Source organism: Eumetopias jubatus, unplaced genomic scaffold, assembly GCF_037043125.1.
Source record: "Eumetopias jubatus isolate StellerSeaLion01/CBP00866 unplaced genomic scaffold, mEumJub1_p1.0 scaffold_4, whole genome shotgun sequence".
NCBI lineage: Eukaryota > Metazoa > Chordata > Mammalia > Carnivora > Otariidae > Eumetopias > Eumetopias jubatus.
In genome coordinates, this window is record NW_028274810.1 from 89,976,631 (window position 1) to 90,037,578 (window position 60,948).

Here is a 60,948-nt window from a genome sequence, read left to right on the forward strand (position 1 = left end):
CCATCGCTTCAACCAGGGAAGCCCCTTACCCCAGTCTCCTCACTTTCCGGAGGAGAAAGACCAGGAAAAGGGAGGACGGGCTAGTGCCCTGGGACTGCTATCACACAGAGTGCCACAGACTTGATGGGGTGCCACAGCGGAGTTCAGCCTCTCACAATCCTAGAGGCCAGAAGGTGTCAGCAGGGCAGGGCGCCCTCAGGAGATGCCAGGGGAGAAGGCTCCTGACCTCCCGCTTCGGGGGGCCGTGGCCATTCCCCGGCTGCTGGCTGCTCTGTGCTCCATTTCACATCTGTGTGTCTGTCTAGTCTCCCTCTGCCTTTCTGTTTATGCTTTTACTGACGATCTGTGACTTTGTTGGTTTTTTTGTTTGTTCGTTTTTTAAAGTAGACTTGATGCCCAACATGCGGCTCGAACTCATGACCCCTGAGATCACGACTCACATGCTGTACAGACTGAGCCAGCCGGGCACCACTTGTGACTTTATTGTTCATTTGATTGCTCTATCTTTTGCTTATGGATCCTTTTCCCCCCGATTTTTTTAATTGTAGAAAAATATGCATAACATAAACACAAACCATTCGTAAGTGTGCGGTTCACTGGTAAAAACGACGTTCATAAAGTTGTGCAGCCAACACCACCAGCCATCTCCGTAACTCCTCATCTTCTACAACTGAAACTGCACTCATTAGATAATAACTCCCATTCGCCCCTGGCAGCCCCATGCTCCTTTCTGTCTCTGTGATGTTGATGGCTCCAAGTCCCTCATAGAAGGGGAGCCAGCCACACAGTATTCATCTTTTGGTGGCTGGCTTATTTCACTTCGCATAACGTCCTCACGTTTCTTCCATATTGTAGCTGGTGTCAGAATTTCTTAATGTTTTGAGGCCGAATAACATTCCACTGGATGTATACACCATATTCTGCTTATCTGATCCTCGGTCTGCAGACACTGGGGTTGCTGCCGTGTTTTTGTTACTGTTCATAACACCACAATTCTGCCACTGTTTCTTAGGAGGTCACTTGTGATTGCATTTAGGGCCCACTGGGATATTCCAGGATAACTGTGTCAATCTCCAAATCCTAAACTTAATTACATCTGCAAATACCCTTTTTCAGAGCAAGGTTACATGCAGAGGTTCTGGGAATTAGGATACGGACATATCTTTGGGAGTGCTTTTCAGCCTGTCACAGAGTAAAAGGAGCAAGAAAAGGGGAGTCAATGAAGGGTGGGGGGTGTCATGGGTGCGGACTGTAGGGCCCCTCATCTGTGCCAGAATGCCCAGCAATTGCCCTCTACTGCCTTGTCTGTTTCCATAGTGAGTCTCAAATCTCATGACACTCCCAGCAAAGTGTCTGCATTCTGTCCTTCCCAGGCCCATGGCGCATAGCAGCAAATACCACAGTTCTCTCGGGCTGGGCTTGCTGCTGCTTAGCATCCTGATGGACCGGGGGCATAGGCATAGGGCCTGGGACCGGGGTTCTAGGCCTGCCTGTGCTACTGGCCCTGCAGGACCTTGAGCAAGACACCGCTCTTCTCTGAGCCTCACTCCTGCCCGCATGCTGTTCCTTCTCCGTGGATCTCCCTCCTTTCCACCGTCTCTCCTCTGTCTCAAATCTCAGCTTACATACCTCTTCCAGAAAGCCTTTTTGTAGCTCTCAGGGTGAGGCTAGCAGCCCCTCTTCTGCATCCTTGAAATGGTCTGTTTCCTTGCCTGTCGTCCACACAGACGCACCAGCCTGTGGGTGCTACAGGGACAGCCACGGTGACCACGGTGGTGGCACACAATCCAGGCTCTGCCATTTACTATCTCCGCGGCCTTGAGCAAGTTACTGATCATTCCTTGCATGCCTCCGTTTCCTCATCTGTAAAATAGCAGTAATAATGGCATCTATCATCTAGCGTGACTGTGACCGTTAACTGAGCTATTATCTGTAATGTGCTTAGAACAGCGCCTGACGTAAGGCAAGCACACATTTAGTACCGATGATGAGCGTTACCCTTTGATCCTCCGGGTCTTGCACACAACGGGCGCCTGTGGAAATGTCGATCAGAGCCAGGTGATTTCCACGTTCTTCCCCGTTCTCTGTATTTCCCAGTTTTGTGTCAATGACTAGTTGGAACAGGAGAGGCCAGGCAGGAGCTACAGTGAAAGAGACAGTGATATGAGTGCATCCAGACTCGGAGTCTGGCAGGGAGCACAGCTGAGCATTTCATCTGTGATCCCAGGTCTTCCCAGCAATGATTCTGCTTCCTCTTTTCAGCCTCAGCCACCCCTTTGGATGCTGTCTGAAGAGCCACTGAAAGCTGTCATGAGCCTGGGCAGGTGGAGGCTGGCAGAAGCTCTTTCCTCAATTTCCTTGGGTGGCCACAGGGGTGAGTAAGACAGGAGGGAGGCTGGGCCAAAAGGGCCTGCAGCCTTGCAGGCCAGCCTTGAATCTGTTGTCATGGAACAGTTCCCTGCTTTCCACCTCTCCTCTCCCTACACACACATTCACCCACAGGCTGAAGTTCTTTATTTCTTTCTGCCCTAATGACCGGTCTTGGAACTTATATCCGTGGATGGAGAACCAGAAACACACATGACTTGTATGGCCTATAAGAAGGTTTCTGTTATCTTATTTATTTGTATATACTCTACTTTCTTCTAAAAATAGATTTGAGGGGCGCCTGGGTGGCTCAGTCATTAAGCGTCTGCCTTTCGCTCAGGTCATGATCCCAGGATCGAGCCCCGCATCGGGCTCCCTGCTCAGCGGGAAGCCTGCTTCTCCCTCTCCCACTCCCCCTGCTTGTGTTCCCTCTCTCGCTGTGTCTCTCTCTGTCAAATAAATAAATAAAACCTTAAAAAAAATAAAGTAGATTTGAAGTGCCATGAGATTGTTCAGAGTGACCTAGTCTTGGCTGGCACTTGGCAAAACTGTGTTTCCATCTTCCTGCCCGCAGGACATATACGTTCCTGCCCCAGGCCCCCTAGATTGTGACCCTTCTCAGCTGCATGTCACCTCAGGCTGGCTGAGGGTTGAGTGGTCAAGGACCTTTCTCAGAGGGGTTTACATTTGAAAAGCAAATGCAAGGAAACCCCAGCACCCTAGTTCTTGCAGGTGATGGTTCCCAGGAGCGCAGTGCTCTGGAAGATGGTCCCAGATAACCTTTCATACATTCAGTCAACAAATATTCTCTGGTGCCAAGGTCAGGGATACAGAGGAGAAAATGAGAGCCCTGACTTCAAGGCTTAACCAACTATTGGGGGGACATGCAAATTACAAATAACATCATTGCAATATCAGAACTGGGAACAAAATACTATAGGAGACCAATAATAGGAGCTGACATTTACTGAGCACTTACTATGGTCGGGAGCTCTGCTATGTGCTTTACTATACATTGTCACCTTGAAACCTCACAATGACCCTATGAGGCCCCTTATGCAGATGAGCAAATTGAGGCTCAGAGAGGTAAAACAATCTGCAAGTTTCCACAGCTCTGAGCCAGATTTGTCAGACTGAAATCTGCTTGAGAAATCAGGGAGGCTTCACAGAGGAGGCAGCTTTTACATTAAGACTTGGAGGGTGAGTTGGGAGATGGCCAGGGGGGAATGTTGAAGGGGTAGGGGAAGAAGACCGCATTTCAGTTGGTAGGAACCAACTAAAGCTCAGCAGTTTTAAGGAACGGGGAGGAGTGACTGCTTCTTCTTCCTCCCTCCCAAAGCCCATGCCCTAGGATTCCCCATCCCTGGTACAGAATCTACCCAGGATATTCATACCAGCCTGGAAGCCTGTGTCTTCTCAAGAGTGATGTTAGTCTCTCTGGCTGGAAGCATTTCTGGGAGACTGTGTGACTAGCGCACGTGCCTTGGGACTAAACCCTCCTGGGTTCAAATCCCAGCTTTGTAATGTCCTAGCTGTGTGGGCAAGTTGCTTTCCCTTCCTGAGCCTCAGTTTCCCCATCTATCATAGAGGGATACCACCACCTGACTGAGAGGATGTGGCCAGATTTCCTGGCAATGAGCGTGACACAGTAAATGGCAGCCGTTATTCTTATTAAGAAGTGCGTGTATGAAAGCTTCAATTCCAACTAGTTAATTTGGGGGCTGAAACATTTTCCATGGGAGCAGATGCCTGATGGTTCTAATGACAATCTGTGGGCAAAAATCTCTGCAGGATGTAACGAGGATAAAATTGAAGGAGGCGATTCATGTACGCAGAGCACTTAGTTCGATGTCTAGCACGTAGGGTGTTGGTGCTCCAAACATGAGAGCTCTCCCTGATATTTATAATTCAACAAGCTTTCTTGTGCAGACTTCAGATGTCTTTAGCACAATGTAAATAACCATGATTTATGGAGGATTTTTTTTTTCAGAGATTCATCCCATGCTCTCTATCCAGGGACTTCTATCTTGTACAACCACTTTATCTCTCTTTACAAACCGTGTTAAGTTCTGTCTGTGTCTTTACAGAAAAAGTTACTTTTTTGGCAAGCTTGAATTTGTAACTGGAAAAGGGAATATGATTGCTTTAGAACCAGAGATCTGTTGTGTGAGGTTGCCATGGAAACGCTTTAATGTAAACTTGCTTTTATGGTATGCCCAGCTAAGTAATTGGTCAGGAGGGAAAGGGAGAAGCTAGAAGCAGTCTTTTTCCGCTCAGGAAAAAAGACAAGTTAGAAGGGTCACACCGCTGGTGAGGGCAGAGACTGCATAACTTGGAGCTTTCTTCTCTCGTTTTTTCTTCTGTGTATGGATTGTGATGGCGGGAGCAGGGGGACTGGAGTAAAGAGAGAAGGGAAAACAGTCGAGCTAATTGGCACCCCCCGCTAAAAGTAGTGAGTGTTTATGGCGATGAGGACACCACTGGCCAGTAAGAAAAACCACATGTCAGGGCTAGTTCGGGTGTTTGTAAGCCCCACAAGGTATGTGGACATACACCCCAGGAAGTTTTAGATGGTTAAGAGATGAAGAGTGAGTTGAAGATATTTTCTCTTCTACCAGAGCCCTAAGCCAAGGTTAAGCCTAGCCATAATAAATACCATTGAAGGATTAGTGATACCTGCTACTTGTATTAAACTAATTCTTCCTCTAATTGCGCATTTTAAGATATTATTATATAGAACATTAACATTTTGCTAGTGTTCCATTGTTCTTTTAAAAATTGTTTCTCGGGGCACCTGGCTGGCTCAGTCGGTGGAGCATGGGACTCTTGGTCTCAGGGTTGTGAGTTCAAGCCCCACACTGAGTGTAGAGATTACTTAAAAATAAATCTTTAAAAAAAAAAGTGAAAAGCAAGGCTTCTCTATTCACCACCCATACCCTATGTTAAGCTTTCAAATCATCTGTCAGTTGACAGATATTCACTGAGTGTCTAATGGGCACCAGGCCCCATGCTCGGCCAAGGGGTAGCTGGGGATAATCAAAGAAAACAGGGTCCCCTCCCTCATGGATTTTATAGCCTAGTGAGGGAGGCAAACATTCAATGAAAAATATAATTAAGTGCTAAAAAGGACAAGTTCAGCAATGTGCAATTCTGTGTGAGCAGAATAAGAGAAGTATGAGCCTAAAATCAAGTACTAAAATATCACTCATTCAGAACATGAATCCCAAAACTCCAAAGCATGAACATCAAGAATTAGAATCCTGGTGGGGGGGCGCCTGGGTGGCTCAGTCAGTTAAGTGACCTACTCTTGATTTTGGCTCAGGATAGGATCTCAGGGTCCTGGGATCGAGCCCCGTCTCGGGCTCTGCACTCAGTGGGGAATCTGCTTGAGATTCTCTCCCTCTCCCTCTCCTTCTCCCTGTGCCTCTGCCCCCCACCCCCGACCCCCGCTCACGCACGCATGTGCACACATACTTTCTCTCTCAAATAAATAAATAAATCTTTTTTAAAAAATTAGAATCCTGGGGTGCCTAGCTGGTTAGTCAGTAGAGCATGCCACTCTTGGCCTCAGGGTCATGAGTCTGAGCCTCACGTTGGTCTTAGAGATTACTTAAGGAAGGTAAAAAAAAAAATTATTATTATTTTAAGATTTATTTATTCATTTGAGGGAGAGAGGGCACATGGGGAGGGGCAGGAGGGGAGGGAGAGAAGCAGATTCCACTAAGCGTGGAGGCTAACTGGGGGCTCAGCCCCACCGACCCCAAGATCATGACCTGAGCCAAAACCAAGAGTCAGAAGCCCAACTGACTGAACCACCCAGGCGCCCCGAGATAAAAAAAAAAAAAAATTATTAAAAAAAAGAATTAGAGGGCGCCTGGGTGGCTCAGTTGGTGGAGCCTCTGCCTTTGGCTCAGGTCATGATCTCAGGGTCCCGGGATTAAGCCCCACATCGGGTTCCCTGCTCAGTGGAGAGTCTGCTTCTGCCTCTTCTGACACTCCCCCTGCTTATGCTCTCTCGCTCTCTCTCACTCGCTCTCACTCTATCTCAAGTAAATAAATAAAATCTTTTAAAATTTTTAAATTAAAAAACATTAGAATTCTACTCACATTTCTTTTTTTTTAAAGATTTTATTTATTTATTTATTTATTTATTTATTTATTTATTTATTTGACAGAGCGAGAGCACAAGCAGGGGGAGTGGCAGGCAGAGGGAGAGGGAGAAGCAGACTCCCTGCTGAGCAGGGAGCCCGACTTGGGACTCCATCCCAGGGCCCCGGGATCATGAACCGAGCCGAAGACAGACGCTCAACCGACTGAGCCACCCAGGTGCCCCACCTACTCACATTTCTGAATTCAGCAAATTTAATTTTTTTTTTTAGTATCCTTCACATACAAGGTATCAGACAGATGTGACCCTTGCCCTCCACAAGCTCACACTCTAAGTGGGGGGACAGATATGCAGTAATGACCTATCTGGTTCTGTTCTGAGCTGACAGTCCTTGAGCCCTTATTACGGGCCTGGCAGGACTCTAAGCACTGACATACATTATCTCAGTTAAACTTCACAACAACCCCATTATATTGGGGTATCATCCCCATTTTTCTTTTTTAAAGATTTGTATTTATTTATTTATTTGACAGACACAGCGAGAGAGGGAACACAAGCAGGGGGAGTGGGAGAGGGAGCAGCAGGCTTCCCGCGGAGCAGGGAGCCCGATGCGGGGCTCGATCCCAGGACCCTGAGATCATGACCTGAGCCGAAGGCAGACGCTTAACGACTGAGCCACCCAGGCACCCCTGTTTGAACCTACTTTAGACAGGGATATTGGTCAGGAATTTGGAAACGTCATACTATGGAAGGGTTGGGAATGGCCGGAATTCAGAGCAGAAATTCCCAGGATTCAGGGGGGGCTCTGGCCTAAGAAGAGAATCCTTCGTTCCCCAGTGCTGGGGTTCACCTAGTCCACCTGCTCATTGCTCGGCTGCACCACCACCCGGCCTGCTCTGACAGGACTGACAAGCGGAGGGAAGTTAGTTACGGGGCCTACAGCGCTGGAGGGGAGAAGGCTCATGGAGAGGCCCAGTCAGCTGGGCAGGGGCCAGTCTCCACGATCGCAGGAAGAGAGCAGCCACTAAGCACCTGTGGTCCCTGGAAATGGCCTGGAGAAAGGAGAGAACCATAGGAGGCTCTGGGAAGGAGGGTCTGGAGGTGACACACCTGGGTTGGGACCCTGGAGAGTCCCATTTGCTAGTGACCACTGTACTCCCCTGGGCCTTCTTCCAGATATTCCCACTGTTTCCACGGAACGATGTTTCCAAATTCCTGACCAGTAGCCTATGATGAGGAGATAGAGTCAAGATGTATGACCTTGCTCAAGGTCACACGGCCACGATGGGAGGGGCCTGGCTGCAAATCCTGCCCCTCCCCCCCCAGCTGTCATAGCCCTTCCGTGGCTCAAAGGCTCAGCCCTCACACTGAGTCGGTGCCCTGGAGGAGAGGCCAGAACTAGGCGCCGTCCCTTCACCAGCCCATCCTACCCCTGAGCGCTCGGCCCAATGGGTCTGTGATTGATGGATGCAACTCCTTCCCTGAAAAATAATTAAAGCCAACTGGGCATTTGCGGCCTCAGCTGCTGGGATGACAAGTGCTGTCTTGGTTATTTCTGAGATAATTAATGACTGTGCTTGTCTAATCTCATTTGAGGTGTGAGGTGCAGGAGCAAGCCGGGGGTGTGGGTGCTGCCTCGGCCCCAGCAGGGACTGGGAGGGTTATTTTTATAAACTGAGCCTCCGAGCCTTTGTGGAGGCGGCCCCTCCCTTCCACCCGTGTGGGCGTCAAGATGGTGGACCAGCTGCCCGCCAGGGGTGTTATCCCCTCCCAAGAGAGGGTTCTGGACAGCCTTTCCCTTGTGCTCAGGCCCACAAATTCCCCCACAAAAGCACTTGTGCACTGTCCCTGACCAGCCACACCCATGAGGTCACACCTCTGATCACAGTACAATGAGAGCCAGAGGCATGCTGTATCCCCTGAGACTGCGTCACCTGCTTGCTGCAGCCCCACAGTGTCACCTGCTTGCTGCAGCCCCAGTGTCCCCCCTCCTTGCTGCAGCCCCACAGCATCACCCGCTTTCTGCAGCCCCACAGCGTCACCCCCCTGCTGCAGCCCCACAGCGTCACCCCCTTGCTGCAGCCCCACAGCGTCACCCCCCTTGCTGCGCGTAAGGCCAGTGGCTTGGCTGTCATATCTACCACATGTCGGGCAAACAACGTCATTTCCCCTTACAGCATCTTCATGGAGCAGAACTTTATCACTCTCATCCCCGTTTTGCAGATGGGGACACTGAGGCTTAGAGAGAATGAGTCACCTGCCCAGAATCCCATAGGTAGTGTGCAGCAGAAGTGAATTTGAAGACCGAGTCTGTCGGACTCTGGAGCTCTTACCCAGTAAATTAATCTGGGAGAGCCCGCAGGTCAGGGGAAACCAGGCCGCCCAGAAATCCCACTGGGATGAACCATTTGAGATTCAGCCCAGCCCTTCACACTATGAGAGCAAAGTGTCATAGGGATGTCACTGGAGAATAAAGTCACCAATGAACTCCTCCAGAGATCATGAAGATGACCCTCAGGAAGACTGAGCTGTTCTCTAGGGGCCATACACGTCGACAGCCCTGGGCAGCTGGAAGGGCCTCTGCACAGCTCAGAGCCTGGCACAGGGTCCCAGAAGCCTCTGGTCCTCACCCTGCTTGCGTCTCCCCGCTTCTGTCCTGAAACACGCCCCCCAGTTCCATTAACATGCTGGGGGGGCGCATGTTTCCTCTGCTGGGCAAAGGAGGGGGCCGAGTCTAGTGGGTTGAAAACACAAACCCAAAGCTCCTGAGGACAAGGAAAGCAGCTCCCAACCTGCGGGGATGGACCCAACCAGGCGGGAGCCGCTCTTCCCAAGAGTTTGTGTGGAAATCTTCCAGATCAGAGTCCTCAGCTCAAAATGAATGAATCATTGTGACAAAAAAAAAAAAAGTCAAAGCAATGGCAATTTATTTTTTAATTGGGAAAGGTATGCATGGTTATGTGTAGAGAAAAATAATCTTTTTAATACCTAAATAAGTACATGTGAGTGTATGTGTGCACGGTGTTAGAGACCCTTCCTTCCCTCCTGCCTTCCTTCCCTCCCTCCTTCCCCGCTCCCTCCCTTTCTTCCTTCCTTCCTTCCTCCCTCCCTTCCTTCCATCCTCCTTCCTTCCTTCCTTCTTTTTCTTTCTTTCTTCTTTTTTAATTAATCTTTTTTTTAAGCTATTATTTATTTATCTGGCACAGAGAAAGCACAAGCAGGGGGAGCAGCAGAGGGAGAGGAGAAAGCAAGCTCTTTGCTGAGCAGGGAGCCCGATGCGGGGCTCGATCCCAGGACCCTGGGATCATAACCTGAGCTGAAGGCAGACGCTTAACTGACTGAGCCACCCAGGCACCCCCCTTTTTGTTTTTCTACAAAAAAAAATCATTCTTTATTATTCTGGAACATATTTTTTCATTTAACAATATATTGTGGATACCTCTCCAATATATTTAGATCTGTGTATTCTTTTAATTCATCTAAAATGTTAATAAGTAATACATTCGCATGGGCCAAAGGTATACAAGAGCATTCATAGATGAGTTTCCCTCCCAGCCCCTCCTCCAGGCAGCGTGTCTGCTCTCCAGGAGCAGCCAGCTTGCCTTTCTTGCAGACCCTCCAGAGTTATGTGACTGATGGGTAAGCAAATGTGTCTATGCAATACTGTCCCTCCCATTTTACATAACAATATATTATTATATGTACAAAACATACAGTATATACTGCTCTGCATCTTGCCTTTTTTACTTAATACCATGTCTAGAGGTCATTCCTATCCATATGCAACATTTTCAGTCTTTGTACTGGTTAATTACAGCCTATGGTTAATAACAGCCTACCGGGTGTGGACTGATTTATTCAGCCCTTCTCTCACGGAGGGACCTTTAGGTTGCTTCCAGTTTTTTGATTCTGCTATTATTGTGTTTCCATGAATCATCTGTACACCCATCGGCATGTACTCATGCTTTATTTCCATCGGACAGATTCCTAGAAGTGGAATTACTGGGTCAAAAGTTGGATATACTTTAAATTTTATTTTTTTCAAAGATTTTAATTATTTATTTGAGAAACAGAGGGAGAGAGCACAGAGGGTGAGGGAGAAGCAGGCTCCCCACTGAGTAGGGAGCCCATTGTGGTGCTTGATCCCAGGACCTTGGGACCATGACCCGAGCCAAAGGCAGACCCTCCACCGACTGAGCCACCCAGGCGTCCCTATACTTTAAATTGTAATAAATAGGGCCAGATTAATTTTCCAAAGGTAGCAATTTGTGGGCTCACACTTATTTTCATTTTATTATCTTAGTTGCTAACATTTTTGCCAATCTGATGAGAGAAAATAGCACTTCTAGTTCTGAATGTGCATTTCCCTGACTTCTCTGCGAGGCTGAGTATCTTTTCATAAGTACTTTGGCTGTTTGCAGTCACCTTCTATGACTTGTTTGTGTCCGGAGCCTGTTTTTCTGATGAGTTCTTTGTCCCCCTCCCGGCTACTCCTTGGGTATCCTTCCTTTGTTTTCTGTAGAAATATTTTCCCTTAATTTGTTATTTGACTTTGTGTGTAGTTTCATGCGCCATGGAGAATAGTTTATTTTTTGTGTAGTCAAATCTGCCAAGCATGATAATATTTTACGGAAAAGAAATTTATTTTTATCTTAAAAGATAAACATTTTAAATTTGGACGGTATAATTTCAGCGTGAATGCTGATTTTGCTTGCCTGCCAGATGCTTTACTATTCTAGGTATTGTGAAAGAGAAAATAGCAGAGGTCAATCGATACATGAAATCTTTTTACGCTGCTTTGTTTCAGATGCTCCCCCACCCCCCACTGCTGGTGCTGGTGCTGGTGGCCACCTCACCCGCTCTGTGTTAGGGCTACGCCCTGCTCTTAGTTAGGCTGTACTCTACATTATCTTGTGTAATCCCTCTGACAGCTGTTGGAAGCCAGCTTTTTTTCTTTTTTTATTGAAATATAATTCACAGGTCATAAAATTTACTCTTTTAAAGTGTACAATTCAGGGGCACCTGGGTGGCTCACTTGTTAAGCATCTGCCTTCGGCTCAGGTCCTGATCCCAGGGGTCCTGGGATCGAGCCCCACATCAGGTTCCTGGCTCAGCGGGAAGCCAGCTTCTCCCTCTCCCACTACCCCCTGCTTGTGTTCCCTCTCTTGCTGTCTCTCTCTCTGTCAAATAAATAAAATCTTTTAAAAAAATAAAAAAATGATCCTATTAAAAAAATAAAGGGTACCATTCAGTGATTTTTTAGAATGTTCACCAAGGTGGGTAACCATCACCACTATCTAAATCCAGAACTTTTTTTTTTTTAGAGTGGGAGGAGGGGGAGGGTCAGAGGCAAAGGGAGAGAGAGAATCTCAAGCAGACTCCAAGCTGAGTGTGGAGCCCAATGCAGAGCTCGATCTCACCACCCTGAGATCATGACCTGAGCCGAAATCAAAAGTCAGACGTTTAACTGAGCCACCCAGGCGCCCCTAAATCCAGAACATTTTTAACCCCAAAAAGAAACCCCGTGGTAGGTACTGTTCTCATCCCCATTTTACAGATGAGGAAACAGACTCAGCAAGGTGATGTAATCTGGTCTGGATTTGAACTCAGCCCTATCACCTGTGTTGGCATCCTCTTGACTGAGATCCATGATGCTAGACCAGGGATTGGCAAACTTTTTCTGTAAAGAGCCAGATAGTAAATATTTTAGACTTTGTGAGTCACTCAATGGATAAGTGTTTTTTTTAATTGAATTTAGGGCAAAACAAGGATAACTCCATATGAGGAAGAAGTTTCTTTTTTTTTTAAAGATTTTATTTTTATTATTTATTTGAGAGAGAGAGAATGAGAGAGAGAGAGCACGAGAGGGAAGAGGGTAAGAGGGAGAAGCAGACTCCCTGCTGAGCAGGGAGCCCGATGTGGGACTCGATCCCGGGACTCCAGGATCATGACCTGAGCCGAAGGCAGTCGCTTAACCAACTGAGCCACCCAGGCGCCCCGAGGAAGAAGTTTCTAAATGTCTGATAATGGGGTGAGGATTTCACAGAGGTATTCAACTAGAGGGCATGCAAGTAGAAACAGGTCTTTTTAAAAAAGATTTTATTTATTTATTTGAGAGAGAGAGAGAGCACAGGAGAGGGAGAAGCAGACTCCCCACTCAACAGAGAGCCCGATGCGGGGCTTGATCCCAGGACGCCGAGATCATGACCTGAGCTGAAGGCAGACGCTTAACCGACTGAGCCACCCAGGTGCCCTAGAAACAGTTTTTAAAAAGTCGGATCCAGGATAGACCTAATGGAGCCAGATACTCCAGTTCAAAGTGGGGGGCAGCAGATGTCTGAGACTCCTCCCATCCCAGCAGCTCCCATGCCTAGGAGCACACCTGGGGTGTAGTAGGTCCTTTAGAGGGTGTGTTGTACAGTCTAAAGTATCCTCCACTGCCCTGGCATCTTTGAGCCTCACAGGGCCTCAGAGGTCTGTTCCCCTGCTCCAGATATGCCCCCCACCCAGCAGGAAAGTCTCCCCACCCTGCTAGTTCCCCTATCAGCCAGGCCATCTGCCCCAGCTGTCCTCAACCTAATTGATTTCAACTCCCTGCCAGCCTGAGAAAGTATTCAAACAAACCAATCACATCCTCCTGAGGAAACCAGGGGTCACCCCACCCTCTGGTTTACTACAAAGCCCTCCTCCCACAGCCCCTGCTGGTTCACTCGGTTTCTGAGTGCAACCCCCGAGTGGCCCCGTGTGGCCCTGGGTGGCAGGCTGTGTCTTCCTCTAGGGCCATGGGAGTATATTTGATTAATAACTTCTTGTTTGAGTTCATCTGTCCCGTGTCAGGGTCATGGGTTCAGCCATCTCGTACTAACTGTTAGGGCGGGGACTCTCCCTCACCAAGCAGGTGAATAGGAGGCAATCGAAACAGAGATCATCTGCTGCCCTTTCCCAGCGTCCATGTCAGTGACCTGATTTTCCCTTGGGGTGCCCCCTCCCCAAGCCTTGTGGTTCAGGTAGGACAGGCTCCAGCCATAACTCAGGCCTATTCCATCCATTTTGCCTCAGTAATTGTTCAGAGACAAATACGTGACCCAGCTTGATCCACGGAGAGCTACTTTGAAGACTTTTTCTGAAACTATTGAGAAAGAGGCACTTTTTTTCTGCTGAGGTAGCTAAGCAGGTGAGACAGTCATTTGAAGTTGCTAGTGGCTGCTTGATGGGGAGCCTGTCTGAGATGACCCTGATATAGTGGGAAATAGAGCCTGGAACCAGCTTTACCTGAAGTGGTGCTATTCTTAGACTTTTTCAGTTATGTGAGCCAATAAGTACCCTCCGGCCCCCTCCATTTGTTTTTTGTTTTTGTTTTGCTCTGTTTTGTTTTTTGCTTAGCTCAAAAGCGTCTAGACTGACAATACACTCAATAAATATAAATTGAATGAATAAATGCATTCTCAGTGCTTGCTACACTCCTTAGTATGTCTTAATCTTTATTGAATGAAGTCTTCCATTTAAGAGAGAAGAAATCTTATCTACTGAAAACAGAGCCAGGAGTAAGATTAAAAAAGAAAAAACCTGAGATGGTGTGAAAAATTGGGGGTTGCATGTTTTCATGCATTCAAGCCACCCGATGAAGCCACCAAGGACCAGAAAGGACTGGTCTGCCCAGGTAAGACCTCCGTGCATCAGTATCACGTGTCTCTCGGTGGTCCTGTTCCCTTGGATGGGTCATTCAAACAGAAGGTATTTTCCCCCAGGTATGCATAATGGAGTTGGAGAGCATCACATACTTAGTTGAACATTTAGTCTCCAGTGAAACAAGCCATTGGCAAGTTACCAAAGCACAACAAAGTCTGATTTCTGGTGTAGTTCAATCTAGTGACCATAGTTACAGTCTAGGCAGAGAGTGTTAACTTGGGGACCCCCAAAGCTCCATGGACAAAATTCAGGCAGGACACAGACTCGAATAGGGGAAAATTACATCTATGTTTTCACTATCTTCTATCTGAAAGTTAGAATCTCTTCAGTTATGAATGAAGGCAATAAACCACAAATTACTAGCAATTCCTGTGGTTTTGTTTCCAATAAAAATCATAGTTATTTTGGTATCACATTATGGTTATTACAGATATCTTGAAATATTTTTTATGATCATCACGACTATGAAATTAAGATGGTTATTAGACCAGCTGCCAGATCTTGTTATTTAATGTGTTAATAAAGAAGCACTTTTATTATATCGTGGGTTTAAAAAAATACATTGTGACAACTGTATTTCATTATAACTTGTTTCCTTTGCAATCCTATGTATTTTATTTTATGCATTAAAATCATGTTCTGAGGAGGAGTCCATAGGTTTCGCCAGGTTGTCAAAGGGGCCACTGCCCAAAACCCAGTTAGGAGCCCCTGAGCTAGCCCTTTTGTGTTGTTATACCCTGAATCCGGTTTTTAGCCTCAGCGAACCTCAGTCTGCCCTTCTATAAAACAGGAACATTAATGGCTATGTTACAAGATTATTGTAATGTTTAAATGAAATAAACATGGTGTCTAGACTGTTGCTTAACACATAGGAGGAAATCTGCATGTTTATTTTTCTTACCCCATTTCAAGCAGTTCCCAACTGGTAGTGCAGCATGAGGCCCCGAGATCTGATGCCAAAACTTCCTGGGTTCAAATCACATCTCTGCCTTGATCTCAACTCTCTAAATCTGTTTGCTCATTTTTCTTTTTAAGATTTATTTATTTATTTATTTGACAGAAAGAGAGACAGAGAGCACAGACAGGGGGAGCGGCAGGCAGAAAGAGAAGCAGGCTCTCCCCTGAGCAGAAAGCCTGATGCGAGGCTTGATCCCAGGACCCTGGGATCCTGACCTGAGCCGAAGGCAGTCGCTTAACCAACTGAGCCACCCAGGTGCCCCCGTTTTCTCATCTTTGAAATGGGGTCATTTCTTTCCAGCAGAGTTACAACAGTGAAAGATCATATATATGCAAAACCCCCCACATAGTCCCTGGCCCAGAATAGTCAAAAAACAGAAGCTACTGGGCACCTGGGTGGCTCAGTCAGTTAAATGTCTGCCTTTGGCTCGGGTCATGATCTCAGGGTGCTGGGATCGAGCCCGGGTGGTGGGCTCCGTGCTCAGCGGGGAGTCTGCTTCTCCCTCTCCCTCTGCCCCTGCCCCTCACTCATGCTCTCTCTCTCAAATAAATAAATAAAATCTTTAGGGGCACCTGGGTGGCTCAGTTGGTTAAGTGTCTATCTTCAGGTCAGGTCCCGATTCCAGGGATCAAGCCCTGAGTCGGGCTCTCTGATCAGTGGGAAGCCTGCTTCTCCCTCTCCTCCCTGCTTATGCTCTCTGTCGCTGTATCTCTCTCAAATGAATAAATAAAATCTTAAAAAAAAAAGACAGAAGATACTATTATCATCAACAGTCCCATCAATTTCTGTATGAAAAAAAGCTGGACAAGTTGTCCTTTCTTTGCCAGAGAACTATCCTCACCCTCAGCCCACTCCTTAATAGTCCCAGTCAGACTCTTCCAGTGATGAGCAAGTGTCTGGAGATTTCTACTCCCCTGAAGTCACCCCATCAGGAAGAGCTCTGGAGGCAGCCCGGTGCTGTCATCATGTATCAAATACTAGCTGGCCACGGGGGAAATGTCCTTAAGACCTTGTGTTATAGGGGCGCCTGCCTGGCTTAGTCGGTAGAGCATGTAACTCTTAATCTCGGTGTTGTGAGTTTGAACCCCACATTGGGAGTAGAGTTTACTTAAAAAAAAAAAAAAAGACCTGGTGTTCTCACTGGGGAAGCTGAGTCCCAGGGGGTGAGGGACTTCCTCCAATGTTGTGCATATTTCTTTCAGTGACACAGATTAAGTTGCTGTCCTTCCTTTCTAGACATGGTTTCATCTCCTCTCTGCATCCTCCCTGCCTGAGAAAGAATGAGGGGGTCAGCCTTTCAGGAGAAGCTGGGTGAATAATAATGAGAAAAGAAACAAGAGACGAACCAACTCTCCAGCATTTAATCCTGCTTGGCCTCATGTTACAGGGAAGCCCCAGAGAGGGCTGTATATCTTGTCCGCGGTCACATAGCCAGAAATTGGCAGGGCCAGGCTTTGAATCCAGAGCCATACGATCCAGCACATGTGCTCCTACCATGATGACATCCCAGAGTCCCTTCTCTTTCTCATGTTTATTGAGTTGCACAGGGTCTGCACTCCCCAGACAGGGGCCCCCACCCCTGCCTCCTCTCCCTAGAACTGCACTGTGCCCTCCACGGCCACCCCATCCCCGCCATCAAGAGTCCATCCTGGCTGCGGGCCCCCACGCTCCACCCGGAACCCTCGTTCTAAGAAGCCCTGGAGCAGAGCCAATCTGCTGCCCACCCAAGGGTCCATCTCTCCCTCTTCCTCTGAATGACAGGGTGGCACAGACCTGCTAATTATGTTTGCATTTGGGCTGATTTGTATTTGTGCTCAGCATGCATCCACACCCTGCACCAGGAAAGCAGATGGGCACGTTGTGCTTTCGAAAGAATCATAATTAAGGCAATTTAGCATCTTCCTCAAAGGACACTCTTCCTCCACATGGAGGAAATGTCTTTGGAGCTGCTTTAGAATGTCTGAGGTTGAATTCTGTGGTGCTCACAGCTGGTCCAATGGTGGGGGGTGGAGGACACAGTGCTGAGGGGGAAGAAAGAGAAAGCATTCTTTTACCCAGGGCCTGGGGCAGGCGGAGAGGAGACGCCAGGAGTGGGGGAGACCTGCTTTGTGACTTTGAGAAGGTCTCTTTCCCTTCCTGATCCTTTAGGTACCATGTTTGTTTAAAAAAAAAAAAGTAAAAATAAAATAACTCAGCAGTAGTTTGAAAGGAGCCTTATAGAATCAGAACCCCTGGAGATGCTTGACAAGATTCACAGATGAGACCGACTCAAGCCAGGCTGGAAAACCTTTTCTTTAGAAGTATTCTCTGTTTTACTGAAAATGATTTTTTTTTTTTTGTAGAATTTTAGAGCCAGAAGTTACCTTAGTAACCTCTCTTATATAATGTGGAGTGTGAAGTTTGCTGATGTAAAGAAGCAGCTTGCTCAAAGCGTAATAATATTTTTTTCTTTTATTCACATATATTCACGTAAATATATTTTATATAAATAAAATCCCATAATCCACAGTTGCCAACAGTACATGTAGAGTAAAAGATGAAAGGCGTTTGCACCCACGCCATCCTCCTTCCTTCCCAGCTACTTTTCTAGCATTTACATGTATTTTTATAGGTGTAAATGTACACAAATGTAGTTTGAATGAATGCCCGAATTGAATACATGAATGGGATCACACCACACAGACTCTTCTAGAACTTGCTTTTGTCACATAAGCTTTTTCCGCCCAGAGAGTTTATCATATCGATACACAGAAACCTACCAAGTTATTTTTAACTGCTTTATAGGAGCTCATAATGTAGATATAATATCATCAATTGAACCAAAGGGAATGCAAAGGCATTTGGGTCATTTTCATTGTTTCTCCCCACTTTGATAAACACACATCCGTGCGCATGTGGGAGAGTAGTTTGATAAGCTGATATTTAGCAATGGCCCTGTTAAAAGCCATGCTCGCTTAACCCCTGGAGAGTTGCTGGCAAGTTGTTCCAAGTAAGTTCCAAATAAGACTGCCCCAGTATCGCTTCTCCCAGGGGCCCCCCTTCCCCACACCCTAGCCCATGCTGGATGTGACCAATCTGTTCCAATTTCTCCAGTTGTATGGGTGAAAATCAGCTCTAAAATTCCCCAAAATTGTCTTTTGGGAGTGAAAGTTGATTTCTACATGGAATTTGGAGGTTATGTTTTGAAGGGGACCCCTGAGATTTTTATACCCAACGTGGTGCTCGAACTCACAACCCCGAGATCGAGAATCACATGCTCCATGGACTGAGCCAGCCAGGTCCCCCAAGGGAACACCTAAGATTTTTAAAAGGATGCTTAGAAATCTCAGATGTGTCTGTCAATTAATAATCCATGCCAGAAAGTTCCCTTGAATTTCAGAGACTGTCAAACTGCCTTGTCTTTGGAGAGAGGAAAGCTGCTCTTTGCACAGTCCCTGAAGGTTGAATTTGGAAGCAGCATCTATATATGATTATTATTATTATTATTATTATTATTTGGAAACCACATTTTAGAATTAAATCCTGCCTTTCGGCTTAGCTGGGTCCCAGTGGGAGTGGTATGAGGGGACAGACGGGTATATGAGTAGGCTTACAGCATTAGCTCTACTTCTCTCTGTGTAGTTCACATTGAGAAAGAACCCCTACTTACCAGATTCTTCTCTGTAATGAGAATTAAACACACACACACACACACACATACACACACACACACAGAGGAAAAACACTGGAGGACAAAGAGAATCATGGGCTTTAGGGACGCACTGGGGAGAAAGGCAGGGAAGCAACTCTGTGGAGGGAGCCAGCTGTCAGCGGGGGCCTGGCACCCTGCTGACCTCTCCCCCTCACCTCCTTTCATCTCCGTTCAGCAATAGCAATCCCCCCGCTCCCTACTCCATACATAGCAATCCCCCCCCTCCCTACTCCATACCTTTCGTAATACTTCCCTGGGAATTACAATCTCACTGGTCCCCCTCAGTCTGAGTTCTGAGTCCTACTTCATAGTTGGAGAAATACTCAGGCCGAGTGGAGCGGGGTGGGCTCCCGCGCTAGCTGCCTCCTGTCAGGTATTAGCTGTGAGACCTTGGGCAAGTTATTGCCATCTCTGTGCTGTCTCCTTGCCTGAAAAATGGGACTAATAAGACCTCATGATTCCCTTGGGAATCGTGAATGGCAAGTGCTCCTCGCGGTGCCTGGGCCGTTAGCAGGTGTCTTCCCCACCACATCCCCCACCCCCGGCCAGGGAGGCCTGGGAGTTGTTTCAGCCCTCTGAGCCTCATATTGTCCATCCATAAAATGGGGATGATAATTCCCTCCCCAAATGCTGTTGTGCGCCTGGGTGGCTCAGTTGGTTAAGCAACTGCCTTCGGCTCGGGTCATGATCCTGGAGTCCCCGGATCGAGTCCCGCATCGGGCTCCCTGCTCAGCAGGGAGTCTGCTTCTTCCTCTGACCCTCCCCCTTCTCATGTGCTCTCTCTCTCTCAAATAAATAAATAAAATCTTAAAAAAAAAAAAGAAAGTTATGCACTGTGCCCGGTCCCTTGTCATCAGTCTGGCCTCATCTCCTTCTCTGGCCTCAGCCCCTTCTCTTAGTGACTGAAATGTTCAGAGGAGGGCTGTCCTGGCCCGCTCTGTTAGCTCACAGGAAGACAGGAATTACAAGCTTGTGGACGGCGGCAGGGTTGGCTGAGGATGCTCTGTGTCTCTCCCTGAGTCTGAGACTGGTCCACTGAGAACCTAATGTGCCTCTCAGAAATAGTCCTGACTTTCCACCCCTTATCTACCCTGCAGCTCCTGCCGAAAGTCAGGCCCCACACGTCTTGCCACAGCTTCCTTCCCGGTCTCCCCCCCTGCAGACCCTGGTTTTCATCCACCCTATACACCAGTTCTGGAGTTTTCTCTACATACAAACCAATATGGAACAAACCTCCCAATCAACTACTGTCCAAATACTTGATTTTTACTGAGCACTTACTATGCGCCCAGCACTGTGCTAAACATAGTCCTCCCTTCATGTGCTCCTCACAACACGGGCAGATACTTTCACTGTGCCCATTTTACAGATGAGCAAGGACACAGAGATGCAAAGTGGAATGTAAACATGCGGAAATTCTCACCACAGTCCTTGAAGGTAAGTCATAGCCTCATTGTACGTTATTTTATTCATTCAAGAAATACCTACCTTGCATCTAGCATGGGTGGCAATGATCTAGGTCCTGGGGTAAAGTGGTAAGCAAGATAGACAATGGTGGATCGAGTACAACAGGGCTGGAGCATGAAGAGGAGGGAGTGCTGGGGAAGGCTCCCTGGAGGAGGAGGTGGCCAGAGGGGAGCTGAGTGACCTGGGGGAGACAGGAAACAGGCAGAGAGATGATGGGTCCTGGCCCCAGGCACCTGGCAAGAACTAAAGGCCAGGAGCATGGAGCTCAAAGCCAGCTTCATGCTGTTCTCTGTGTTTCTTTCTGCCTCAGTTGTCCCTAGGAGATTCCTAAGACTGCCCAGAGCCAGGATATTGGGTTAGAGGCTTCCTCCTGGCCATGGGCGGCAGAAACACTAAGACCCTTCTCAAATAGCTTTGACCTGAGTTAAACCGAGGTCTCAGAAATTCAACTCCTCTGGGGGGGGCGCATACTGCGTACCCCCACTCACAAATCATAAATCCTTTCGGCTGAAATGACTGATCAGAGTCGACTAAGTTGAATATTGCTTTTTTTTTTAAAAGATTTTATTTATTTATTTGACAGAGAGAAAGAGCACAAGCGGGGGGAGCAGCAAGAAGAGAGAGAGGGAGAAGCAGGCTCCCCACTGAGCAGGGAGCCCGATGTGGGGCTCGATCCCAGGACCCCGGGATCACGACCTGAACTGAAGGCAGATGCTTAACCAACTGAGCCACTCAGGTGCCCTGAATATTGCTTTTTTTTAAGTTTATTTATTTTGGGGGTGCCTGGGTGGCTCAGTTGGTTAAGCGTCTGCCTTCGGCTCAGGTCATGATCCTGGGGTCCTGGGATCGAGCCCTGCATCGGGCTCCCTGCTCAGCGGGGAGCCTGCTTCTCCCTCTCCCTCTCCCTGCCTCTCTGCCTACTTGTGCTCTCTCTCTCTATCTCTCTGTCAAATAAATAAATAAAATCTTTAAAAAAATAAAATAAATAAAGTTTATTTTTAAGTAAGCTCTACATCCAACGTGGGTCTCAAACTCACCACCCTGTGATCAAGAGTTGCACACTCTACCGACTGAGCCAGGCAGGTGCCCCCCACCTCCTTTTTTTTCTTTTTTTTTTAACAGAACTGATGAGTGGATTTTGTGAGGGTGACTAATCTGGTGCTAGCCCCAGTCTAGGTCGGCCCGCGGAGGAAAGCGTGTCCTCCTCTTCACAAATGACTAACTCTCCTGCCCCGCCCCTCCATGTCTCAGAGAGCAGAGGGGTAGGAAGTTATGCCAGAGCACAGACAATCCCTCCTCAGAAGCTCCTTCCCCCCTTGAAAGATCCCAGGGATCTGGTGGTGACGGGGTGGGGGGGCGGTGAGGGCTGCTCACATTCAGTGAACACAGTACCAGGCATTTCCATCTCTTGAGTCATTCCATCCTCATCATGATGCAGTCTGGACACTAACATCCCCATTTTACAGACAGGAAGACTGTGGCTCAGAGAAGAGCCCCACCTGCCCAGGTTTGCCAGCCAGGGAGCGGCAGAGCTAGAATATTCTCCCAGGCCCAACACCAAACCCATGCCCTTTTCTCCCTAACACGTTGTCTCCCTTCTATTTTCTACACCTGGTCTCTTTTATTCCTGCCCTTGACTCTGCAAGAAAGATATTCTTCTCATTTTACAGGTGGACAGTGTGAAGGAGTCAGTGGAGTTGTCGCTATTCTACAGATGAGGATTCCGAGGCTCAGGGAAGTAAAGTATCAGAATTCGAACCCAGCCCCACGGGCTCGCCCCTAATCCCCAGCAGGGCCAGGAAGAACAGTGGGAGTGGTTACAAGTGGGAGCCTTCCGGAATATCACATTTCGCCTATTTCCTTGGCTGGTTTAAACTTCTGTCCACTTGTGCCGCAGAATCTGCAATTTCTCCAGTGCCGAGAGGGAAAGATTCTTGCCTCGGGGTCAGACCAGATGTCCCCTGTGAGCTGAACTTCTCTGCTGCAGCTTAAACCCTTCACAGAGCTGAGTCAAGGGAGGCCCCTCTCTTCCTTCCTGGCGGCCACAAGCCTCAGCCCTGCTCTCCCCTTGGATCTCTATTCCCTGGGTGAAGCCATCGAGCTCTTAATTAAATTCTCTGGTTAGAAGTCAAGCCTGAGAAAAATAAACAGAGAAACCTCTCCTGTGGGACCTGTCTTCTCCCTGTTCGGAGGTTTGATGCTGGAGATGGTATCACGGCTGCCCTGGGGACATCCATTCCTCACTGCTCTGGGGAATTTCCTGTTGGCTGCTTCCAGAGGAAATTGCGATGGGAGGTAGGGGGACGTTATCAGGAGTCTCGGTGCTGTGTTCCAGTTAGGAGTGGGGGGGGGGGTGGGGGTGGGAAGGTGGCAAAGACAGGGAGGAACAGTGGTGTGAGGCACTGAGATACGGGCTCAGGGACATCTGGACACTTTGTCCCCAAGGACAGCAGACACCTGATCACATGTATCCCCCTTCCTAGGTGACTCCCATTCTCCCCTCACCACACTCTGATGGACACAAGGAAGCATGGGGAGCTGGAAAGAGCAGTGAACTGTGAGTCAGGAAGTGCAAGGTCTAGTCGAGATCTGCTGCTAACTCACTGTGTGACGAGTTAATCATAATCCGAGCAAAGTGTGTTGTGGGGTTACATGTTAAGTGTTATGCTAAACCCCACTCATGAATGATCTTACTTAATTCTTGCAATTTTATCCCCCTTTCTCAAAGAAACTGAAGCACAGAGAGGTTAAGTGACCGGCCCAAAGTCACACAGCTGGTGTGAGCTGAGATTCAAACCAAGTGGCCTGCCTCCAGAGCCCAAAGCTCCTGACCATACTCTCCAGTTAGTTTCTCCTTGTTGGTCTCATCTGTAAATTGACAGGATCAATATACTTGAACTTCAAAGGCCCTTCCAGCTCTGACAATCCATGCCATAGTCAACATTCACTGTGTTGCCAGGCACTGAGCTGGGAATACAAAGATAGCTTGTGGAGGGCGGCAGGGAATGAGAGTAGAAATCACATCTGAATTATCCTTGCTGCCCCGAACCACTTACCACGGTACTGTGCAAAGAGCAGGTGCTCAAAATATTCGTTCACTAGACATGTGATTCATGGTGAGAAGCCTGGGCTTGCGGAGTTAGAGATAACTGAAGTCTTATCCTGTCACTATGCTTGCAAGAGAAAGTCACTTAACTTCTGTGTGTGTTTCTTCATCAGGTGGCAATACAGTAGTCCTTTCCTCCCAGGATTATGGAGAGGACAATGCATGTTAAGCATTCAGCATAGTGCTTGGCACGTAAAAATTACTCAATAAATATTGGTTCCTTTCCTTGGTAGATTCTCCATCCTTCCCTTTGCCCTTGTCACTACCTGGTGAAGGGGCCCTCTCTGTTGTCCCCAGGTCAAAACTGTCAACTAATTTCCACTGCTGAGAGCAGGCAGCAAACTTGCTCAGCGAACTTGGGAGCAGAGAGGAAAGAAGAAAGGAGGGAGAAGGCTGGGCTTCCGGTTCCCTGAAAAGCCCTCGCCTGGATTCTGATTCCCATGCAGTCCCTGGTGCAGATGTCCCCTCTGTCTAGACAGATCTCTCCTGAAGAAATTGCAAACCACAGACTGATGACAAATCTTGCCCCGGACACCAGTCCCCTGACACAGTATTCATTCAACCCTGTTCAGTAAAGGGCAAGCCTGGCTCCCGCCTCTCAAGCAGAGGAGACTCTATGGGAGCTGGTTGGCTTCTTTCATGAATTTGTCCATCCATCCATCCATCCATCTGTCTTTGGTTGAAAGCCACAGTGTGCCAGACCCGGTTCTAGGCATGGGGCATACTGAGGTGAATAACCCCTCCCCTTCCAAAACTCAGTGTTGGGGGAGATGGACACAAAGTAATTCTGAAAGTTACGGCATCCCAACTACAATTATAGTGATAGGAAACACTCGTGAAGGGCTTATTATGTGCCAGGCACTACACTATGTACTTTAGGGGCTTGGTGGTTTTTTTTTTTTTAAGATTTTATTTACTTATTTATTTGACAGAAAGAAAGAGACAGCGTGAGAGGGAACACAAGCAGGGGGAGTGGGAGAGGGAGAAGCAGGCTTCCAGCCGAGCAGGGAGCCCGATGTGGGGCTCCATCCCAGGCCCCGGGATCATGACCTGAGCCTAAGGCAGTCGCTTAACCAAGTGAGCCACCCAGGCGCCCCTAGGGGCTTGGTTTTAACAGTCCTCATCATAACCCCATGAAGTGAGTACTATTATTGTGATCATTTTCCACATGAGCCAACTGAGCCTTCTGGAATTGAGGTAACTTGTCCAGGGTTGCTCGGCCACTAAATCAGGAGATAAAACTGTCTGATCACTGAGTCGACCCTTTTAACCCCCACTCTGCCATCAGACCTGCAAGGAGGGAACCACCACTTCTGTTCAGAAGGAATGGGACGGGCCCTGCAGAGAAGTGAATCTCAGAGCGGGGCCTTGAGGGGGTGAGTCATGGTAAGTCAAGGAGGTATGAAAGATTCTTGAAACGAGAGGGATTCATGGAAATGGGGATGAGAACTTTGCAAATGGAAGGAAAAGCATGAGCCAGGCTATAGAAGGCAGAATATACAGAGTGGGAAATGACCGGGAAGAGTTTGGAATGCCAGGGCAGGGAGCTGGGACCTCTTCAGGAGCGGTGGCAGGTGCTGGAGATGTCCAGGCCAGGAATCCGTGTGTTTCAGGAAGCCTGCTCTAGGGAAGCATGGAGGATGGTTTGGAGGGGGCAGGAAGCTCTTAGGGAATTGCTGCAGGTTTTCTCAGCATGGGAGCAGTGATGGGGACTATGATAGAGTTGTCGATGGTGCCCACCTGGGTATCAGGGTTCAGGGTACAGAGACTGCCCACCGGCCACTGTGCAATCATGCCACTTTCTTACTCGGAGCCCTTCCCTGGCTCCCGTGACTCTCAGGATAAAACCTGGGGTCCTTCACCTGCCATTCAAGGCTCTTCATGAGCTGGCTCCTTTCTGCCCCTCCAGCCACATCCTGATCTCTTCTCCCTACTCTAGCGATATATGCAATATGTGCAATTTCCCTAACTAAATTCCTATTTAAAAAAATTTTTTTTAAAGTTTTATTTATTCATCTGAGACAGAGAGATACAGAGAGAGAGAGAGCGAGCACATGCATGAACAGGGGGAGAGGCAAAGGGAGAGGGAGAAGCAGGCCCCCCGCTGAGCTGGGAGCCCAACGTGGGGCTCGGTCCCAGAACCCAGAGACCATGACCTGAGCAGAAGGCAGCCGCTTAACCATCTGGGCCACCCAGGTGCCCCTCCCCCAACCAAGTTCTTTTCTTAGTGTCTATGCCTTTGCACATGCTGTTCTTTCTACTGGGAAACACCTTTGCTCTCCTTCCCCCTTTGCTCAGATGCCTGCTACTCACCCTTCTGGGTTCAAAGCAGGATGCCCTTCCCCATCGAACCTCTCTCCTTTCCCCCACACCATGCAATGCTTAACTGCATGTAGGTTTTCTCTCCTGGGCTGTAAGCTTTCTGCGAGTGGAGAATGTGCTTACTTAACACAGAGGGTGAGGGCTGAGAGGCTGAAGTGACCTTCTCCAGCAGACGCAGCCTTTTCCTTAAACCAGCTTTCCAAAGGCATTTACCATCGTGGGCTGCTTTTGTTAAACGCTGTCAGTTGGTTAGAGAATGCTGAGATGTCACACAAGGTTTGCCCCTCTCTCTTCCCTGTGTCTCATCCCTGGTCAGGATAGCTTCTGAGGCTGTCCGGGTCTTTTCACTGAGGACACCCCTCAGGTGTATTTACTCCGTGTGGGTTTCCTGACTCTAGGACCTCAGGCTGGGACCCTGGTGGTAATGCAATTGCTTCTGCTGTGTAGACGGGTCCCCTTCCTTCTCTAGGACTGTTCTACTTGGGGCAGGGGCAGCAGCAGCACCTATTTTGGGAAATGCCTACATATGGCATTGTTCCATCTTCCTATTTCCTATTTGGGAAAAGAGCCCAGGACCTGAGTAGAGTGAAGGAGGCTGAGGTGTGGCTGCGCATAACTCCTGTCTATTTGCCAGTGATTTACTTGCCTGGGATTTGCACTAAGACAAAAAGAATTTTTGCATTATTGATGATCATTGATCACAGCCTTCCAAAAAAGAGAGAGAGATTGAGAGAGATGGAGGTCCCTGGCCAATGATCCAACGGTAAACCAGGAGGGTGAGGTGTGGAGAAAGGAGGGGAGGGCCAGGTGGGTAGGGAATTTGTGGAGACAGAAGGACACAGAAGGACACTAACAAGAAAGTCTAGAGGAGGCGCTGAGGGTTGGTGGGCCAGCTTTCAAACAGTCGTGTGGGCTGTAAATAAACCAGCCACCCAACTGCTGGCCTCTCCCTACACCCAGCTAAAGGAGACTTCCCGACAAAAACGGTTGCCAGGGACAGAGTCACTTCATAAGGATAAAAGGGTCAGTTCATCAAGAAGACATGGTCATCCTAATGCTGGATGGACCTAATAACAAGGCTTCAAAATGCATGAAGAGCAAGTAGACAAAAAGCCCATTTGGATATGGAAGGCCAGCTCCACCTGACCCATGTGAAGCTTGGACACAGGACGCCCCCAGCGCTGTGCCTCGCCAACGGGCGGTTCTCGATGTTCGCTTTGTGCTCAAGTCTTCTCAGCCCTGGTTCTCTGGGACGGGGCAGATTCATTTCAGCACAGGAGGAGGGAAGTGCCTCTCTGACCTCAACTCCCGCTATTCACTTAGTCCCCAACCGACCGGCAGCCTGGGGGGTGGGGGTGTGGGGGGCCCTCACTGGGAATACCGGTTCCCCACACTTCTGCAGGGCCCACTCCCCACCTCCTGCCTCCGCTCAGGCGCCACTTTCCCAGTGAGGCCACCTCATTTCTCTTTCCTTTTCCCTACTTTATTTTCTTCCATACCATTTACCCCTACAAACATTTTATATGTTTTACTTATCACATTCATGTAAGCTTCCTTGGGTCCACATCTGTTGAGTGCACCATGTCCCCAGTGTCTAGAACATGCCTGACACACAGAGCAAGTTATTTGTTAAACGAAGGAAAAAAAAAATCCAGCTAGGGATGAACACACGAGACGGGCACCGAAGGACGGATGCCGGAGGCTAGGCTTTCACCCCGGGGCTCTGGGCGTGGCCGCCCCCCCCAACTGCGGACCCAGCCCACCCGCTCTCCTACAGGTGCGGCGCGGGGAGCCTGGGGCTGGGCTGGGGCGGCGGCGGGGCCTCCGAGCTCCCCTGCGCGGCCGGGACCGGAGAGGGCCGAGCCTGCGGGCCGCGGGCGGGGGGCCGAGAGGGGAGCGAGCCTCGCGGGGGAGGAGCTGGGGGAGGGGAGCAAGGAGGAGCGGCGGGAGCTGGAAGGGGAGCGCCAAGCGGGAGCCGCAGGGCGCCGGCCGGGGCGGAGGGAGGTGGGGATCGCGAGGGCGCGGGCCGGGCAGAGTCCCCGGGGCGGCGGGGCGGACGGCGCCCGGAGCTCGGCGGGGGTCGCGGCGAGATGCGGTGGCCGCCGGCGGAGAGACGCGGCGCTACGCGAGGAAGCAGGACCCGGACCGGCGAGCCCGGGGTCCGCACCTGCGTGGCGGGGAGCGGGTAAGCTCTCGGAGCCGAGTGCCGCCCGGGGAGGGCGCGTCGGGGCCCTCGGGGCCGGGAGTCCGGCCGTGGCGGCCGTCCCAAGGGCGCTGGGGCGGGGAAGGGGCGCCGCGGCTTGGGGCCTCGGTGACCCGACGCGGATCCCCTTCTCGGCGCCTTCGGAGGCGAGGTGCGCGCGCGCGCGCGGGCGAGACAGAGGGTCCCGAAGGACCAGTCCAACCCGCGGGGAGCGTCCGGGGGGCGCCGTCCGGAGCCCCGGGACGGAGTGGGGGCTGAGGCAGCGCCGCGAGACGGGTGCGGGGTCCCAGGCGCGCGTTCGGGGCGCCCCGCGCGGGGGCGAGATCTGGCTGGGCTGGGGCCGCTCCCCTGGGTCGGGGGCTGTGACGCCCCCACGTGGCCCCGGGCGGCGGAGGGAAGCGGGGCGCTGCCCCCTGCCGGCCAGGTCCGGGGGCGGCGCAGCGCGGGGCCGGCCCTTTCCGAAGGGGAGTTGAAAGAGCGTCTAGTGTGGATGGAGCCTGTTTCCAAACCCGGAGCCTGTTTCCAGACCCGAAGCCTAACGGGCCCGGACTTGCTTTGTGACCTTGGGCAGGTCACTGCATCTCTTCGAACTTCAGTTTGCTCATCTGTCAAATGGAGGGGATACTTCTCCCACCCTGCAAGATCTGTGGGAATAAATGAGATGCTGTAAGGATGCCTTTTTCTAAACTGTAAAGTTCTGTACAAATCCTAGGTAATCACATAATGTCAGAACTGTAAGGGCACTAAGAAATCTGCTTTGCTGCAGGTGAGGAGAGTGGAGACTAAGTCTTGCCCAAGGTCGCATTGCTTGTAAGAGGATCTAAGACTTAGCCCCTTGCCTCACCAGCTCTGGGGAAGTTCAAAAATTAAGAGCTGGTGCTCTGCATCAGATTGTCTGCATTAGCAAACCGGGCTTGGCTATTTACTAGCTGCTTGACCTTGTGAAAGCCCTTAACGTCTCTGAGCCGTGGTTTTCTCCCATGTGAAATGGGTTAGGAATGCTGTCTTACCAGCTTGCTGGGCACATCAAATGTGGTCATTGCTCAGCACAGCACCTGGCCACACAACAGCTCAGTCATTAGTGGAAATCATGGCTCTGGTTAGTGGGAATCACCTCTCAATCTCTTCCTTAGAATTGGCCTCCAGTGTTTTCTGATTGAGCACACGTCTCAGGCCTGTGCTCTCCTCTGGACTGCACAGCCACTGGTCAGGGTCTTAGCCTTCCTCACAGGGACAAGGAGGGACTCTTTACAGACAGCAGCGAGCAAGGCTGCTTGGACAGCTGGGCCTTCTGCAGGCTTTGGTACTGTCCAGCGAGTGGGAAAAAATGGGTGGTCTTTATTGTGGAGGCATCCTGGAAGCCAGTACCTAGAGGGTGGCCTAGGAGGGAGGAGCCGGCCAGCTGGACGTGACTGGTAGGGCCTAGGGCCTCTTCCTCCCCACGGTGCCTAGTACAGGCCCAGAAATACAAAGGTGCTTTCTCAGAATTGGTCAGTTGCATGACAGATAATGAGAGTGAACGGACAGGGTCATCTGTACTCTCCTAGGCTGCAGAGGGATGACAGTTCTTGGCAAAGTGATGTGACTATGAGCAGAAATACATTCTCAGAGCTGGGAGTTCCCGGGACCTGAGAGGTCCCTCTCATTGCAGATGGTGCAGGGTCTGGAGTCATGCAGAGGAACAGGGGTCTGCCAAGGTCACCAGTGTCCTCCAGCAAGCTGAATTCCACAGGCATCATTCAGTCTTGAACTTTCTCTCTCAGCAGCAGATGACACAGCTGACCACTCCTTTCCTCAGGACACACTCTCCTCTGGCTCCTGCAATGTAACACTGTCGTATTTTCCCTTCTTCATCTCTTGTTGTTTTTTTTTTTTTTTAAAGATTTATTTATTATTTATTTTGAGAGAGTGAGAATGAGAGAGAGAGAGAGTACATGAGAGGGGGGAGGGTCAGAGGGAGAAGCAGACTCCCTGCTGAGCAGGGAGCCCGACGTGGGACTCCATCCCGGGACTCCGGGATCATGACCCGAGCCGAAGGCAGTCGCTTAACCAACTGAGCCACCCAGGCGCCCTCATCTCTTGTTTTTGCAAGTTTATCCTTCTTTCTGCAGCCATTAGCGGCTCTGCTCTCCCAGGCCCTCCGCTCCGCTCATACTAGACACTCTCCCTGGGTAAGCTCATCCACCCTGTTGGCTTTAGTAACCACCTCTGTGCATGTGACTCATAAAGGTTTGTCTCCAGCTCAGATCTCTCCTCAGGCTGTAGACCCATCTAGGTATTGCCAGCCCCACATTGTTCTAGACACTGGGGATATAGCCATGGGCTCGACAGAAGGTGAGTTTTGGGAGGGGGTGGAGTGAGACAAGCAAAGATGAGCAGAAAATATCAGATAGGGTTAAGTGGGTTAAGTGCTAAAATGAGCATCGAGCAGGGTGATAGGATAGAGAATGAGAGGTACTTTATTATATTGGCGGGTCAAGGCTGTGCCTAAGAGGTGATATTTAAGGGTGGGGTTGGCATCTGATAAGAGATGAAGTCAGGGAGGTGTCTTGGGCATCAGACAGTGTAGGGCCTTGTGGGCCATGGTGAGGATTTCGGATTTTGTTCCGATATGGGAGCCATTAGAGAGTTTCAGACTGGAGAGAGCAAATGCTATTATTTCTCCAGGGCTCACTGGAGCCTTGTTCTTCTATACTGATTGCCAGCCTACTGTGCCGTGGTCACTGGAGTACGGAGGGAATAGGTAGCTCTTCAAAGAGCTTCCAGGCACAGGCAGTGAGAGGCACAAACAGACCCGGAGTCAGGAGAGGGCTTAAAGGAGGAAGGTTTTGCCACCAGAAAAGGCTTCCTGGAGGAAGCGGCTTTTGAGAAGGGCTTCAGAGAACAGAGAGCAGATGACATCAAGTATGCATGAAGGGGAGTGGGAAAGATCATTCTTCCAGGCAGAGGGGAGTGAGCCTGAACCAGCATGTGAATGCCCCAAATGTGTATGGGGAAGTCAGGGGAGAGGAGACAGGACTTGTAGGGAGGCTAGAGAGGAAGTCTGAGCCATTCAGAGCAAGACCCTGGATCTGGCCACGAGTGCGCTGTGTGACCTTGAGCAGATTGCATGACCTTTCTGAGCCTCAACCTGCTCATACATAAAAGGGAAATAACTGGTTAATTGCTGGGGAGAATAGGGGAGGGGGAGGATGCCAAGTGCTAGGGACAGGTGAATGGGGACAGGATCATGCCTGCCAAGGAGGAAACGGGAGGGGCTGCTGTGGGTGAGGAAGATGGTGGCTGTCTTGAGTTTGGGACCTTCCAAGCTCCCATGCGTGGTGGACGGAGTGGACAAGTTTCAGCAAAGAGGCGACAGTTGAATTCGATCCTGGGAGTGAAGTTGCAGTTGGATGGGTGGATGAAGGCTAACCACACAGAGGTCTATGGGCTTCATGACACAGGTATACCACTCCCCCCTTCCAGAAATCAAGTCCAACAGGGAGACAGGCAGTCAGCAAGTAAGCCTGGTGGAGTGGGGAGGAAGGAGTAATCAGTTCCATCTCTTGGGTCCAGAAAAACCTCCAGAGAAGGTGGATCCAGAGATGAGAGGAAGGGTATTTCAGGTAGAGGGAATAGGCTATACAAAGGCTCAGAGGAGTGACAGAACTATGGTGTTTTTGCAGAAGGAGACCTCAGCCACGCTGGAGGTGGGGTCTTCTGCCGAGTACAGGTGAAGAGGAGGGGAAAGGGCTGGACTGTGTAGCCTCTGGATAGGTAAACCACAGGAACTGAAGAGAAAAGATTCAGGGTGCATGAAGGGAGAAGTTCTCCAAGGATTCTCCAGTCTGTGGAATAGGTGTCCTCGGCCCCAACTCCTCTCCCCTGGCTGACTGCATTTGTCCTCCAGCGCTCTGCTTCAGGGCTACTTTCAGAAGGGGTCTCGGGGTCGCAGCAGGTTATCTGTCTCTCCTACATTCCCACGGCTCCCTTCATGCTCCAATGTCATCCTCAGTCATGTCTGTGGACCCAGGTTCCAGGAGGGTATCCCCGGGGCCGCCAGAAGTCTTCCCAGGAACATGGTCCACATGTGTGTTGCTTATGCCAACACGTGGTAAAGCTCTAAGTAAATAGCTAGAATAGCTATCGAATGGATGAGGAAACAGGCTCAGAGAAGTTGAGAAACTTGCCCAAAGTCACAGAGCTAGTAAGTGGCAGAGCGGGAAAGCAAATTCAGTCTACCTGACTCTAAAGCTTGTGCTTGTAACACAGCTGGATCATGCCTCCCAGCAGGGTGAGCAGATGGTGAATAGTAGGTTTGGATCCCGTAAGCCCTAACAAATTCAGTGTTCCATTTCTAGGAAATGAATTCCTGTTGTTCATACCGTGTTTATCCAGGCTGGAGAAGACAGCCTCTCGCTTGCCCTAAAAGTAGTTTCACTCCATCAGCTCAAGTGCTCTCTGGGGACCCAGATGTGCAGCACGGGGAGGGGGGGGCACAGCAGAGTGAGCTCCAGGACCTGGGGATGCAGCCCTGGAGGCTTCTGTCCGAGTGTGGTCTGCCCTGCCAGTCTGCTCTGAGAATTACTCCCCTGGTAGGGAAACTCCGACAGAGGTGACTGGGAGATTTGAAAATGCCAAAAATGTACGGTGTGAAACGGGCACAAGAGCCAGTGGCTACTGCTGTCCTTAGTCTCAAGTTCCTGCTGCTGCAAACGGAAGGCAGCGGAAGGAGCAATGAAGGGAGTCTGAAGACTTGGTCTCTGCCTATAACTCACTGTGTGCCCATGGGCAAGTGTCCTGCCCTCTCTGGGCCTCTTTCCCTGTCAGCACCATGAGGGAGTTGGACTACACGATTCCTGAGTCCTTCCCGCTCTGACACTCACATCCTTCTTAAGCCCTAGCCCGGACATTGCGATTATCCCTCGCACCATTCATTGCTGCTCGTGGAGCAGCCCCATCACCTGGGAGCTGGTCAGCAATGCCGAATCTCACGTCCTGCTCTGCTCCCACGGAATCAGCACCTGCCCATTTCCTAAGATCCCTAGGTAGTCCGTGGGCTCATTCCAGTGTGAGATGGGCTGCGGTGAGCAGCTGTTTCTACCCTCGCTCTGGGCTGTGCGGAGAAGGTAGGCGGAGGATCGCGTGCTGCCGGGTGAAGGAACAGCTCCTGCGTGCTCCCCGGGGCCGAGGAGTGCTCGGGTGGGAGTGACAGAGTTTGGCATAGAACCAGGTCCCCAGCAAAGAGCCTGGGAGTGTGTGCAGGCTTGTGTGGGCTCTTGGTGCAGTGGAGGAGGGAGTGGAGCTGACTCACTCACCTTTCCTGAGCTGTGGAGCAGGGAGGCGAGCAAGCCGGGCACCTAGCCTGGATCTGCAGGGCCTCCGACAAGCCATTTCCCTGAGCGGCAGTTCTCTGCCCTGGGCACTGGGAATAATACCAATGGGACTGACTTCAGACGGTGGGAGGATCAGCCTTAACTGAGCTGATAAAGGAGAAGTGCTGAAAACAGTGCCTGGCACCTAGTAAACTCTTAAGAGCGTGGCTGCTTACTTTGCTGCTACTGGGCTTCCAGCCCCTGCGCGCGCAGCACCCCGGGCAGTCCCAACCCCGCCGGTGGATTGCGGGAGTTCCCTGAGGACAGAGTCCCAAAATGACCCCTAGGGGGCGATATCACCCCCGTTGAGAACCACTGGTTCAAGAGCACAGTATGCAATAAAAGCAGAAAGCAAGCCGCGGAGGTAATTTTAGATTTAGAAAATTTAGAGGTTAGCTGTGTTAAGAAAAGAAAAAAGTGAAATGAATTTCACTTATGTTTTATTTACTCAATATGACCAAAATATGATCAACTAACTGATATAAAAAATTATTAGTGAGGGTGCCTGGGTGGCTCAGATGGTTGGGCGTCTGTCTTCGGCTCCATGATTCCAGGGTCCTGGGATTGAGTCCCGCATCCGGCTCCCTGCTCCGCGGGAGCCTGCTTCTCCCTCTGCTTCTCTCTCTCTCTCTCATGAATAAATAAATAAAATCTTAAAAAAAAATTATTAGTGAGATACTTTACATTCTTTTTGAAACTCACTGCGTTTTACATTCCAGCACATCTCAGTGGCCACGTTTCAAGCCCTCAATGACCACGTGTGGCCAGCAGTGGCTATTCTGGAGTTTTTCAGGGATGGCTCTCAGTCCTAGCTGTGTCACATATTACCCGTGTGGCCTTGGGCTAGTCATTTCACCTCTCTGGACCTCAGTTTTGTCATCTGTAAGGTGGGGGTACTAACTCTGCCTCCAAGCGTAGTATTAGAGGCAGATGGTGAGTTTAAAACCCCTTTGCCCACTTTCCCACAAGCATGGGAGAAAATCCAGTGAGTGCTCAACCACAAAGCCTGTGGGCAACACATTTAGTCTTTCAAGGTGGTCCCTTCCCTACTGAAGGCTGGTAATAACTCAGCGCAAAGCTGTAAGTAAAGGGTTGCATTTTCTCACTTCCCTAGCTGTTGAAAAGGTCTGGAAAACAGGCTTCACCTGTCTTGGATTTCTTCTTTATTTTTTTAAAAGATTTTTGTTATTTATTTGACAGAGAGAGAGAGCACTAGCAGAGGGGAAGGGCAGAGGGAGAGGGAGAAGCAGGCTTCCCAGCTGAGCAGGGACACCCACTTGGGGCTTGATCCCGGGATCATGACTGGAGCCAAAGGCAGACGCTTAACCAACTGAGCCAGCCAGGCGCCCCAAACCCTTGCATTTTCAAGATGGAGAAACTGAGGCCCAGAACAGGAACTGGCTTATCTGAGGCCACAGAGAGATTATGGCAGAACCAAGCAAAAGATCAGGGCTCCGCCCTCTCAGGCCAAGCACTGTTCTCAGCCTGTTCCTCACCAGTTCAGGGAGACTATCATAAACAGGTACTTAGCTCTTGCTCTGGGCCAGGTGTCAGGGCTCTAGGGGTTAAGTAAGACATGGTCCCTGCACTCAAGGTCCAGTGATGGAGACAGTCCAGCATGGTAAGAGCTATGGTGTTAGGCATCCAGAGCAGGGTATCTAACCCAAGCTGGGCTGGGGGGAGGTTAGGGAAGGCTTCCTGGGGAGATGTCAGAGCTTAGTCCTGAAGGGTGACTTGGATTAGGCAACCAGAGGGCTGAGCAGGGGATACTTTCCAGGCAGAGGACACAACGGGGACAGAGGTTCCGAGCTGAAAGCAGCACTGGGGCTCATGGCAGCGGGGTGCTGGCCGGAAGACTAGCAGATCTGAGTCACTGGAGTGCAAAGGTCACAGCCAGCTGGGTCAGAAGATGGTGCTGGAAATGTAAATAAAGACCAGTTCATGAAGGGTCTCTTAGACCAAGTTGGGACTGAATCCCAGGGGCCTTGGGAGCCACTGGAGGATTGTAAAGGACTGACATGGTCAGTCTTTTAGTTAAAAGGAAGATTCTGGGACACCTGGGTGGCTCAGTCAGTTAAGCATCTGCCTCGGGCTAAGGTCATGATCCCAGTGTCCTAGGATTGAGTCCTGCGTCAGGCCCCCTGCTCAGTGGGGGGGTCTGCTTCTCCCTCCCCCTCTGCCCCTCCCCACTGTTCATGCACTCTCGCTCTCTTTCTCTCTCTTTCTCTCAAATAAATAAAATGTGTAAACAATAAAAAAATAAAGGAAAATTCTGGGTGTGATGTGCTAAGAGAATGAAGAGGGGGCAGGAGCAGCAGCAGAGAGAAACAGGAGAGTGACAACAAGGGCTGGAAGGGAGGAAAGAGCCAAGGCAGAGTTAGGTTTGTGCAGTAGCATCGACAGAACTTAGTAATTCAGCAAATGAGACTATATCAGTCAGCTATTGCTGTGTAACAAATCACCCCCAAACTCAGTGGATTAAGATGACATTTATTACTATGAGTCCTGCATCTGGAGACTGGCTGATTTAATCTGAAATTGGCTGGGCATTTCTGCTGGTTTAGCTGGGCTCACATGTGCATCTGTTGGTCAGCTGAGGAGCTCCGTTCTAGGCCGGCTTTGGCTGGGGGCAGTTGGCTGGAGTGGCTCCGCTCCATGAGTCTTCACCTCCTCTAGGGACCAGTGGGCTCGCCCACACATGTGCTCGTGGCAGAGTGCAAACAGAAACATGCACAGCGTCTTGAGGACTAAATTTGGAACTGGCTCGCTGTTGCTTCTGCCTCATTCTGTTGACCACAGCTAGTCCATGCTGAACCCAGACTTGAGGGACAAGGAAATCTACCCTTCCTTTTGACAGGGACAGGGAGAGGCAGCACGAGCTAATAGAAGCACAGAGCTGAGCTAAGAAGGGAGCAAAACGCCGCTGTGTGGTCTTAGACAAGACACCTGCCCCTCTGGGCATCAGCAATCTCAGCTGATTAGATTGGATTGAGTCACTTAAGGTATTCCTTCAAAATCAGGTTTGCCAGGGAGGGGCTGTTGATTATAACTAATTGATGGAGCGTTTACTATATGGCTAGGCTTTCTGTTCAGCTCACTCAAACATAACAGCAGTTTGAGGTTGGTGTTGTTATTGTCCATGTTTTCTTTCTTTATTTCTTTAAGATTTTATTTTACTTTATTTTTTTAAAGATTTTATTTATTTATTTGACAGAGAGAGACACAGCGAGAGAGGGAACACAAGCAGGGGGAGTGGGAGAGGGAGAAGCAGGCTTCCCGCAGAGCACGGAGCCCGACACGGGGCTCGATCCCAGAACCCTGGGATCATGACCCGAGCCAAAGGCAGACGCTTAACGACTGAGCCCCCCAGGTGCCCCTATTTTACTTTATTTTTTAAAAATTTTATTTATTTGAGAGAGAGAGTATACGAGCAGGGGGAGGGGCAGAGGGACAAGCCAACTCCCAGCTGAGCAGGGAGCCCAACAGGAGGCTTGATCCCAGGACGCTGAGATCAGGACCTGAGCTGAAATCAGATGCTTAACCAACTGAGCCACCCAGGTGCCCCAGATTTTATTTTTAAGTAATCTCTACACCCAATGTGGGGCTTGAACTCACAACCCTGAGATTAAGAGTTGCACATTCCACCGACTGACCCAGCCAGGCATCCCTCATCCCCGTTTTCCATATGAAGAAACAGCTCCAAGAGGTTAAGTGGACGAGCCCAGGGTCTCCCTTTGACCCTAGCCTGACTTCCATCAGTGTAGGTCAGTTTTGCCTGTTCTTGAACTTTATGACATTTGAATCACATGTGGTGTGTCATAATGTTCAGCTTCTCGGGCTCAACATTAGTTCTGCTTTTTCCTTGTGGTGGTGTGTAGCAGGGAGCTGGTGTTCCTTCTCACTGATGTATAATATTCTACTGCATGACTCTGCCACAACTCATTTCTCCATCCTACTGTTGATGTCTGTTGGGATAGCTTTCAGTTTGTGGTCGTTAAACTGTGCCTGTATGAACAATTCTTGCACCAGTGGTTTGGCGGACATACATGCAGGTTTTTGTTGGTTATATAGCTGGGAGTAGGTTTTGGTCAGAGGTTTGGCTATTTTTTATTTTCTACATTTTCCAGATTTTATAATTAGAGAAACAGGTGAAAGATGGACTTGCTTGAGATACTAATTAGAAGTCAAGCCTTGTGCTCAGATATATAGACAGACAAACACACACCCATGTTAACACTTTTCTAGTTTTCTGAACATATATTATTTCATGCTCACAATACCCTCAGGAGATAAACTTGATGCCTTGATTTTACAGAGCAGGAAACTGGGGCTGAGGGAGGTCCCGTGCCCTACAGAGAAGGAGATGGTCACAGCTGTGGATGCACTTTGTAAAATATAAAACTCTCTTCAGATTTGTGGAGAATGATCTCCCCATCCAGGGCTCACTCAGCCGTACCACACAGCTTCTAGAGAAACAACAGACAGGAATTTCTCTGGGGGGTATTTATCCTACGGCAACAAATCTTCATCACAGAGCCCTGGGTTTTTTTTCTTCCAAAAGGCTGAGACTGGTTTCTGAGGATACATTAAACCCATAAATTCTCTTGTTTTCTGGCAAGGTTTTATGACTGTTAAAACAAAGATCTTTCAGAAAGGGGAGGTGACTGATCTTTCTGCAAATTGAATGAGTCCTGGGTAGGAAGCCCTTGTTGAGAGGGCTACAGAGAGCCCCTGCTGTGGACCAGGCACGCATCCTTGCCACTGAATCCACGAAGCAGTTCTGGGGGAAAGGTGCTATTACCCCAATTTACAGATGAAGAAGAAAAGCCCAGGAGGTGAAATGACTTGCCTCCACTGCACAGGAGGGATTGTTTGGGGGAAAGGAACTGGAAATCCTCTGTCTTTTTTTTTTTTTATTGTTATGTTAATCATATATTACATCATTAGTTTTTGATTGGAAATCCTCTGTCTTATTACCGCTTCTCAGGGCCTGTTGGACTGTTTCTCAGTTCATTTGAACTGGCTCAGCTGGGAAAAGTAGGAGCTGGTTAACAGTGAGGTTTCCTGGCTACAGAGGTTGCTTATGGACATCCAAGAATAGGAAGGAGGGCCACTGGATCTGGAAGGTTCCTTCCTCTTCCTCTCTTGGGGCAAGTGGTTCTCCTGTTTCTCTGCTCTTTTCTCTGTCCGCTCCCTTCTCCTGCATCTCTCTGCAGACCTTTTCCTTATTTACCTATGGCTCTTCTGCTGCCCCTAAACTTGCCCTGGCCTTGGTCTTCGGCCGTGGCCAGACTTCAGCCTCAGGGTCCTTGGCTTGCAGGTTGCTCCTCCTCCATTGTCAATCCACCCAGGTGTTCACAGTCTCCTTGCTAAATTCCCAGGAGAGAATCTGGTTGGCTCATTTGGGGTCACGTGTCCACTGGTCCAATCAGCTATGCTCAGAAGTGGTCTATGATGGGGCGCCTGGGTGGCTCAGTCGTTAAGCCTCTGCCCTCAGCACAGGTCATCATCCCAGGGTCCTGGGATCGAGCCCCGCATCGGGCTCCCTGCTCTGCGGGAAACCTGTTTCTCCCTCTTCTACTCCCCCTGCTTGTGTTCCCTCTCTCGCTGTCTCTCTCTCTGTCAAATAAATAAATAAAATCTTAAAAAAAAAAAAAAAGAAGTCTGTGGAACAAGTTGAGATTGAGACTCTGCTTTTGCCCCTCCATCTTGCTGCAGAGATGCTAGAGCTGGGAGTGTATGGTGTGGCTGGGGTCTATGTGGTCTGGACTCTGGAGGAGACACTGCTGGGCTAAGGGGAGTCCTCGCTGCTGCTGCAGTGGTTCCTGGGGGTGTGGTGGGTGAGGGAGAAGCTCCCTGGTATGGCTGGTAGTTCTGACAGTGGCAGACATCACTCACTAAAATGGACAGGGATGGCTTGTTGGACAGTGGATAGAAGAGACCTCATTGCCTGCAGACCTGAGTTTGGTTGGACACATCACAGAGAAACCAGAGAAGTCATCATTTGCTATGTCGGGCATTTGGATCCAGGATTTTACCAGTTCTCCCCAAGCTCCTGTGAGGTCTGGGTTATCGGCTCCCTCACAGAAGCTGTGCGGGCCCAGAGAGCTTTCATGACTTGCCCAACGGGCCATAGCAAGAAAGTGGAGCAACAGGAAATGGACCCTGATCCTCCCTGACTTAAAATGTACGCTTTTACGGGGCACTTGGCTGGTTCAATCGGTTAAGTGTCTGGCTCTTGATTTTGGCTCAGGTCATGATCTCAGGGTCCTGGCATTGGGCTCCATGCTCAGTGGGGAGTATGCTTGAGTATTCTATCTCCCTCTGCCTCTGCCCCTCCCCCCTCATGCTTTCTCTCTCTCTCTTCCTCAAATAAATAAATATATACATTTTTAAATGTACGCTTTTAGCCACTGCCTGCCATCGTTGTACCCTCATTACATTTGTCCAAGTTTCTATAGTTAGTACACATCACACACGTGGTCTTTTTTTTTAAGATCTTATTTATTTATTTGACAGAGAGAGACACAGCGAGAGAGGGAACACAAGCAGGGGGAGTGGGAGAGGGAGAAGCAGGCTTCCCGCGGAGCAGGGAGCCCAGTGCGGGGCTCGAACCCAGGACCCTGGGATCATGACCTGAGGCGAAGGCAGACGCCTAACGACTGAGCCACCCCGGCACCCCACAGACATGATCTTATTGGAAGTGTTAAACATCCTTTAGGGCAGCAAAGCCATGCTTATATTCCCATTTTACCCAGGAAGAAGCTGAGGGTTCAAGAGAAGTCATGACTTATCCTTGGTTACCTTCTGGTCCATGGCAGAGCTGGGACCAGAACCCACATCTTCTGGATTCAAATGTATCAACAGGTATTTACTGTATCGAGCTGTGTCCATGTCATTGCTGGTAGTATGGTTGCCTTTTTTTCTCAAACGTACAAAATTGATTGTCTAAGAGAAATAATTATAAATATATCATTCCCTACAAAAGAGTACATATTATAATATACATACAGTTCAAAGAATAATCATCAACATCCAAGTGCCTACCACCACCTTAAAAAACACATCATCAGGGGTGCCTGGGTGGCTCAGTCATTAGGCGTCTGCCTTCGGCTCAGGTCAGGATCCCAGGGTCCTGGGATCGAGCCCCACATCGGGCTCCCTGCTCCGTGGGAAGCCTGCTTCTCCCTCTCCCACTCCCCCTGCTTGTGCTCTCTCTCTCAAATAAATAAATAAAATCTTTAAAAATATGTATCTTCCTAGAAGAGGGGAAACATTCTCAATTTAAGAAAACAAATCTGTTGGTTTACTTTAATGTAAGCTCCACTCCAGCATGGAGCCCAACGCAGGGCTTGAGCTCACAACCCTGAGACTGAGACCTGAGCTGAGATCAAGAGTCAGATGCTTGGGGCGCCTGGGTGGCTCAGTCGTTAAGCCTCTGCCTTCTGCTCAGGTCATGATCCCGGGGTCCTGGGATCGAGCCCCGCATCGGGCTCTCTGCTCTGCAGGAGGCCTGCTTTTCCCCCCCTCCCACTCCCTCTGCTTGTGTTCCCTCTCTCACTGTGTCTCTCTCTGTCAAATAAATAAATAAAAATCTCTAAAAAAAGAGTCAGGTGCATAACTGACTGAGCCACCCAGGCGCCCTAAGAAAACCAAACTTAATCCTAACCTGCCCAAGAACATTCCTAAAGTTTAAAAGATATTATTATTGTTATGTCTTTCATAGAGCTCTTGCTATGTTCCAGGCACTGAGCTAGCCCTGGGGCCAAGAGTCACCCACTGTGACGTGGGCAATAAGGCCCCCACCTTACAAGTGAGCAGAGAGGTGACGTCACCTGCTGAAGGTCACCCATCTAGAAGTGGAAAAACTGGGTCCAGAGCAGCTCTTGAGATTTCCATTCTTCTCCACACTGCCTGGATCAGGAAGAAAAAGCCTTAAGGCACATGTGCCTCCAGCAGTGAAACTGGTTTGGGGCCTCACGGTGATGGGTGAAAATGATGCCCTCTCCTGACCCTCTCACTCCATGCTCCACCTCAAAAGCCTCTGGCTAAGTTTTCCTCCCACTTTGGTTCACATGGAAAATAGTTGGGTTGGACTGTTTGGAATGTTCTTCCTTCCAGACAGACTAGGTGCAGTCATTTCTCATGGAGGGCTGTATGCCTGCCCCACAAACCCATGTGGCCGCCCCTTGGGTTCCAGGCATTCCAATAACCTCACTCAGTGAAAGGTGTGGGCTAGGAAAGGCCTGGTGAGGCTGGTGGGTGACATCTTGGGAAGGACAGTGTGGCTTGCCTTGGTCAGGAATGCTGAGCTGGAATTTTGAGGGAAGCCACGTGCTCCTGAAGCTATCTCCCTCCTCTCCGGCCTGCTGTCCTTCCCCACCCTCAACAAAGTTGGGGGACTTTCCCATAATCCAGCTGCCTTTGGAGATAAAGACTGTAGCTCCATAAGCAACTGCTTCTCCTATCACACTTCAAATAATAAAACAAAAAATACAAATTAAAACAACAGTGAAATAGCATATTCACCCGGCAGACAAGTACAACAGTTTAAGTCTGATCATGCCGCATCATCCCGTTAGGGTGTAGACCAACAGGAATTGTCACCTACCACTAGCAGAGTAGAAAGAGGAGGAACCTCATTAGCAAACAATCTGATATTATCTCATAAAGCTAAAGGTGCAATGATTACCTCATGGCCCAGTAATTTTGCTCCCAGGTATACATCGCAGGGAAACCCTTCTCTGTGTTCATCAGCAGAGAGGAACAAGAGTGGTCACGGTGGCATGGGCTAGAAACAAACAACTAGAAACCACCCAAACTTCCATCCACAGCAGAGTGGTAGAATGTGGTGTATTCCTATGCCAGAGCATCACGGAGAAGCAAACCTGAGTAAACCAAAGCTGCATCCTGTGGGTACTTCTCACAAACAACACTTAGTGCCGAAGTCAAAAACACGCACAAAGAAACAAAGTGTTTAGAGATAGAAATATATGTTGGCACAGCCATAAAGAAAAGCAAGGAAACGTTAAATATAAAATCCAGGATTGTGGTCACCCCTGGAGGGGAAAGAGTGCAGGAATGAGATTGTCTAGGGGTTTTAAAAGTATCAGTGATGGGGGCGCCTGGGTGGCTCAGTCGTTAAGCGTCTGCCTTCGGCTCAGGTCATGATCCCAGGGTCCTGGGATCGAGCCCCGCATCGGGCTCCCTGCTCAGCAGGAAGCCTGCTTCTCCCTCTCTCACTCCCCCCGCTTGTGTTCCCTCTCTCGCTGGGTCTCTCTCTGTCAAATAAATAAAATCTTAAAAAAAAATAAAAAAATAAAAAGTATCGATGATGATGTGTTTGTTTTTCTTTAAAGATTTTATTTATTTATTTGACAGAGAGAGACCCAGCGAGAGAGGGAACACAGAGGTGTTCTGCCCGCTGCCCGGGCAGCTCCATCCCAGGGTCCTTGAAGCTATATGTCTACACCCCGTGCCAGGCTTTGAACACTCTCAGGATGGGACCTGGAAGAAATCAAATGAATCATAGGGATTCCTGGTGGAGTTTTAGCATTCCATATAAGGCAGGGGAAGAGGTGGTAGGGGTGTGGATGGGGCTAAGGGGTCTTGGTACTCTTCTTGTTAACCCCATACATCAGGGGCTACCTGCAGGCCCCACAGGCTTCAGCTGGGGTCGTGCCAGAGATGGGCCTTACACAGAGTGCCCTCTGCTTTACCTTACCCCAATCATCTATACCAGGGGCCCCAAGCTCCAAGAACCCCTTGGCTTGCCCGTGTCCCAAATACTGAAACCCAGATTCAAAGCCAGAGGCACACAGAGGAGAAAATGAGTCTTTGAGGGTTTTTTTTGTGATGACATTCCCAGTTTCCATTTGGAAAGCTGAATATATTTTCTGGAGTTGAACTTTCACCATGAAAAATGCTTAGGGTTTTAATTTTTGCAATTAATTTTCTCTGCTAACCAAAAGGTGTTTTTGTTTTTGCGTTTAAGAATCATGCGTGCTCACTCTAGGAAATTTGAAAAAATTTTTAGGAATAAAAGAAAGGTCACCTCTCCCTCCCCAATTCCTAGAGAAATATACTGTAAAAATTTGGTATCTTTCCTGTCGATCTTTTTTTTTTTGCCCCTGTGCATGGAGTTATTTTGTTTAGTTTTCATTGTTGCTGAGCAAATAGAATGTTGGTTTCTGATTCATAATTTACAAAGCTGATTTCATGTATTTATAACAAGCCTGTGATGCTTCCAGCAGCTCTGCCCCCTCTGGGAATTGTGGGGGTGGGACCTGTTGCCCTCCCCTGTGTTCTCCTGACACTTTTGACAATATTAGGTTCACTGTGCCACTGCCAGCACTAAGCAGTATGCTTTTAAACTTACAGTTAGTCTCGAGTGTCTCAATTGTCCTTCTAGAACCTAACTCTTGCCTTCTTTTCTTTTTTAAGCCCTAGAGCTCTGGGCATGTGCCCTCCTCGATGAACCCACAGTGATCGGTTTGTTTTGCCTTCTCCCAGCTCACACATACTTCAGGCCTTGGTAACCAGAATGTTTTGTCTGTTCAGGCTCAAAGTGATCAGTGGGGCAGGAACCCCAAAGTTCAGTGCCTCATGATGCGTCAGGATGAACTTAGGAAAACAGTGAGCTGTTGCCTGGACTGCTTCTTAGAATCTGCTGGTACTTCTGTTTGTCTCTGGTTTTAAAAGTCCCCCCAGAGGCAACCTGAAACCCAGACTCTTCTCAGAATAGGATGGGGGAAATTCCAAAGTTCTTATTAAACACATTTATCCCTCAAGCTTTGCAAGGAGCCAAAATGCCAAAAGTGAGAATCCCAAAGTGCTGCCCACACTGGTGTGATATCCCGATAAATGTCTAACAAAGTCAGCATGTGTCCCCTGGGCTTGAACATTTGCTGGGCAAAGTTCCAGAAGAGTGAGACACCTTGGGATTCATCCGGTTTAGGAAAGACCTTTAACTACCAGCTGTCACCTCACTGTTCTTCCAACAGTCAAGTCTTGAGGTCTTTTCACTGTGCGCTGTTCTGATGGAGGGCCCCCACCAGCATGAAGCAGAAGGATGACCTTGTCCCGTAGGCAGGACAACTGTGAAGGGAGCTGTGTGTGTCCAAGTCTGTGGACTTGGGAAGAGAGAGCCACCTAGAATGTCCCCGCCAAACCAGTCACTGGAAGGCCTTCTCCAGGAGGCCTCCAACAGATCCCTGAATGCTACAGAAACCCCAGAGGCTTGGGGTCCAGGGACACTCCAGGCCCTCAAGATCTCTCTTGCTCTACTCCTTTCCATCATCACAATGGCCACAGCCCTGTCCAACACCTTTGTGCTCATCACCATCTTCCTCACCAGGAAGCTCCACACCCCTGCGAACTATCTCATCGGCTCCCTGGCCATGACTGACCTCTTAGTCTCCATCTTGGTCATGCCCATCAGCATCGCCTATACCACCACCCGCACCTGGAGCTTTGGCCAAATCCTCTGTGACATCTGGCTGTCTTCTGACATCACCTGCTGCACCGCCTCCATCCTGCATCTCTGTGTCATTGCTCTGGACAGGTACTGGGCCATCACAGATGCCTTGGAGTATAGTAAACGCCGCACAGTGGGCCGGGCGGCTGCCATGATTGCCACCGTCTGGGTCATCTCGATCTGCATCTCCATCCCGCCACTCTTCTGGCGGCAGGCCAAAGCTCACGAAGAGATGTCGGACTGCCTGGTGAACACATCCCAGATCTCCTACACCATCTACTCCACCTGCGGGGCCTTCTACATCCCGTCTGTGCTCCTCATCATCCTCTATGGCCGCATCTACGTGGCCGCCCGGAATCGCATCCTGAATCCACCTTCGCTCTACGGGAAGCGCTTCACCACGGCCCACCTCATCACGGGCTCTGCGGGGTCCTCGCTCTGCTCGCTCAGCCCCAGGCTCCAGGAGGGGCACACCCATACTGCCGGCTCCACTCTGTTTTTCAACCACGTGAAAATCAAGCTAGCCGATAGTGTCCTGGCGCGCAAAAGGATTTCCGCGGCTCGAGAAAGGAAAGCCACAAAAACGCTGGGGATCATCCTAGGGGCCTTTATCATCTGCTGGCTGCCCTTCTTTGTCGCATCTCTAGTCCTCCCCATCTGCCGGGACTCCTGCTGGCTCCACCCAGCCCTCTTTGACTTCTTCACCTGGCTTGGCTATCTCAACTCCCTCATCAATCCAATAATATATACTGTGTTTAACGAAGAGTTTCGACAAGCGTTTCAGAAAGTTGTCCATTTTCGGAAAGCCTCCTAGTCTTATTTGCTGGTCACTGTTTTTATCTGTTGTGTCCTGTAACCCAACTGGAATTGTCTTGTTTATTTTTCCTGAGATTTGGGCCAATCCTGGTATGTTGCGTTTTGGTTCGACCAATGGAATTGTTCGGCGTTCTTCTTCCTGTTGTCTTCTTGACTTCTGTGCCACCCAAAGTGGGGCAGCTTTGTGAAGGGTGACAAAACCGGAGATTCCACTTAGCATATTTTCATGGCTCATCCATGTTGGGAGAAATGTGATCCACAGGATTCCCCATTGATTCACTTCAGATGGGAAGCTGTCCAACTCTACAGAGAGACCCTAGGTTCAAATGGGAGGCTTTCTGGTCTACGTAAGTTTTGTATGGAGCTCAGAGGAGGAGGGTACGTGAGGTTAATGACCTGAGCTGAAAGAAAATTCCATGTGGCACCTTGATTAGAAAGTAACACACAGATCAACTACCCCCTACCCTTCCTCCTTCCCCAGTATCTCTGCATCACCTTAATATTCTGAAGTTAAAACCCACAATTACCCTCAATGACAGATTGACAGGCTTTGGACCCACCAAGCTTTGAGTGGGACCCCATTCTGAATTTTGTTTCATGAATTATTTTTTTTTTTATATCCTGTTCTCATGAGAGATCTTAAGATGTTGAGTCTTGTCGGGTGCCTGGGTGGCTCAGATGGTTAAGCGTCTGCCTTTGGCTCAGGTCATGATCCCAGGGTCCTGGGATCGAGTCCCGCGTCGGGCTCCCTGCTCAGCGGGGAGCCTGCTTCTCCCTCTGCTTCTCTCTCTCTCTCTCTCCCTCTCTCTCTTCCTCTCTCTCTCATGAATAAATAAATAAGATCTTTAAAAAAAAAGATGTTGAGTCTTGTCAAATAAAAAGCATGAGACGTCATGGTCAGTGAGATCTTCGGGTAATGTCCCCCTGCTCCCTGGATGAACCTTTCAATCGACTTCAGTCTCCAGCATTTACTGAGCACCCACCACAGGCCCGGCCCGGTACTGGAGTCCTGGCATCTCGTCTCTCACTGGAGCCTTATGAAAGCCAGTCTCGTGATGGTTAAAGCTGAGCAATGATGCCTCAGTTCAAATTCAAGTACTACCAACTTCTAGCTGGGTGATCTGGGGCAAGTTTTTGAAGCCTTCTTTGCCTCACTCTCTTCAACTGTAAAATGGGGATAATAATAGGTGTGTTATTGTATAAAAACAATAGCCACTGTTTATGGAGTGCCTACAATGTTCCTTGTGCACATTTTCTTGTTTGCTCTTCTTCCCCATTTTATAGATGCAGTAGAGCAATGTTCCTATTGTTAGGGAAGATTTCAGAAAGATGGGACAGACTCCCAAAAGCTGAACCTTTGTGGGCTGGGAGACTAAGGAAAGGGAGAGGGGATGAGGCCCTCTTGGGGGAGATAGAGCAAAGCAAAGGAAGGTCACACCAGGCGGAACAAAGAGCAGGAAAAAAGACTGGGAGATCTGTAATGCTCACTGGGGTCTCTGGGCACAGAGAGAAGAATGAGAGCCAGGAATATGGGATATCAGGAAGGGAAGGAAAAGAGGGATGCCAAAATGGGGGATGGGCAGGGGCAGACAGAGAAGTCTTGTGTTGACCTTGAAGTTCCTCCTGGACATTTCACACTGTGCTCCCTGGACCATCTGCATTAGATCCAGAGAGCTTGTTAACATTAGATTCCTGGTCCCCAGCTCAGACCCATTAAATCAGATCTCTGGCAGTGAGGCCTGGGAATCTTCATTTTAAATAAGCCTCTCTCTGACTTCTTGCAGTAGATGATTTCTATCCCTCTAAAGTTTGGGAACCTCTATGTTAGTGTCTTGCTTCCCCTGGGAGGTCCCTCCCTGAGCCCAGAGACACCTCTCAGCATGCTCATTGCTCTCCTCTGCACCTGGTATGCCCTTTCCTAACTTCCTTTAAGGCTGTGCTCTCTTTCCCATCTCCTCCGTCTTAATTTTTTTTTCTAAGATTTTATTTATTTATTTGACAGAGAGAGACACAGCGAGAGAGGGAACACAAGCAGGGGGAGTGGGAGAGGGAGAAGCAGGCTGCCCACCAAGGGACCCCAATGCGGGGCTCGATCCCAGGACCCCGGGATCATGACCTGAGCCGAAGGCAGATGCTTAATGACTGAGCCACCCAGGCACCCCTCCTCCATCTTTTTAAAAAATTTTTTATTGTTATGTTAATCACCATACATTACACCATCAGTTTTTGATGTAGTGTTCCATGATTCATTGTTTGTGCATAACACCCAGTGCTCCACGCAGAATGTGCCCTCTTTAATACCCATCACCAGGCTAACCCATCCCCCCACCCCCCTCCCCTCTAGAACCCTCAGTTTGTTTTTCAGAGTCCATCGTCTCTCATGGTTCGTCTCCCCCTCCGACTTACTCCCCTTCATTCTTCCCCTCCTGCTATCTTCTTCTTCTTTTTTTTTCTTAACATATATTGCATTATTTGTTTCAGAAGTACAGATCTGTGATTCAACAGTCTTGCAGAATTCACAGTGCTCACCATAGCACATACCCTCCCCAATGTCTATCACCCAGCCACCCCATCCCTCCCACCCCCCACCCCTCCTCCATCTTAATTTGGGCCATCTTCCTGATCTGGGAAACATTAGGAATTCAGAGACTGGACAGGGAAGTGTTGCTCAGTGGTTAGCTCAGCGGACATAGGCTTTGAAGTCAGAAACAGCCAGAATTGAATTCTAGTTCTGCCATTTATCAGCTGTGTGACCTAGGGCAAGTCACCTACCCTCTTTGGGCTCCAACTTCTTCATCTGTTAAATGGGATTGTCAGTATCTAAGCCATAGGATTTTTGTAGGGATTCAATGAGGTGGTAATTATAAAATGCTTCGCACAGTGTCTGGCACATAAGTGCTCAGCAAAACGTCATCTGTTACTATTTGAGAGCTTTGAGCCAATTACAAAGGAAGCTCAAAAGTCACCTCCTCAGAGGCCTTCCTTGACCATCTAGAACAAAAGTCAATAAACCTGCTAAAAGATGGCTTTATAGGGATGCCTGCGTGGCTCCCTTCAGCTCAGGTCATGATCCCAGGATCCTGGAATGGAGTCCTGCATTGGGCTCCTTGCTCAGTGGGAGCCTGCTTCTCCCTCTACCTACTGCTCCCCCTGCTTGTGCTCTCTCTCTGACAAATAAATAAATAAAATCTTTTTAAAAAAAACATGGCTTTATTGAGAAATAAGTCATATGCCAAATAATTCACCCACTGAAAGTATACAATTCAATGCCTTTTAGTATATTCACAGAGTTGTGTAACCATTACCACAATCAATTCATCACCCCCAGAAAGAAATCCTGCACCCTTAGCCAACACTCCCCAGCCTCCCTGGCCCTAGACATCACTAATCTATTGTCTGTCTCTATAGATTGCCTATTCTGGACATGTCACATAAATGGAATCGTACAATCTGCTCTTTTGTGGCTGCCTTCTTTCATTTAGCCTAGTGTTTTCACAGCTCATCCATGTTATTTATTTTAGATTTTATTTATTTGAGAGAGAGAGCACAAACCAGGGGGAGCGGCAGGCAGAGGGAGAAGCAGACTCCCCATGGAGCAAGGAGCCCGATGCGGGGCTCAATCCCAAGACCCTGGGATCGTGACCTGAGCTGAAGGCAGACACTTAACTAATTCACTTAACCATCCAGGTGCCCCTCAACCATATTAGAGCATATACACTGTTACATTTCTTTTTTTGCCCACTAATAGTCAATTGTATGGCTAGAATTGTATGGCTAGACCACATTCTACTTACTCATTCATCCGTTGATGGACATAGGGGTTGTTTCCACTTTTTTCCATTATAAATAATGCTGCTATGAGCATTCTTGTACAAATTTTTGTGTGGACACATGTTTTTATTTCTCTTGGGCACGCACCCGGGGATGGGATTGCTGGGTCATATGGTAACTCTATGTTTACCCTCTGACGAACTGCCAGACTGTTCTCCAGAATGGCTGCTCCATTTTACGTTCCGATTAGCAGTGCATGAGGGCTCCAATGTGTCCACATCCTCACTGGTATTTGTTTTTTGATGATAACCATTCTAGTGGGTGTGAAGTGGTATCTCATTGGGAAGGCAAACTTTTTTTTAAGGGCCAGATAGTATTTTCATCTTTGTAGGTTCTACCATCTCTGTTCCGATTACTCATCTCTGCCCTTGTGGCATGAACGCAGCACAGATAATATGTAAGTAAACGAGCTTGGCTGTATTCCAATAAAATTTTATTTACTAATATAGATTCCAGCTCACAGGCGTCTAGTTGCAGACCCCTGATTTAAAAAAAAAAAAAAAAGCAAGCACCTCCCCCGCATCTACCTAGTCATTCTCTATCCTCTTCTCTGGCTTTATTTTTTTATTGTACTTATTACTAATGATGGTGTGTATGTGTTAGTTTTGCTTCTTGTCTCCTTCTAGAGTGTCAGCTTCTTCAGGGTGGAGGTCTTACTTGTCATGTTCACTGTTTGATACCCAGTACACCGGAGTGCCTGGCACATAGTACATACTCAATAAATATTTGTTTGAATGAATGAATGAGTGGAACACCATTTCCAGGTTTACAAATGACTTCTTCTCAATGTCTTCATCTTTTAAAATTTTAAGAGAAGGTGACAGGCCCTGGGGCTGGAACCCCACAAATCATGAGATCTGATGTCAGGTAGACCTAGGTCAGACTCAACAGTTCTGTCCCGACTGTAGCTGATGCAAGAAGTGAGTGAGGAGGGCGCCTGGGTGGCTCAGTTGGTTAAGCGACTGCCTTCGCCTCAGGTCATGATCCCAGGGTCCTGGGATCGAGCCCCACATCCGGCTCCCTGCTCAGCGGGAAGCCTGCTTCTCTCTCCCACTCCCCCTGCTTGTGTTCCCTCTCTCACTGTGTCTCTCTCTGTCAAATAAATAAATAAAATCTTTAAATAAATAAATAAATAAATAAATAAAATCTTAAAAAAAAAAAAAGAGTGAGGGGGCTGGGTGACCCCAGTGTCTCCATGGAGCCAGGGCTGGGCTGACGTATTAGCCTGCACTCAGCCCGGCCCTTCTGTCTTTTTGTTCAGATGACCCCCTCCTCCCCTAGTCTGTACAAACTGACAGTCAAAGGATAGACCAGCTTAGGAGAGAGATCAGATGTTTTCTGATCTTTGTCATTATTACCTGAAAGCTGCCCTTTGGGGTATCATGCCTGGAGAACTGCACACTAATTAGGCCACATGAAGGTCAAATTAAAAATAAACTTGTTTCCCGTGACCACAGAGGAAGCCTGTATTTGAGGCCTTTCTCCTCCACGCCCCCCCTCCCCCAACATCCTTGTCATGCTCTTAATTCTTTCACCCTTAGTCACAAACACGCAGCGTGATAGTAGTGATGCTGGGGGAGAGCAGAGACTTGGCTAGGAGGGGACTGAGCTCATTTCTGATGGAAGCAAGTGTAGTAGACACGGCAGGGTGCCCACCTAACAGCCAATCCTGCTTCCTTGCCCACAGAACCCCAGACCAGTTCCAATGGCAACGCGCCCAGCCCCCCAGGAGGTGAATCCTCATTGGTTTAAACCAGGTGGTGGTGTTTCCGCGCCCTTTGCTAGGGATTGGTCAAGGGATAGACATGTGAGCCAGCCCTGGCCAATGGGATGCAAGTAGAGAGACAAACCAGACAGATTTGCTCAGGACTAAGGGGGTTCCCAGGACCTGCAAAGTTCAGTATAAGCCAGAAAAGTACCAGGCAAACCAGAACAACTTGGTCATGCGGAATATAAGGGGAAGCCGGCAGGGGGCTTTGGGAAAGATGATTCTTGCAAGAGAGAAAAGAGCAACAGGAAAGGAAAAAAAGTTCTTCCTGCTTGGGAGAAGTGCCGTGAGGAGGGGAAGCTTGGGCAGCCTTGCTGTGATTCTGTAGGAAAACATCACGGATGCCCTGAGGATGGCGGAGGGCAAAGAACAAGCCCCAGTTCCTTGACCACATCGCTGAGGCACTGAAGCACCCGGGAGCTACCTGTTTCCGATTTCTTGTTAACTGAGCAGTAACAATCCTTATGGCTGAAACCCTGTTAGCTGGATTTTTCTGTTACTTGCTGCTGCACACATCCCAACAGATACGGCAGGGTCCTCCTCTCTCTTGCTACCTTGCCCTTCCGTAGGCTGGATGGCAGCAAGCCTGGGCGCCATGAGGCACTCTTGGGTTGGCATAGGCTTGACGCCTTGGGCAGGGAGGTAGAGACAGCCAGAGGATGTTCAGGGTGAGTCAGCAAGTGTGATAAACAGCTTATGTGCATTGGCTGCCTTGAGAGGTGACCCAGGGACCCAGGGATTTCCAGTGTGGTGTAAGTGCTCCATGGGGTCCACGGGACCATGTGGCAGCAGAGGAAATGAAGGCTCAGAGAGGGTGACTCATCTGAGGCCACACCAGTTAGTTTGAATCTCCGTCTGTCCCATCCAAAGTGCATGCTCTTTCTCTTCACAGCACTGTCTTGGTTACACCACCAAGAAGGGATACTTACTGGAACATTCCTGGTGATGGGGAGGTCAGTTTCCTTGAGACACCCAGCCCATCACTGGTCAGCACTGACTGTTCTTCCCAATGGGGCCAAATCTGATTTGTTTAAAGATTTATTTATTTTAGAGAGGGGGCGGGCAGAGGGAGAGAGAGAATCTCAAGCAGACTCCCTACTGAGCACAGAGCCCAACACGGGGCTCAATCTCATGACCCTGAGATCATGACCTGAGCCAAAATCAAGAGTCCCACACTTAACTGACTGAGCCACCCAGGTGCCCCCCCAAATCTGATTTCTAGTAATTTCTGCATACATGGCTTGATTCTGCTCTTCTGAAACCTGGAGGCCAGGACTGTGCCTCCCCCAGGCTGATCAGCCTCATCTCCGCCTTTCTTCTTCTCATAACTGAGGAAGGAATTGGCCCATATTGCACTTGCAGTCAAACTAAAAGCACTAAATCTTTTCTTTTTTCCAAGTAGGCTCCGTGCCCAATTTGGGGCTTGAACTCATGACCCTGAGATCAAGAATCACATGCTCGGGACACCTGGGTGGCTCAGTTGGTTAAGCGACTGCCTTTGGCTCAGGTCATGATGCTGGAGTCGCGGGATCGAGTCCCGCATCGGGCTCCCTGCTCAGCGGAGAGTCTGCTTCTCCTTCTGACCCTCTTCCCTCTCGTGCTCTCTGTCTCTCATTCTCTCTCTCTCTCTCTCAAAAAAAAAAAAAATCTTAAAAAAAAGAATCACATGCTCTACCAACTGAGCATTTTTCGGTGATCCACATTACGTTTCTCCTTGTAGATGCCTACATACTATTCAGCAGATTAAGCAGTTTTTTAAAAAAAGATTTTATTTATTTATTTATTCGACAGAGAGAGAGCAAGAGAGAAAGCGAGCGAGTGAGGAGGGGCAGAGGGAGAAGCAGACTCGCTGCTGAGCAGGGAACCCCCCCCCCGACGTGGCGCTCGATCTTGGGACCCCGAGATCATGACCTGAGTTGAAGGCAGATGCTTAACTGAGCTACCCAGGTGTCCCAGATTAAGCAGTTTTTGAATCCTGATTCTGTCAGCCTCGCTATGTGTTGTCTCTCCCAGTTTTGTGGGATCCTCATAGGAAATGCATCCCAGTGATTAAAGAACTGTTACATTCACTGGGGACAGGGGCAGAGCCCTTGGACCACTTCCTCCAACCAAGTATCCCCAAACATCATAAGGATGCCTGCTCTAATAGAGGTACTGATACTACCCCCCAATCTTGTATTAGAATTCTTCAGAGCAACAGAGCCAATATGATGTGCATTTGTACAGAAAGAGATTTATTTCAAGAAATTGGCTTACACAATTAAAGAGGCTTAATGAAGCTGATAGGCGGGAGATTCAGAAAATAAGTTGCCCTTTGAGTCCAAAGGCAGGCTGCTATAGAACCAGAAAGAGCCAATGTTGCAGATGAAGTCCAAAGGCCATCTTCTGGAGAATTCCCTTATGCTCAGAGGAGGTCAGCCTTTTGTTCTAGTCAAGCTTTCAACTGATTGGATGAGGCCCACCCACATTATGGAGGGCAATCTGCTCTATTCAAAGTCCATTGACTTAAATGTACATTCATCTGAAAACACCCTCGCAGAAACATCCAGAATAATGTTTGACCAAATATCTGGGCACTGTGGCCCAGACAAGTTGAAACATACAATTAACCATCACCCCCATTCTTGCTCTCACAGCCAGGCTCCTTAGAGCACGTGTCACTCTGACCTGTGACCTCTCATCAGACTGTGAGCTCCACAGGGACTCTCCATGATCTCTGTACTCTTAGTACAATTAATAATAATAGCTAGCATTTTTTGAGTTCCTACTGTGTACCCAGGTACTGCCCTAAGCATTTTATGAACACTAACTCATTTAACCTACATAAAGTTGGTCCTTTTATTATCCTCCACATAAAGAACTGGAAGTCCCAAGAAATTAAATAATGTGCCCAAAGTCATGCTTCTAATAAGCAGCAGAGCCAAAATTCAACCCATATATTTATACCCTAGAATCCACTGTCTTAACCCTAGTGGATGAGGCCAGGGTCAAAACAGCATGTGGCTGTGAGGGGCAGCATAAAGCAGTGGAAAAAACACAGGTTTAGGAATCAGACAGACGGGGCTACCCATCTCAGCTGTTCCATTGACTCATTTTCTGTCTCTGTGCCTCACCATGCTCTTCTCTACAATGTAGGTAACAGTAAAGTCAGCCTCCAAGGGTGGTTGCAGCTTGGCAATGCGCCAACACTGTAGCATCCAAAACCAGGGGATATTCTTGAGTGAGGCCCAGCCACAGTTTACTCAGGAGGAATTTTGCTGAGCACTGACTACATTCTAGGTACTTTACAGACATTTTCTATAATTTAATCTTCAGATCAGCCCTGGGAGGAGTCTGAGTCCTGATCCCCCTTTTACAGATGAGCAAAGGAAGTTTGGAGCACTAATGAGTCACATAACCAGGCTGAGACAACCCGTCGTCCTGACACATCGCAAAGCTGGTGCTCTTGACTCCATCCCAGGAATCATAAGCTCAGGGGGCTGTGGGGGCCGTTCATAAGTGAGTAAAGCAGATTGGCTGTGACACAAGAGGGAGATGTGGGGACTCTGGTGACCTGGAGCTCACAAGCCCCATCTTAAGGCGGCAGCCGCTTCTCATCTCCCACTGACTCATGTTGTTCAGAAATGTGCTAGTGCTGTTGATTTTTAACAGAGTGAGGATCTGGATTTTCTGTGCAGTCCCCTTATTTTGATTGTTGACAACTAATTAAAAAAGAAACAAACCACCATGCTACCATGCCAACCACAAAACAAACCTATGAGCCAGATTTGGCCCCCAGGGCACCAGCTGGCAACCTGTGATCCTCCCCCACACTATTGGCTCATTTCTGGGCCCTGTATGGTAGTTGGTTCCCTCACAGAACTCACAGTTTGTCTGGAGACCAAAGTGCGCGAGCGGATTAGAAAGCCAGACAGCCTGTCCTGTGGCCCTGTCCTGTGCCCTGCCCCCACAGCTGCTTCCTCAGGTGCCATTCCAGTCGCCTCCCTGTCACAGGGAGGGCTGGCTTGTGGGGGAGGGGAAGGGACAGTGCCTGCAGGAGCAGACGCAAGTAGTCGCCTGCATGGGGTGGGGGGAGTCTCAGAACAGTGGATTTACCTGCTTCACCAGGGCTCCCCAGGGATTCTAGACTGGGAGGCTATCAGATGGAAGAGGACCTTCAAGGTCATCCCGGACAACCCCAATCAGATCACTAATGTCAGAGCTGTAGCTCACACATTTTGATTGCTTTACTTCATTGATCCCCCAACAACTAGGTTAAATGGGAGCCACTATTACTCCCATTTTTCGGATGGGAAGACTGAGGCTTGGAAGGGTTAAGTAATTGTCCCAGGGTATCACAGCAAAGAAATAGCAAAGCCAAGATTCACATCCAGTTGGTGTGACTGACCCAAGAGCCAGTACTGCTAGCTATCAGCCCACACTGCCATCCTGAGCCATACTCCACTGGTCGCTTGATTCCGCGCCACTCCTACCAAGTATCCTCAAGCCTCTGCTCCCATGTCCAGTGACAGGGGGATCACTACCTTTCTATTTTGTTAATCATAGCTGCACTCACCCAGCACTAACAAGGTGCTAGGTCTTGCACTAGGCATTTTTTTATGATTTTTTTAGATTTATTTATTTGTGAGAGAGAGAGAGCGCGTGTGCGAGCGAGTGGGGGAGAGGCAGAGGAAGAAGAGAATCTGAAGCAGACTCCCCGCTGACCACAGAGCCTGACAATGACTCAGGGCTCCGTCTCACGACCCTGAGATCACGACCTGAGCCGAAGCCAAGTGTTGGACACTTAACCAACTGAGCCACCCAGGCGCCCCTGCACTAGGCATTTAAAAAATGTTTTATATCATTCCGTCCTCATCGATCCTATATGCTCCACATTATACCCATTTTACATAGGAGAAAACCAAGTTTTAATATGATGAAGGAACTTGTCCAAGGTTTCGAAATTAGTTAGGGACAGGCTGAGATTCAAATGCAGCTCTGTTCTTTATCTTAGACTGAAAACCTCTCTTGGTTTTGGGGAGAGAAAATTCTGTCCCTTGAAGTAGTAGCCCCTAATTCCTAGTTCTCCTGGCCTTCTTCCCCAGATGTCCTCTTCAGATGTTTGAGGGCAGACACTTGTACCCTTTGAGTCTTTTTTTTTTTTTTTAATAACAGAGTCAGTATTCTGACTCCTTCCACTGTTCCCCATAAAATGTGGTTTTGTGGTCCTCCCTCAGCCATTATTTTGTTCTTTCTCCTATGGAAAAGTTACAATTTCCCCATGTCCCATTCAAAGTTCTAATCCCAAGGGCGCCTCAGTGCCTCAGTTGTTAAGCATCTGCCTTCGGCTCAGTTCATGATCCGAGGGTCCCAGGATCGAGCCCCACATTAGGCTCCCTGCTCAGCAGGAAGCCTGCTTCTCCCTCTCCTGCTCCCCCTGCTTGTGTTCCCTCTCTTGCTGTCTCTCTGTCAAATAAATAAATAAAATCTAAAATAAAACCCAAAAACCAAAAACCAAAAAAAAAAAACCAAACAAAGTTCTAATCCCAAATGGAACGCAGGACTTCCAACATGGACATAAGGAATATCACCTCCCTCACTGAACATATAGTGCTTCTATTAATGCAGCTCCCCAGGAATTCACCAGGGCTCAGTGAAGCATCTTCTATGTATAAAGCACTTGGTATAGAGAGTGAACAAGTCAGCAACTTCCCAGCCCTCTGGGAATTTACATCTGCCCACTGAGCTAAGGAAGGAGGCAGAGTCACGGGTCACTTGATGAACTTTATAAAGATTTTATTTATTTATTTTAGAGAGTGGGGAGTGGCAGAGGGGGAGGGAGAGGAACAAGCAGATTCAATGCTGAATGTGTAGCCTGATGCGGGGCTCGATCTCACGACCCTGAGATCAAGACCTGAGCAGAAACCAAGAGTCAGATGCTGAACCAACTGAGCCACCCGGGTGGCCCAACTTGGTGAACTTTAGATATAGATCCTAAATTATCAGAGCTGGTAGGCTCCAATCCCCTCCTGCCCTTATTTTACTGATGAGGAAACAGCCCAGAGAGGGGCAGTGGACAAACGCAAGATTCCACAGTGAGACAGAATCAACTTCTGCCTTTCTCAGAACCTCAGGCACAGGTGAGCCCCAGGGAGAGGGATGTAGACTGGGATGAAAACACCACCCTTTGGAATGTTGCTGTTGAGCCGACGCGCATAGGCCTCCTTCCACCGAGCGTTGGTCAGAAATCCTGGTCTATTCCAAGTATGACCACCAGGTGGCGGAGGGGCACCAGAGAGAGGTGCGGAAATCAAAGGTGGGTGGGTACCTTCCTCATTCAGAGCAATTTTCCTTTGCTTTTGGGAATGGTGAGGTGGGAAAAGTCTGTGCTTGCTCTGGGCGGGCACTCCAGCAGCTGTATACATTATAAACATATACAGAGGTGAATTCTGCCTCAAACTTAGGGCAGTTGTTAAAAGTTTGGTCATCTCTATCCCACAGACTTGTAGGAAATCTAGCTCCCCTTTGCTGCTTTATCATGTCACCTCCCTGACACCTGGCCTCTGACACATAGAGAGGGTGCAAGATAAGGTCCTCATTTCCCAGGGCTCTACACAGAGGTGGAGTTGCTGGTGGTCTTCTGACTGGTCCCTTTCCCAGGTGGATGGTGAGCAACTCCCCCCTCCCCCGCACCCCCTCACCCCAGCAAGGAAGCCTCCGTCACCTAACAAACTCACAGCCTAGGCCTGGTCGCTCATCCACACATTTGTCCATCTCATATCGCATAGGAAACTATGTGTGAAGGCTCTGCGGCTGGCAAACATGAATGTTTGGGGCCATGGGGGGCCAAGGATGCCTGAGAGGAAAGAGAGGGTTGGAGGAGTAGGCTGGGCCTTGGGAGCTAAACCAAGCTATTGACTTTGAACTTTAAACAGGGAACAACAGGAACTATTGAAGATTATTCATCAGGGGAATGACTTGGATCGTTCAGTGTAGAGAGCAATCACTCTGGCTGTGTGTGAAGGGAGGAATGCAGGTGGGGAGCCTGGAGGCAGAGAGACCAACGACGAGGCTGAGCAAATAAGAGCTGTAGGCTGAACTCAGGTGACCGGTGATGGTCGCTGCTTTTCCATCCACTTGGAGCTTCTGATCAGCTGGAGACACCCCAGGGAAACTTGTCTGTCTTGCCCAGGAGCTAGTTCCCCCAGGGTAAGGGGCTGCCCTGAGGCCAGGCAGGAGGAATAGGAGGTCCCAGAAGAGGTGTTTCCTAGATCCTTGATGAAAACATCCTGGCAAGAGAGACTTTGGCTAAAAAGAGAGACAAGATCCCGGGTCTGGTTGGAGGGGAGAGGCAGGATAGACTAATGGTTAGGAACACATGATGAAGTCAGACACATCATTTTTTATGTCCCAGCTCTGCCACTTCTTAGCTGTGTGACCACAGACAGGTCATATGGCTTCTCTGATCCTCAGTTTCCTTATCTGTAAAGTGTGATTCTGAATAGGGCTCCTCCCGTGAAGCTGTTGTGGGGGCCGGACAAGGTAGTGTGTATAAAGCTCAGCATAGTGCTTGCTACCCATCACGTGGAAGCCTAAAGGGGGAACTTCAGGTCCTCAGTCCTCAAAAACAGAGTCTGTTGCTGTGACATGGTGGTCATTCTGGCTCTGTGGCAGCTTTCCAGGCCAGGGTGGCTCCAAAAATGGGCCAGCCTGGGCTGCACACCACACTGAATTGAGCCAAGGGAATTCCAGCCAGAAGCAGAGAAATGATGATTTGATCAGCCTGGGGCTACATTCTGAGGGGAATGTACCATTTCTCTTCTACTTTTTGAAGCACTGAAAGTTATTCTTCTTACTCCAGGGGTCTCAGACAACATTCCTTGTTTTATTTTCTCGGGTTCTTCCTTATTTTGTGGGTGCTCATGCACTACAGTCTTCCTATAGTACCAGCTATTATGGCAAGGGCTTTGTAGAATTTTTTCGTGTAATCTTTTTTTTTTAAAGATTTTATTTATTTATTTGAGAGAGAGAATGAGAGATAGAAAGCACGAGAAGGAAGAGGGTCAGAGGGAGAAGCAGACTCCCTGCTGAGCAGGGAGCCCGATGCGGGACTCGATCCCGGGACTCCAGGATCATGACCCGAGCCGAAGGCAGTCGCTCAACCAACTGAGCCACCCAGGCGCCCTTTTCGTGTAATCTTTATGGCAACTCTCTTAGATAGGTCCTGTTTGCTATTGTCTCCACTGTGCAAATGAAGAAACTGGCTTAAAGAGGTTAACAAATGTACCTGGGTCTGTTTAACACCAACCCCTTTGCTCCTTGCATTGACACTTACCTGTGCTGTGGACAGGTCAGCAGAAAGAAACCAGGTTACCCTCAAGCAACCTGCCCCCAGAGTTCCTCAGTGAGTAGGATGCCAAAGCTTGTCTGGTCCAAAAGCCAATAAGAGAAATAACCATGTGACCCACAGCCCAGCAGATGTCATAAAACAGCCCACCTTATTAGTTGGAGGGAGGGTGTCTCTTGTACAATACATTCCCCTGAGAGTTTAGTTTAGAGAAAAATTTCTGTCCCAAATCACTAAACTAATTCTTCCCATCAGACTATAGTAATAGCTAATTCCTACACAGAATTTACTACACAACAGATCTGTTATAAGAACTGAATATGCTTTAACTCATTTAATCCTCCCGATGACCCAAAGAGAGGGGTTATTCTATTATCCCACAGATGAAGAAATGGAAGCACAGAGAAGTTAAATAACTGCCTAAGGTCACATGACTAGTATGTGGTAGACTTGGACTTCAAAACAACAGTCTGGCCCCAGGTTTTGTGTGCTTGACTATATGTTTGATATTTCCCATATAATTTGTAACTCATATTGTTTCCCTTTTTGCTTTGACTGCCAGGAAACTCAGCCATGGTTTTGTTTTTTTTTTTTTTTTAAGATTTTATTTATTTGTGTGTGTGAGAGAGAGAGAGAGAGAGAGAGCACAAGCAGGGGGAGTGGCAGGCAGAGGGAGAAGGAGGCTCCCCGCTGAGCAGGGAGCCCGATGTGGGGCTCAATCCCAGGACCCTGGGATCGTGACCGGAGCCCAAGGCAGACACTTAACCAACTGAGCCACCCAGGTGCCCCTGTTTTGCTTTTTGTTTTGCTCTACCACAGTGCTATCCTTAGGAAACTTAGCCAGTATTTCTGCTATAATTAGTCAATTTTTTATCTTTCTTCCCTCCTTTCCCACTGGCCTTTGGTCCAGGCCTTCGTGACTTGTTGGTTTTTGCTCTTTGGTTATCCATCAAATAGGCTTGAGGCTGCAGTGGAAACTACCTCAAAACGCTTGAGGAATAGGCAGGATAGAATGCATCAATTACATGAACAGAGACAATTTCTGATCAGCTGAGCCAACTGGACACAGTCAGTAATAGATGGTTATCTTTTGAGCATCTTCCGTGTGACCAACACCATGCTTCATGACGTGGAGTATATAACAATGAATCCAAATTAGTCCCATTGTTAAATTATACTAACTGCTGTAATAGAGAAGTCCTGAAATTTCAATGCCTAAATACGGTGGAAGTTAGTTCACGGAGTGCCCCATTCAGTCAAGGGACTGAGTGAGGCCCAGGCTGACCAAGGCTCTGCCACATTCGGTATGTGTCTTCCGAGGTCACCCTAGTGTTGGCGTCCAGTTGGCAGGTGATAGAGAAAAGGTAGAGCTCTGAGAAAGCATACATACTTCTTAACTTGGATTTGGCCTGGATATGGCACACTTTGTCTCTGCCCACATACCATTGGTGAAAACTGGTCACATA

General features: G+C 48.9%; 1 protein-coding gene across 1 annotated transcript; it reads left to right on the forward strand.

The window, feature by feature from the left end:
• The first annotated feature begins 44,421 nt into the window (after positions 1–44,421).
• HTR1D (5-hydroxytryptamine receptor 1D) lies at positions 44,422–45,555 on the forward strand. Its single transcript, XM_028090841.2, has one exon. It carries the CDS (start codon positions 44,422–44,424, stop codon positions 45,553–45,555), a length of 1,134 nt encoding a protein of 377 aa, XP_027946642.1.
• The last annotated feature ends 15,393 nt before the right edge of the window (positions 45,556–60,948 follow it).

Bases quoted from the DNA above. Each gene is read 5' to 3' on its own strand.
- HTR1D (XM_028090841.2), top strand. From the start codon at position 44,422: ATGTCCCCGCCAAACCAGTCACTGGAAGGCCTTCTCCAGGAGGCCTCC.